At 45.1% G+C, this 72,089-nt stretch overlaps 1 protein-coding gene across 1 annotated transcript; it reads right to left on the reverse strand.

Annotated features, from left to right (window-relative positions):
* Positions 1–3,947: 3,947 nt before the first annotated feature.
* LOC134565034 (microtubule-associated protein 9-like) lies at positions 3,948–36,162 on the reverse strand. Its single transcript, XM_063424398.1, is given in 15 exon segments — positions 3,948–4,070; positions 13,704–13,836; positions 14,559–14,703; positions 14,745–14,748; positions 15,490–15,552; positions 15,555–15,650; positions 16,318–16,407; positions 17,487–17,652; positions 18,107–18,145; positions 18,147–18,163; positions 19,033–19,223; positions 21,024–21,099; positions 21,101–21,420; positions 28,955–29,069; positions 36,127–36,162. Coding segments are annotated over 15 exon segments (1,614 nt in total).
* Between the last annotated feature and the right edge of the window lie 35,927 nt (positions 36,163–72,089).

Here is a 72,089-nt window from a genome sequence, read left to right on the forward strand (position 1 = left end):
AGACCCCGAGTTTTAGGTCATCAAAAGAAAAACAAAAGAAAAAAACTACAAAAACTGTCAAATACTTTCTCAGACACCAAGTTAGGTTATCAATCACCCTCAGAACTAACTGAGGACAGCATAAACTTAAAAGCGTTACTGATTTAATAGTCTGCTACTGAATCGCACTTTACAAGAAGACAATTCAAAAAATGCTTCTTTTGGATTTACACTTGTGACTTGAAAAAGCCTCTGCTTTCTAAATCAGAAAACAGGGGAATCTGCAATATGAACACACACAAAAACTAGAAAGGCATAATTGTAAAACTACTTTATGGGGATGGGAAGGAAATGGAGGGGTTTGGGAACAGGGAAAGGGAATCATAAAGTAGAATTAACAATTATAGAAGGCTGTAAAACTGGTATTACAAATTCACTTTAGCTTTGGGGTTTGGGTTTTTTTCACTGCTGTCTAGGGGCGTTGGCTGCTCGGGCTTGATCGACGGTGTGCGGGGTTCTTGCTGCTGAGCGGGGGGAGGGGCGCTTGTTTTCTGCGCGGCTTTTGCAGGTGCTGGGGCCTGTGCGTGCGCTGCAGCAGGGCTGGGTCTACGTGTCGGCTCGCGCCGGGACTGCTTTGCGCCGCGGCGGGGTCCTGCTGGGCCGGGACTGCTCTGCTACTGGGGCCGCTCTGCCGCCAGGGCCGCTCTGCTGCCGGGGCCGCTCTGGAGCCCCGCCACGCCGGCACCCGGGCCTGTGCCGGTCTTGCTGGGCCGGCCCGCGCAGCGGGGCTGCACCGGGCCGGGCCCGTGCCGCGGGGCTGCACCAGGCCGGGCCCGCGCCGCGGCCATGTGCTGCAGCAGTGGTCCCGCTGCGCCGGGGCTCACACCGGAGTCTTGCCGCGGCAGAGCTGCGCCGCGCTGCCTGGGGGGGCTGCGCAGCTTGCGCAGCGCTGGGGCGGGCTGGGGCCCGCGCTGGGCTGGTCAGCAGTGGTGGGACATGAGGTATTTGCGCGGTGGGGGAGGGGCCGCTTCGTGCCGCGATGGCTCGGGACAGCTGCTCAGCCGAAGATGGCACTGAAACGGTGTTACTATATTCTATCTTTGTCTCAGGGTCGTTGGTGCTGTTGCCCCACATTGGGCACCATTTGTTGTTGTTTAAATTTTGGAGGGCTCCCACGGAGGGTCCCCCGGGAGACCCCCGGGTTCTAGGGTCGTGGGTGTTCCTGTGCTGGCAGGCAAAGAGACTTCAGATGCCGGTGGGGTGCTGATGAGGTGAGGGTTTATTCAGAGTCCCACTCCAGGCAGGGAGCATGGTCCTGCGGGAGTAGGGGAAGGGAAGGGGAGAGGGGGAAGGGAAGAGAGGGAAGGGGAGCATCCAGAGGCCTCCAGGAGAAGAGGAGCAAAGAGGGCAAGACCCCTTGCATTAGCATTCTTAACACCGAAGTTCAAAGAAGCGCGGTAACATTCTCCAGCCAATGAAGTTACAGATACAAGATACTGCAGAGAAGTTACAGACTTGAGACAAACCATACATTTTCCAGGGGTGAACAAGAGCAAACCATTTCCATAAAATGCAATCCCACACCGCCTGAGCCTCAGTGGTCAAAAAGCAGCTTTGCAGGAAAGTACCCACAGGTGCCAGAGGAGAAGCAGCAGCCAGCAGCTGGGCTCTCACAGCAGGGAATGCCAATGGCACTGTGGGCTATATTAGTAAGAGTGGGCCCAGCAGGTTGATGGAAGGGATTGTTCCCCTCTGTTTGGCATGTGTGACACTGCAGCTCAGAGCGAGACATCATCTGGAGTAGCATGTTCAGTTTTGGCTCTCCAGTGCAAGAAAGATATGGACAAACTGGATCAAGTCCAGGTTTTGATGGACTTGCTCAGAAAAGTTTATCCCTGTTAGTTTGAGTCAAGTAATTCAGTTAAACACATAATTAACCAAGTGAAACATGGCAGTCCATGATACACAGACCAGGTAAGATGATCTCATATTTTGTGAATATAAAAGAATAAAAGATAAAATGGAAAACAGCATACAATTTTTCTTACCCAGAATGAGAGACTTGAAACAGAAAATCATTTATCATCAGCCTGTGCCTTTAGTGCACCAAGGGAGCAATTTAATGCCTAAACTAAATACTTTGGAAAAAAATTAGAGAGACTAACCATCTTCTAGGTTATTGTTTAGAAACTATGCTCCTTAAGTGAATGTTTGCACTGGTGTGTCAGGAAGCATCAGGTAGCTGGAGGAGACAGTTGGAATGCTGTAGAAGCTTGCCTTCAGTGGGATAAAGTTCCCTATCTACTTGTCATGATGAAAGAATAGCTTGTACTTAGACACTGGCTAGTCAATTTCCATGTATTAAATCTTTAAATAAAGATTTGTATCCTAAAATCCGATGAAATTATTGAGGCCATTGTACTAAAATATACTTTATTAAATACAAACCAATTTTTTCCCCTTTCATCAATAAACATGTAGATAGGATCTATACAGATATATGTATATTCTTATACATTAATGTACATGTTTATATTTCTCAGTTCTAATACTTCTATGACATTTGTGTTATGCTGTAACATGTCCAAATTTTTACAATATAACATTAAATAAAGCTCCCCAAATTTTACTATAAAAGTCACACATATCAGCTGTTTTCCCTTGTCTACAGACTTCAGCATCTTTTCCTAATTGAGAAGTTGTGAATTTGTGAGCTATTCCTCATTCTTCTGAAGATGTCACCAACATCTTCTCCCTTCTATCTTCTGTCCAACCCTCTATCCAGTTATAGAAAGGCTTAAAGTCAGAAAGGATGTAGCATTCAGTTCAGGAACAGGCACCTGACAAACTCTTTTCGATCTCTGCCACTAATTCTACCACACTTTTCATTTCCATCCGTCAAGTACAGCCTCTCAACATAGGGACCTTCCTTGTTTCCTCTAGCTGGACACTGCAGAAATAAAGATCTAGATGATCCCTTTCCCACACACTGCCTTGTCTCAGATTCTCCAGGTCTGTTCTACAATAAACTCTGGTGCCTGTGACAGATTTCATCTTCCCGTGATATTATAGTTGGAGTTTCTTAACAAACTAAACCCAAATTCAAGGCTCCAAGTGCCCCGAAAGCCCGGAGCACCAATGATGCACACCACCACCCCAATCTGGAGGCCTGAAGTAGTTCAGTATTTTCTCATAAAATCCAGGTGTGCCACTTTTGAATTGGCAATCCTGTTACATTCTGCCGGGGCTGCAGTTCCTCATCCCTCCTGCTGCTCCCTGTAATTTTACTCTACCTCTTATGTGGGCCACTGAAGCTGCTAAGGCTGGGCATCTTTTCAGCTTCTTGAAAGTTTCTGCTGGCAGTAAATTCTTTCTCTTTTCTCCACTACTTTGGAAAAAATGCCTGGTCTGCCATGAGGGAACAGCCAAAGTCAGACCTGGAGCTTATGAAAACCGTATTCACATATTTTCTCTGTATCTTGTGTTTTAATGTATGGAAATGACATTCTGCTTCCATACTCCTTAGCCTTTTGTCATCTACCACCACAAGAGAACCAACATTTCCTTGCCCATCATCCTTACCCCACAGCCTCCTCATTTTTTCAAGAATTATCTCCTCAAGAATGTGGTCTAATAACTTAAAAATAACCATTCTGCTAGTTATTGGGTGAAAAAAAAGGCCAGAGTCCAGCTTTATGTATCCTGGATATAAATTTTCACCAAAAAGGTACTATGTAACATAGAATTTAGCAAAACTAATATAAATGTAGAATTAGAAAAATTGTTACATTTTCAAAAGCAATGCAAATGAGTAACAGGTTTATTTAAACTGGAGTGATCAAATAAACTACAAAGAAGGAATGAAACACCTATAATGGATTCAGTAAAAATCAGCTGATAACAAAAGAGTTACTGGCCATTGACAGAACTTTGTAGACTATCTGTTCTTCTGGAAAACAATAAACTGCTCAGTAATTACTAGAATATGTGACTTTGCCAGGTGGCCTCCAGGGAGGACTCATTTCATTCCCACGGACAGCCTGCAACTTCTTTTGGTTCTTCTCAAGGTCTTCTCTCCTCATTTTGTTTTCCTGAGAATAAAAAGATGTGTGAAAAAAAGCCCAAACCAAAACCACCCCCCACCCCTCAACTACAATTCTACTAACAGAAAAGTTACAATTCTTGTTATGACTTTCTTGTGTAAAATGAAAAGAAAACATGCAATGGAAATTTGCCTTTTGGAGCTTGGCACATCCCTTTTAGAGGTTCAGTCACAGACATTGCACAATGCAACACAAGAGGCTGCACATCGGGTGTCATTTACAATTACAGTGACTGTCTCAAGGATGGACTGGGTTTGTGCACTGTCTAAACAAAAAGCCCAACAAAAGGCCTAGTAGATTAGATACTGTATTGGTCTTGTATGTAATTAGTCTCATTAATTACTTCCTGTCTTTAAGAGGATATCTAAATCACAATGCAAAATATGTTGTTCTCATATAATGAGAACATTGATGCATTATTGTAACTTTCTGTACTTGTTAAATCACACTTGCCATGTACTAGAACAAACTGGTAATTAAACAATTTAATTTTAAACAAAGTTCTATCTAACTTATAAGCACTGCAAGGTTCTAATTCTATTTTCTATTGTCTCAAACAGCAATGGGGCAATTAGGATGATGAGGAATAAGCAAGATGCAACACTTTTTGTGTCTCATTAACTAATGATTTTCAAGAGACCTGTCATTCAAAAATTAAATTGCAATTATTTGTAATTATTTTTGAATTTCTAATCAGTTCTACTCTACATAAAATAAGCATTCTTCTTTGCAAAGATGACTGCTATTTCACTCTCAACATGACCAGCATCTAAAGTTGCATCTGCATTAGCAGTTTAGTACACTGGTGAGCTCTCTATGGGTGCAAAGTTTTCCTTGCAGGTTTGTGATGCACATGAGTGCACATTTCTTACTGATTTTAAAAGTAGTTTTTCTCTTGGTGGAACCAAGGTTGACCATATAGACCAGAGCACAATTTACAGTTCCCCCTGTGATGGGTGGATAAGAGGTCCTTGAGCAGCTGGCTTTCTCACACATGAACAGTACATTCATTCCTAAGACCAACAACTGGCAAACACACCCCCGGTACTAAAGATGCATTGTGGATATACCCACCTAAAACCATCATCAGCTGTGCCACACCAATCTTGGTTCTTTCATCGTTTGCAGCCCACCAGCCAGTATTTTGAAGCACCCATAGAAGTTTTGTATTTTCACACGCGTGAACTGCACTGCAGTGAAAGTACTGCTCCTTGAGGACAGCTGTAGGATAGCCAGTATTCTCACATAACTCATGACCCCATTCCTCTGGTGGACACCGTATATCCACAAATTCCCAAGATGTTGGCAGTGTTTGCCTGTTACTGCTATGTGAGCAGAGAAATAGTGAGGTAACTGTGGCTGAGGGAACAGACTGGAAAATAGATGTGGAAGCCTTACTGCAAAAAATGGAGCTTGAGTGACGTTTTCTCCTGTTTTACACATATATAGCAGTCAAACTACTAATGTGTCCAAAAATTGTAAAAAGCAAAGCAACACACAGATATCAACCCTATCAATATGATTTCAATCTGTGCCCTTCAGCTCTTTGACAACATAAATCTGAAGATCCAATTCAGTTAGGAACATCTGGTCTGGCTAAACAAACACAATAATTTCATGGCGTTACTAGTAAGGCTGATTAAAAGCAAGACAAGGTTTGCACGGAAAAGGAATGCCCTTTGCTAAAATAAGCAATACAAAAGTTCGTCACAAATATTCTCTCTCTGTACAAACTGTATCTTTCTGGATCACATGAAGTAATTGAGACAAACTAGACCTGTAGCACTGTCACATTCTGACTCTTCTCATCCTTCACTTTTGCCTTCTTTCTCCTTTCATAGAGATTTTGTGGGATTGCATTTTATGGAAATGGTTTGCTCTGGCTCACCCTTGGAAAATGTATGGTTTATCCCAAGTCTGTACCCTCCCTGCAGTATCCTGTATCTGTAACCTCATTGGCTGGAGAATGTTACCGCGCCCCTTTGAACCTCTGTGATAAGAATGCTAAGGCAGAAAGCTCTGCCCCTCTTGCCCCTCTACCCCTGGAGGCCTCCTGATGCTCCCTTTCCCTCTCCTCCCTTCCCCCCCCTTCCCTTCCCCTCTCCCTCAGTGAATAAACCCTCACCTCATCAGCATCCCACCGGCATCTGAGTCTCCTTGCCTGCCAGCGTGGGAACACCACGACCCCAAAAGACCCCGGGGGTCTCCGGGGGGCACTCCCCGGGGACCCCCCATAAATTTAAACAACAACAAGATTTCACCAGATGAACACAACTAGTGGCTTTGGGTCTTTAGAACAAATTCAAGATATTCTAAATTTCTTGAAGGGAACTGTTTAGTACCCTAAGAGAAAAGTAGTCTGCATTATCAGTGATATTCTTCAAAACACATCAAGATATGTTAAGCAGTAGAGATGAGCTTGGGAAGAATATGCTCTAATGGAATATGTGTATAATACATGCTCCTGTATTTATAATCATAGAATTATATTGTACAAGGATATCTATACCATCAGGACAGGTAAGTGAAAACTCATTAAGAATAAGACTTATTGTAGCAGTATTGCAAGCATTATAGAAATTGCATGCTACAAAGAAATGTGCATATTTTATGTTTATCAAGCACCCTCTACTGAATACATGTTGCACAACAGACTCAAGTATGAAAAACCACAACCAAAAATAAAGCATACAAACACCCAGGAAAGGAACAAAAGTTGCTTTGGATTTTTTAAACTGTGCTTCACTTTTGAATGTTTGGGTTTGAAGATCCAATTTTCATTAATGAATCCCAGTGGCAAGGAAAGAGTCTTGAGTTAATTTAACTGTTTTTTAAAAGATCAGATTCAAAGTGAAGATCTACTGGCCTCCTCCCTGTCTTCAACACACACAAAGGTTTTATGTTCTTGTCATAACTACAGTGCAAATTCTCACAAGACGTAACTGATATAAATATTCCATAGAATAACAAAAAAGATGTTATTTGCACTAGTTGAAGAAGAGTAACAGAAACAGTGAAAGATTAAATCAATAACTGTAGCTTGTCTAAGACTAGATCAACTCAACTGTATGGCTTGATTTCTGTGGAAGTTCCCTACTCAATAACCTAGTATGATGAATACATTTTTCACTTATCAAATTCTGAGAATAGCACATTCTTTAGCAGTATGACTGCCACATAGAAATTGAGTTTTAGATATTAGAGAAGACTGGCAACATATAAGAGAAGTGACAATAGCAGCCTTATTTCTAACCTACTGCAACGACAGGCCATGAAAATTGCAATATAGAAAGTATTTTCAGAGAGATCTTATTAAATTAAAAACCCACTTCAGCTATTTCTAACCCAGAATAGCAACAAATCCATAGGACTTATCCAGTACATCCTTTCTTGATGTTTTTAAACAGCTTTAGAATGCCAGAAATAGATATTGCACATGCTCAAATTCAAGGAAAAATGTCAAATTTCTAAGGCTCTTGACATTACTATGCGGATCTTCGAGAACTATTTGAGAGCAGCTGTTGCAGTGTGCGTTTCCCAGAATGCACAAGGCAGCATTGGGGTGCGACACATTTCCCCCGGGGAGACTCTTTCTCCCCACTCAGGAACTTCGATGGTCTCAGCTGTTGCTTTTGGGGCGCAGAGATGAAGCAGAGGCGAGACGGGTCCTGGGGTAAACTGAGGAGATTTATTAAAGGTACAACTGAAGAATAAAAACTAAAAGCTGAGCCCCAAGGACCGGGAGCACGTGTCCCACCGTGGATTTTATACACAGGTAATACAAAGCAAACAACCAATGAGAATGCACTCAGGGAAGAGTTGTCATGGGTTAGCACTGGCCAGATGTTAGTGCACCCATGAATATATGTTTTTTCTCTAACAACTCCTGTGGGATGTGATCAGGAACAGAGCAGAGCAGGCTTAAATCTTGAAAACAAAAAAAAAACCCACCAAAACTTTATTAATTACATAAGAACAGGGACAGAAATACACTTAAACACACACAGAGACAGAAATAAAAACTTCTTAGAACATTTCTTCCTTCAGTTTTTACCTCCCCACCCATCACTTTTCACAGACCAACCTCTGGGTTTTAAATCAAACAATCACCACTCAAAAAAACTAATCTTCAATTCAGCAAGGGAGAGAGGAGTCTCTCTCGCACCACAAACTGTTCTTCAGAAAACAGGGGTTCACCCCTTATGTGTTTTCATGTCACCTATAGCACCGCCCGGAGAAGTCTGCTAAGGTGACACTCTCTTTTTTCCTATGTCTAGCGCTCTCACCGCTGTCTCATAGGCCAAAACTACATACAGGGCTTTTTAAGGATGCTGCATGCCAAGCTCTCCCCCTTTTCACCCAGGGGCCAGGGTTCCAGGAGCAGGTCTGCCCTGAGGGCAGAGGGCACCACCTCACCCTCCCCCTCTTTTCTCTGCTCGCTCCACTCTTCCAAGTGCCAGTCACTGTAGCAAAAGCAAGGGGCAGCTGCATCCACCCAAAAATGCAGTTTATGTTCAAAAGAGACTCAAGTTCAGTCCATGGCTGACATTATGCAAGAAAAGTCCAGCTCCAAGGCTACTCCTCTCATTCTTCTATCGAGTTCTTTCCAATCATGCTTTATCATCTCGGTCCCAGGCCGCTTCCCTCTCTCCGAAAACCACCAGTCATGAGAATCAATGTCTAAGAAAAGTTTCTTTCTGCCAAGCAAGGGTTAACAGTTTCTTCTTGGCAGGGTGCTGCAGGCGGAGGCACTCCCAGGCTCGGCAACCCCCCACGTGGTTGGGCACCTTCTCCCGGAGTTTGGGGGGGAGGAGGGGGTGAGCACACACAGCAGGCACTTCCACAGTTTTCTACCCCTCCATCTTGGACGGGGCAGCTCAGTTCCAGTCCTGTCCCCTCTCTTCTTCCCCCCCACCGGGGGCTCCGGCTTACCTGAGCCGACCACGTGTTTCCCCTCCCCCACCCAGCCTCGTGGCCAGGCGGGGGGGGGGGCTGGAGACGTCTCTCTGCTGAAACCCAGATCCGAAAAAAGAGGCCGAGCCCCTCAGACTCCTGCTTTTAACTCTTTGTGTCCTCAGAGGCGTGTCCAAACCTCCGAGTGACCAACCCAGGTGCCAGCAGAAAAGCTGATCACTGATTGGACTGCCCACATCCCCCTGGAGGAATTCACCTCCCCCCCCAACTACGACAAGAGTCTAAGGCGGGTGATACAGAACTAAATCCAATGGGAATAGCAGAAGCAGTGTAATGATATAAAACAGCAAATGATATATTGAGTGAGGGAAGATTGGCAAGGAAGGTTCTAGAAACAGACAGGGATACAGAGAATTGACACATAACGGCATGTATAATTAAAATCATAACACCAAATGAAATAAAAAGCTAGCCTGAAAACTCAAAGCAGAAAACCCACACGACAACAAGCAGCCTTTTCTCAGCAGCTCATGGTAGGTTGACATTTATCACAGAAAATGGACAACATAACTCATCTAGAGATGATACTTCTATCCACAGTAAACAGGTATCAAGGTTAGTATCTCAGAAATAATGGAAACTAAACTGATCTGTCATTATAAACTTTCTATGTTTCTTGTCCACATTCCACTCCTCAGAATAGGTGCATGTCAATGACAAGTGTCAGACACAGGTATTATGCAGTAAGTAAAAAATGATAATTTTTCAAGCTAGATTGGCTTGAAGAGTTCTTGGTGACTAGAAAGAAGCAAATTATAGAAAAGAAACTAAATAATCAGAAGCTTGAATTTCTGGGCAATACTAGAACATCTCACCTCAAGATTATCCTTTTTATATCACTATTTTACAAGTGTTAATAGCCTTTTCCAGGACATTTATTTCCAGGCTTAAAAAGTAATTTTCTCTGTGCATTTATGCTATCAAACATTAACAAAATGACCTCTAAAAGCATAAGTAACAGAATTTCCATTAACATAAAGGAGAATGTTTCTTCTTTTTTAGAAGAACTACAATGAGATTTTTTATGTCTGCTTTATTCATGCATTATGGACAACACCTTTTTCAGGAAACCTGAGGATGAATTTAAACATTATTTCTGTTGAAAGTTAATGAAAACATGTTAGAATACTTCCCACTATATCACTCCTATTTTATTTCCCTTTAAAAAAATCCTGTTAATTGAAAGAATACTCTTTAATGGCTTCCAAATTCTGCCCTCAGATCTGATGCCTATCTACCTGCAGGCAGATGTCATCTGAGTTCCCTTGATAATACAATGACAACTTTACAGTGTTTCTCTCCTGCAGTTCATTAATGGTCTATATTTTTCTGTAACTGTACAAAGTGAGACAATATTCTGGCCAAAAATGATGGCAGTAACTGTGGGAAAGCACCCCCCACATCTGAGTGGGCAGTTCTGTATAAGGAAAGAGGTTTCAGTTTACCTCCAGACATACTAGGAGCTTTATCTAGAACTTTCCTTGCTTCTCTCATGACAATTGGCTCAGGGACAAGACAGAAGCACCTGTTGGACTTTCTAGATGCTCTTCAAAAGCTGTCCCTGTTGCTATTGGCAGTTTGCCAATTAAGCCTTCCTCGGTCGTGAGGTGGATAAGTGAAAGCACAGAGGTGCTCGAGGCTTTTTTGGAATGCCTTGGCCAGTGTAAGAGTGTTTTCTACGCTGTTTGGCTTGTATTTCTTTGTTTTATAATGTTTATTATTTTTGTTGTTATAAAAACCTTTTATTTTACAAAGCATGTCCAGAGAAACCATCTCGCTATTTATTAAGCCATTTCTCTGCAAGGCTGGACCCTCGGAGGAATTGGGTAGCTCCCAGTAAGAGACATTTCTCAATATGCTTTCTCAAATAAAGGTGTGCAAGTTGCAAAAAGACAGCACAAATTCTGAAAGTAAAAATGTGAAGACTGGGCACGAGACACATCAGTCAACACTTGCACACAGACACTGAAAATTGGATCATTTTAGAGGCACCTCTACCAACCAGTTCAGTACTTATCCCATCTTACACTTGCTTATTTCTCATGTAGGCACATGTATTTCCAGTTAGATCTGGTAGCTCCTCCAACTACTAAAATTTTTATTAATAATCCCACTGAAGTGATGATGTCAGGAATTTACACACAATTTGTATGGGGGAGTCTGTGCTAGGCAGCATCATTCACTCTCAAAAAAAGAGATTTTTTTTTACCTTCATATGGAGTCCAGGACAATAAGGAAGTCAAATGTACAATGAGAAGTAACATTCTTGCTTTGGTACAACTAAGCTGATTAGGATAGTCTCAGTAAGCAGAGCATACCAGGGCAATGCCTTAGTTACTGCTCAAAGCATAGTACTCCCTACCATGGCAATCAGGAATATTGACCAAGCAAGAAATAACATAAGATCAGACATTAATCATTTGCTAAACTGAGCTGAAAATCTCTTGACAATGTGGACCAGAAAAAAACCTAACTTATCAGTTGCCGAGGCCATCTCTACAGGTTAATAGATCTTAAAGGTCCAAGAACATTTTAGAGTCTTATGCAAAGTTGTTTACTACATGAAAGCATATATCTGAAGGTGTGAGAGTCCTAAATGAGTGGTCTTACAATCAGTTGTTATGAATTCCCATAGTTGTGAGCATAGAGTCTTAGAAATAAAATACCAGAAAAGCAACAGTCTCGACACAGAATTTAACACAGCATCACAGCCTCCGGGTAAAACAACCTCCAACTCCTGACCCCAAGCAGGGGTCCTGGCTGCAGGGTCGCAGTGGCAGGAAGGGGTCCCAAGATCACGAATCCCAAACAGGGTTCCCAGCTGAAGGGTCACAGTGGCAGGAAGGGGTCCGGGGGTCCCAAACCCACGCAGAGTCCCCGGCAGCCCCAAACAGAGTTCCGGGGCAAGCGCCGCAAGGGGGAAAGGGAAGGGCACCCCGGGGCCCTGATCCCAAGTGACAAAGACTACAATAGATGGTACCTTTAGAATCCCATTTTGGCTCCCTGGCAGGGCTCCTTCTCCAGGCTGCGGAAGGTGGAGGTTGGATGGATAGATCGGATTGATCGATCGATCCCTCCACTTTCAATCCAGAGGCTTTTTATCTATATGTTACAAATGCATATTCATACCTTTATCTACACGCTACCCAACCTAGGTGCAATTGTCTAAGTTTGTAAAACTACGAAAAACTACAAAAAGCAGTATCAAAACCCTATGCATATAGCATATCTGTTAGTGCAAAAAAACTCTATCTTGCTAGCGTAAAAATTCTATCTTATTGTGCGTAAAAACTCTATCTTAGCATACGTAAAAAACTTTCTTATTTGCGCAAAATTCATACCAAAAATTATAAACAGTACTCTATTTTTGTTATGTCTAAACTATATCACTAAGCCTGAAGCTCTGTACTTTTACACTAACAATTAGGCACTTAGGGTATGTGAAGCTTAAAGCTGAAGCTTAAATCTCTACTTTATGTGTGTGTGGCTCTATATATTTTAATTTTTCTAAAGGTTTTAATTCAATCCCTGCAGTTCTCATTCTCTGCAGAGGATCCATGGAAACATGGACTCCAACAATCAGTGATTACAGAAACAGAGGTATTTCAACAGGGGACCAGGTCAAACATATTAAAAAATCTAAATCTAAGACTAAAAAAGTTTGGAAACAGAGAGAAGGGAAAACATGCAGGCTCTTGCTGTTTTGTGCAACTGCGTGTTTCTGAGTAAGCTAAGTAAAGGATGACTGTCCTCTCTAAACCTGTCCCACACCTGTATAGCTGCCTGACTCAGTTCTCACCTATCTGCCTCTCTCCTGAAAAAAGAAAAAAAATTTAAGCTGTTGACAGTAAAGAGGAATTCCTGTAAGGACCTTAATCCAGCTGGGTTACAAGACCTCATTTTTAAAAATGGCAACAGAGACCATATGTACAAAACATGCCAGAAATCACACGGAAGAGAGACAAAAGAAACACTTTCTAACTAAAAAACCTTGGCAGTCAGTATGAAGAAAGACTGTGTCACAGGATGGGGAATTAAAACAGGTTCTTCTTTAACTGGCAAGTCACGTACCTTTAAGAAAACAACATGCTAAGAATATTAGTGATCTCTCTTCTAGTTTGTCTTTCTGCAGCAAGGAAAAAAACCCTGCCTTATTGTTGGGACTAGAGTACTGGATTAATTTACTGCTTGACAACTGGGACACTGCTGTGAGAAAAATATAATTGGGAGCATCAGAGTTCCACCCTTTCTTGCAAATGGAAATCATCTTGAACCTCATTACAAGTGCTTTTATCAGTTGTGAGGTATCCAAGTCTCCATTTTCAACGCTTCTTTGAATGTACATGCAGTGACTGTTGCAGCTGGCAATGCTGTTTAGCTTTGCAGGTTTTGTGCTCTGGCTAATTTGCCCTACAGAAATAGTTGCTCCTAATATGGAATGATAAAAAATGAAGAATAATGGAAATTGAAAACTCTGTGATATGGAGGTAGGGAGAATATATTTTCCATGTATGCCAGATATCAAGTGCACCACACTTAAGCAACATTTCGCTCACAAATACGGGGGGACAAGCAATGTAATGTTGCCACCGTCTGGCCTCTCTCATAACAGCACAACATCCCACGAGTATTACAATACTCAAGTGCTCGCCCTCTTTCATATTTCTCCATAGCCTTTTCACTTTTTTCTTCCTTCTTTGCCTGCTGCATTTCTCCCTTTCTTTTCTCTAGGAATTTTTCTACTTTCTTCTTTTTTATATATTCTTCCTTCTTTTCATTCCTGTGTAGTGAGAGGGAAGAGCAAGAGGTCATCCTGTACAGACTAAAAGCTGCATCTGTGACCAATTAAGTAAATTAGTCAAGATATGTATTTTACACCGTTAAAAAAGATTGAGAATATGTATTTAAAATCTTCCATGTCTATTTTTATATGTCACCAAGGTATAAATGATTCTACTACTCTATTATAGCATCACCTTTTTTGTACTTTGTTCTCCCTTATTTAGTATCATTAAAAAAAAACCATTCAGAACTTCTGTGGGTAACTGTAAGTTGTGCATTGTCTGTGAGAACTCGGCTTGTAAAACTAATGTAGAGTATCTCCAGCAGATACATCTCATTTCCTTCTTCCTACATCTGCATTCCTACATTGTATTCCACGAAACTTTAAAGATTAACCTTCCTTCTTATGGCTTAGTAATGAAGCATGAAAATAACCACGTAAGACACAATACTACTCAATGCATTTTCTCATTTGCTGTATCTCTGCCTGGACTTAGTTAATATCCTCTTGGGGAGGAAAGCAACTAAATCAATAAACTGAAGGGAGCTGCACAGCTTGTTTTCACTGTTAGACTTTGTCTCCATTGGGAATGAAGAGTCTGATCCCGAGCATCCCATTGTCTTCCAATTACAAGCACATAAAGCATTTACAGAAGACCTATTACATTTATAAGCAAGGATTTTGGAAGCTATGATACAGCAAACACAGTGGAGAAGTACCATTTTTCAACTGCTGATACACTGACTCTCCTCTTCTCTGCAACTAGGTCCTCTTCTATTGTCTTCCTCATTCTTTTGGACTGTTTTTCCTTCCTGCTTTGCTCTCTTAAATATTCCACTTTTCTTTCTGTCCATTTTTGAATGCCTAAAGACAACCACAGATCCATGAGAAATCTCACCTCTCACCTTTCTGTCAATATTCCACTAGTCTATTCTGCATTATTATTTTTTGTAATTTCTACACATTCTAATTTTAGAATGTTTGTTTGTAGAATTGCTCAGAAGTGGGCATCACTATACCTAAAAAGAATCTTATTTTTCCAGTAGGTAATAGTTAATTGCTAATGTATTTGTATGGAGTTTATTTTATGCTCAGTTAATAGACTCCATATATAGAAGCCTGTTTGTCTGCAAGGGTAAATATTACATATTTCTGACAGAACAAAACCTAATACAAGCTTCGTTCAAAAACTAAACATGTTTAGATTTAAGATTCTAGTTCATTTCCATCTCTTTCTGGATTAATCAAAATTACTTTTTACCATCTCCTGAACCACATTCAATCACACACTTATGTGTCGCTGTTAGCCTTGCCCGAATAAACACACGGAGTCAGGATTTTTGGGAGAGCAGCATAGCAGAGAAGCAGCTCTGCCCTTTGTTTATTACTTCCTATTATATACTTTTAGAAAGGTGACCATGGATTGGAGGGTAGTATTCCCACCTCTCAACCACATTGGTCAAAGGGACTGTCACACAACCACTCCTCTCCTTGGAGAGCAATGTGAAAACAATATCAGTGTTTATAAAATACAATCTGGTGTTTACATGAAAAAGCGTGAGAAGGTGCAAACCTTCTACTTTAATATGAATGCTCAGCAAACTAGGAAAATCTCATGGTGACACTTATGTACATATTTCACATCACCGCTTGTGCTGTTTCTGTTTTTTCCTTATTCATTTCTACTGATTTCTTTTCCTGAAGTTCCTCAAGCACTTTTTTTTCCTCTTAACTTCTTTGCTTCTTTCTCTTTCTTTTTTTTCCCAGGCTTCATAACATGCAACAGATTCTTCTCTTTTAAGTGCTTCTTTCTAGATTGGAAATAAAAGTCTACATTTAAATCAATTTCAGTATAAAATTCCAAGTGAAATAGTATGCTTTAAATTTATTGCTAAATGGAGCAATAAAAAAACAAATTGATTTGCTGACATTGCAAATATTACAATTAAATTTTAAGCATATATAGTGGTTTTTTCTAAGCCCATTTTTAATTTAATTGAATGAGACGAACTACTCCTGCCAAGTATGTGTAGAAGGATATGAAATACATGTTAATTACTTAGAAGTGAAACATTAAATGCTTAAAAGCCAATTAATGAATGTGCATTACACTATTCAAGACAGAGTCCTCTGTAGGTAAGCATCTCTTGAAGCAGGGAGTGAGCGCCTCATGTTCTCATGCACAAAACTAAACTTAGCACCTTAAGAGCTGAGCATCCCAAGGTCTTTGTAAACTAACCTGAAAATTAATCTAGGAAGCACACTTCTAACATACCTTATGTAAATATGTAGGGAAGCATTGGACAGACACTGTTTACACAAACTTAAGAAGCAGGACATGCCATTTTATTGTCTCACATGACCTTGTGCTATTTGGAGAAAACCAGATACAACAGCAGAGGGATGCACTTGGGCAGGAAGCACACTTCAAAGAATCATAGTTTGTCATCTTCTTTTTAAACAACAATGTAAACAAACCTTTTCAGTATTGTTCCTTAGAATTTCAGCTTTCTCCTTTTCACTTCTCTTTAATTCCAGTACAAGGAGCTTTTTCTTTTACAACCAGTTCTGTAAGAATCATTAAAATATTTTTAAAGTCCTTTTAATGTATCAGTAAGGAGCAGAACCAATATAATGACCACAAAAATTACTCTTCGTTCTTCCATGTGCTAGTTAAATAAGCATCCCATGTGGAAAACTAACCTGTTTTTAAAATATGAACATTGTGATCAAAAAATTCTGAGGTTCTAAAATCACAGCTACAAAATCTAAAAAAGCTTAAAGATCTTTTAATAAGAATCTGCCTAGAAACACCAACAAATATGTAAGCATTAATCAAAATTAAATAGAAGAATGGAATACAGATTCTTATCACTTGGTATATAAGAATATTATTTATATTGTTGTCTCTCTTGAAAATACCTATAATTAAAGAGAATAAAATCCTACTGGGAAAAGTGAGACTTCAGGCAGTCATAAAAGGTTATAAGCCATCTGCAGAATCAGGCTTAAATTTTCAAGAACTAACTGTGTATTTGGTATGCAGCTCAAAGATAAAAATGAAGACTATTCTACCTTCAAATATAAATATGGATTTGAGGGTCTAAAATTTGTTTTAGGACCATAACAAGTATTAAAAACACATACCAATATGAACGGTGCCTGTTAATGAGAGTTGTTCTCAAATAGATAAGCAAAAATCTGTTGAAACCCAGAAAATAATTGTTGTGAAATTCTACAAGGAATTTACATAGATTACTCTTCTGGAAAGAGTACAAGATTTGTTATCACTTTTCCTGAATGCCATTTGAATAGAATATATCAGAAAAAAAAACCCAACAATTGTAAGTACACACTTATGTTAAAGATGAAGTAGAAATAATGGAAAACATGTGCCTGAAAATAGTCTGGCACAATAAATTATGAATCAAATAAAAATATTATGTCCCTTTCACTGAGCTTTTTGTTCACAATATGAGGAAAAGGCATAGCCAACAGAATAAAAGGATTACTATACCTGCAAGCCAATGAAAGGAATACAGTAAAAAATATTGATTTCAAGAAAATATGAGGTGTTGACCCCTGTATCAGGACATTTGCATATACGCACAATTTGGTTTGTTGGTTTGTTCATTTTTAAAATCTACCTGAAAAACAGCTGCCATTAAATTATATATTTTGTTGAATTCTGGACTTTTCTTCTGCATGTTTTTATCCTCCAGCACCTTTAATGATCCCACATACTGAGATGAAACAGGTGAAGTTGATGGAACACCTTTCCCCTTTCTCTTTAAATGCACAAAAGTTGTAGACCTAGGAAAATACCAGGACACAAACACATTAATGACCTTTCCCTTTATTGTAGCTCATACCAAGTACTGTTCCTCTTATTTCTGTGCATACCAAAAGTTACTGTGATTCTTTTTTTATACGCACTTTACTGGGGACTGGGGAAAGGGAAAGGAGAAAGAACTTACCTCTTTTAAGTTCACAAATTACTTACACTTTCATCTTAAAAACAGATTAGAGCCTGTAAAGACTACAGTAACACACTCACCTGAGACACTGGCAAAAGATTTGGGAGTCTGATCTGACATAAACCTGAGCAAGGGTCATAACAACATGCCACATGCACTAAACTGTTTTCCACAGATGGTCAGAGGTTGCCAGCAGCAAAGACAATGCTGACAGAAAATGAGAGGGGAGCAGCATTGTTGGATCAGGCATCTTAAATGGTTCAGACCAATACTTGGCATTCTTCTCTTACCTGTCAGATAAAGAAGCCTTTGGGTTTTGTAGAACTCTCCTTTGTTTCATTTAGTTTCTAAGAAACACAGAAGAAAAGTAAAGTTATAGGTCTCTTAAGCAACAGATCAGGATGAAACAGGTTTTTACAAGCTAAGAGGGACACTGAGAATTGGACTCAGCCCTTTTGAGTCCCTTCCAAGTCAAGTCATTCCATGGTCTCATGACATTATGAAAACAGGCAAGAAAAACACCCTAATGAAGAGAGAGTATAGTAGAAGATAAGAAAGTAAGGAAAGAAAAAAACTAAAAAATAAAACAAAAAACAAGCCCCCAAACCAACCAACCAACCAAACTTTCAGAATGCCTGTATCATTTTGGAATGGCATCTAGGAATGTTCATTTGTATTATGTAAAAATACAGATAATAGTTTAAAAATAATAAAAAAGTAAAAAGAACACAGCTGGTTTATTCTATAAACACTCTTTTAAGTCTTTTGAATACTTAGCTTTAATAATTACATGTATCTACATATTTTCTTTCTAGGATAAAGCATAGAGTGCTTTGCATCTTATCCATTATTCAGGTCACACATGGATTCCATCCTCTGCCAACACACACTGCTCACTGCTATTCAGCTACCCTCACAACAGAGATCTGACATTTTCACTTTCAGAAGGGTACTTTCTTAAGGTTGGAAAACACATTTCAATACCTTTATCTGAATTAAATAATTTGTGGAAAAGGTATTCCTTAAATCTTTCATAAAGCTATTTATAATTTATAAGATAATTTCTAAGAGCCTCAGCTCTAGAAGCCAGATATAGATTGTCAGCTTTCCAGACAGTGTTCCAAACACTCAAGATACCAACAGCAACTTTACAAAACTCTCCATTGTGCTTCTAGGACATTGTTCCAAACAATGGTAAACTGTGTATAAGCAATACCTTGACAGAGTTCTTGGACGTGTTCTTTGCCTCCCCATGCTCAGACTGATCATTCACTGACACCTCCTGCATTGTATCAGTTATTATTTGCCCTTCTGTTATTTTCATCATTCTATCTGAACTGTCAACAAAAGGGGATTTCCTACCATTGTCCTCCAGTTTCAAGTCACTGGTGCCAACAGTCTTCTGATCTCGATCCAAAGGGAAAAAAAGATTGAGAGAACACATTAACAAGAACTTCATTGTTTTTGAGTATTGTTTTTTCTGCACTAAATGTATTTCTAGAAAACCATCCGTCTATGAAAGTTGTTACTAAATTTTATATAGCATAATGTATTTTCTGTATGCCTCCTTCTAAGAACTGTATACTAATAAGAACAGTATTCATTTGTGTTTTCATGTGAGACTGGATAAGCAACTGAATCTGGAACTAATGTTAAAGAATGTGAGAGCAAGACAAAGGCAAAATTTTCCATCTGCCTTTTCTGGCTCTAGTGCAGAAACCAAAAGCAAGAGTCACTGCAGTCACACCAAGAGCTCTTCTGACATCTAGAACACTTCTAATGAAGTATGCCAGTTAACACTCTGGGTAACAAATACTGCTTTCATGGTGTGGTGTTCTTCAGGGGTGTGGGACACAAGAGTGACTAACTGAAAAATTCTGCAGTGGGGATTTAAAGAAAACATCACCTCAGTCTGAATGTATGCCTAAGCAGTGCAACTGTTATTTATGAAACACATTATTAATAAGACTTAAAAAACATTTTAATCAGATTTCAACTGCCAGTAATGCAGCAATCTAAATTTGTAAAACACTTCAGACACAAGCCAAAAATTCTCCAGTAAAACCAAATTAGAAGTCTTCCACAAATTTCCAATAGAATTCTTCAGAAAACCAGAATTTTTGGATGACAAATAAACTCCAAATTATCTGAAGAAGGGAACATTAATGCCCATAATCTAAGAAATTTACCCTAAATTTACAGAGATGAAGGTAAGTTCAGGGTGACAAGAATTCTGAATTTACTGAATTTTAACCAATATTGCAGTGTGTCACTGCATTACTTTGGTTCACATGAAGAAAGGGAGTAGTTCAACTTCTTTTCTGCCAGTCTAAAACTACACAGGCACACCAGCCAGGAAAGAGATGTGTCTGCACATTCAAATACCTAGCATTTTGGTGCCATCATGTGGAAGGGAAAAACGAAGCTCATACCTTTAATCATGCTTAAATTGCGAAGTTGTAATCTTCTGTCACAGGTAATGACCTGTCATACACTTATCTCAACATCAAATAGGACAAATTCCTCTCATAGTAGGAATTAGATAAAAAACATGAAGTCTTTTGGCACATGCAGTCAATTAGCAGAATTCCAAATTCTGCTTTGTATATTAAAAATAAATTAGCTACTCCTGTAATGAAACATTCAAGTTTAGGGGGGTTATGTGTTTGAGTATACATCCAAAGTGTGTCAATATCTTCAAAGAAAAAGATCACTTGAAGTTTTAACTTCGAAATAATGAGACATCTACCATTCATAAATGTTTTGGGTACAGCTCATTTTCTGATGTTCTGTTACATTACAGCTTCACCTGGTCATAGAAAAGGAATTTCATGACCTTTCCATTAAAGGGTACATGGATGCTGTGGAGACTATGTCAATCCAGCTTTCTGTGACATGTAAAAACTGAGGAGGCATCTTGGCAGCCCCCTCACTCCTCCCATGCACATGCACTGATGGAGAGCTGGACTTTAGGCACCTAAACAGCTGGTTTTCCATCTTCTGAAAGGAAAAGGCAAACAGGAACCTTCTGCTCTTGGCCCACACTGGTTCAGTTTACCCCCTAGCATACAGAGGTTGCATATTTTTAGAAGCTTAGGCTGCAAGCCAAAGCAGATAATCACTAACACAAAAAAATAACCCAAACTGAAACACTAAAATACTGTAACATGGCTAAGCAGCAATAACATTAAAATACTTTCTTTACACCTGATGCTGAAGCATTTCCTTTTTTGTGCATCCAAGGCCTTGCTTTTGGTTGGTTTTCCTCTTGATTTCTTTTTTTTATGAAGTTCATTAATAGGCAAGTCATCACTTTCACTATTATCACACAATACTTCATTATTTTTTCTGATATTATCCCCATTTTGACCTCCCACACATCCTCCTCTGCCATCTTTTCTGTCGTTCTGTATGTTTTCACCTTCTAAAACCATTATTTGCTGATGCTTCTTTACATGAAAAAATAAATTCAAGTCATCAGCAGTTTCATTTTCCAAATTTACAGCTTTTTGTGAAACATCATCATTCAAGACAGGACTCCCAGCAACAGATCTTTCAGTGTTTGTAGAACCTGAATTACCTTCAGCAAGTTCTTTCCCAATATCTGCAGAGTACATTACCAACTTGCATTTGATACAAGTGGAAAAAATATTAACACAGAACCTGTATCTTCTATAACTTAACACCATTTTCATGTAACACCCTCCTGACTCCAGTTTCTGAGCATTTCTTTCTGTGCCTATGATCTCTGCAAAACCACCAAACTACAGCCTTATTCTATTTCCTTTTCTGTCATCGGTCTTCATGGACCCAATCCAAAGAAAAACATTCACTAATTAATTCTCTTCTGCCATGCAATTTAAAGCCCTTTTAAAAAACAATGTCTCAATGACATAGGAAGTGGAAGCAAGTCATCAACAACAAAGCTGGGTATGTTTGGTATTAGAACTCATCCTCCCTTCCCTTCTCTTAACTTTTGCCCCATTGTACTGGTCTGAAAGCAAAACCAGTGAGACTCCAAGTCAGAAATACAACTTAATAGAGAGAGAACAAACAACAAAAAAAGATAAAAATTAAAATAAGATAAATGCAATAGTACAAAGGACCTCTGACAGAGTCAGAATGCAAACCTGACACCCTGTTGGTCAGGGTGTTGGAAGCAGCCTCAAGTAAGTCCTCCCAGAGTGACAGTTGTAACTCCGCTGAAGTAGAGATGATCCTCAAGAAAGGGTCCAGTTGTCCTCTGGGAATCTAGTGGAAAAAGGTTCCCTTGATGTTTGGGATGGCTGGTTTTATCCTGGTGGAAAGGCTTTGGCTCTTCCCACTGGGTGGAGCATCTCACAATGGAATGAGGTAATGTTATCAGTCATGTGAGAGGCCTTGAATGTCCCATTCACAGGTGATGTACCTTGGAGGAGGATGGGTGGAGGAAGAGATAAGAAGGCACTTCCTTATCTGGTGTTATCAGGTGTCCCATTAACAGAAAGCATCCGCCCTCTTCCCCCCCTAGAGTTACAAGAGATAAGGAACAATATCTCCCAACCAACTTCAACAGATGAAAACAGAATTCAACATTTTTGGTTACATTTTTCAACCCAAGACATTATCCACCCCTTATTCTATTATCATCTGTATCATATCCAAATCAATATACTCATAAATATATACATACACAATGAAACCTTATACACAATTCTCACTTAAGATTAGGTTTCCCTGTGGCACACAACAGGTTTCTCCATCTTTCTGCATTACCCACCAAGTATAACGGTCCTTGAGCAAAAACAATCCCATGGATGGGTCTGCCTTTGCCTGAGGTGGGATTAATCCAAACAGTCTTTCCTAACATACCTTTCATGTGAACCACCAGGACTTTATCTCCATCCACTGTGTGCAAGGGTTCAGACTGGGCAGGACCACCTCGGTTGATGGATCCTCGAGTGTTCACCATCCAGGTGGCTTTGGCTAAGTTCACTTCCCAATTCTTAAAGGTCCCACTGCCAAGTGCCTTCAGGGTATTCTTTAGTAATCCGTTGCATTGTTCTACTTTCCCGGCAGCTGGTGCATGATAAGGGATGTGATATATCCATTCAATGCCATGTTCTCTGGCCCAGGTGTTTATAAGGCCATTTTTGAAATGGGTCCCATTGTCTGACTCGATTCTCTCAGGGGTGCCATGTCTCCACAGAACTTGCTTATCCAGGCCCAGGATGGTGTTCCGGGCAGTAGCATGAGGCACAGGGTACGTTTCAAACCATCCAGTGGTGGCTTCCACCATGGTCAGTACGTAGCGCTTGCCTTGGCAGGTTTGGGGAAGGGTGATGTCAATTTGCCAGGCTTCCCCATACCTGTACTTCAACCATCGTCCACTGTGCCACAGAGGCTTCACCCGCTTGGCCTGCTTGATTGCAGTGCAGGTCTCACAGTTGTGGATGACCTGGGAGATGTTGTCCATAGTTAGGTCCACCCCTTGATCATGGGCCCATCGGTATGTTGCATCTCTTCCCTGATGACCAGAAGCATCATGGGCCCAACGAGCCAGGAATAATTCTCCCTTGTGTTGCCAGTCTAGATCCACCTGTGACACTTTCACCTTAGCAGCTTTGTCCACCTTCTGGTTGTTGCGATGCTCTTCATTAGCCCGACTCTTGGGTACGTGCGCATCCACGTGTTGAACCTTCACGGTCAGTTTCTCTACCCGGGTGGCAATGTCCTGCCAAATCTCAGCAGCCCAGATGGGCTTCCATCTGCGCTGCCAGTTGGCCTTTTTCCAGCAGTTCAGCCATCCCGACAGGGCATTAGCTACCATCCAGGAGTCGGTGTAGAGATAGAGCCTCGGCCACTTCTCTCGTTCGGCAATATCCAAAGCCAGCTGGACAGCTTTAAGCTCTGCAACCTGACTCGATCTACCTTGTCCCTCGGTATCTTGTGCAACTCATTGTGTGGGGCTCCATACTGCAGCTTTCCACTTCCAGTTAGCGCCTACAATTCCACAGGAACCATCAGTGAAGAGGGCATATCCTCTTTCAGTTTCTGGTGGCTCATTATATGGTGGGGCTTCCTCAGCACGTGTCATCTCCTCTTCCTGTTCTTCAGAAGATAATCCAAAAGTCTCACCTTCTGGCCAGTTTTTTATAACTTCCAGAATCCCAGGACGATTCGGGTTTCCAATACAGGCGCGCTGTGTAATGAGGGCAATCCATTTGCTCCACGTCGTGTCGGTGGTGTGATGTGTGGAAGGAACCTTTCCCTTGAACATCCAGCCCAGCACCGGTAGTTGGGGTACCAGAAGTAGCTGTGTTTCAGTCCCAATCACTTCTGAGGCAGCTTGAACTCCTTCATAGGCAGCCAAGATTTCTTTCTCTGTGGGAGTGTAGTTGGCTTCAGACCCTCTGTAACTTTGGCTCCAGAATCCCAGTGGTCGACCCCGAGTCTCACCAGGCACCTTCTGCCAAAGGCTCCAGGACAGACCATGGTTCCCGGCTGCAGAGTAGAGCACGTTCTTCACCTCTGGTCCTGTCCTGACTGGGCCAAGGGCTACTGCATGAGCGATCTCCTGCTTGATCTGGGCAAAGGCTTGCTGCTGTTCAGGGCCCCAGTGGAAATCGTTCTTCTTGTGGGTTACCAGATAGAGAGGGCTCACAATCTGGCTGTACTCAGGAATGTGCATTCTCCAGAAGCCTATGGCGCCTAGGAAAGCTTGTGTTTCCTTCTTGCTGGTCAGTGGGGACATGGTGGTGATCTTGCTGATTACCTCTGTTGGGATCTGGCGACGTCCATCTTGCCACTTTACTCCCACGAACTGGATCTCTTGAGCTGGTCCCTTAACCTTACTTTGCATAATGGTAAAACCAGCTTTCAGCAGAATCTGGATGATCTTTTCTCCTTTCTCAAAGACTTCCCTTGCTGTGTTCCCTGATATGATGATGTCATCAACATACTGTAGATTTTCAGGGGCCTCGCCCTTTTCCAGTGCAGTCTGGATCAGTCCATGGTAGATGGTGGGGCTGTGTTTCCACCCCTGGGGCAGTCGGTTCCAGGTGTACCGTACGCCCCTCCAGGTGAAGGCAAACTGGGGCCTGCACTCTGCTGCCACAGGAATGGAGAAGGCGGCATTGGCAAAATCGACAGTTGCATACCACGTTGCCGCCTTGGATTCCAGCTCGTACTGGAGCTCCAGCATGTCCGGCACGGCAGTGCTCAATGGTGGTGTGACTTTATTCAAACCACAGTAATCCACTGTCAGTCTTCATTCTCCACTGGACTTATGCGCTGGCCATATAGGGCTGTTGAAAGGTGAACAAGCCTTGCTGACCACCCTTTGGCTCTCCAGTTTACAAATCATCTCATGGATAGGAATCACAGAGTTTCTGTCAGTGCGGTATTGCCAACAGTTTACAGTTGCTGTGGTGATTGGTACCTGTTGTTCTTCAACTCTCAGCAGCCCCACAGCAAAGAGGTCATCTGAGAGACCAGGCAAGGTATTCAGTTGTCTGATGTCTTCTCTCTCTACAGCAGCTATCCCAAAAGCCCGATATCCTTTTTGGTCCTTGAAATATCCATTTCTGAGATAGTCTATGCCGAGGATGCATGGGGCCTTTGGGCCAGTCGGGATGAGGTGTTTCTGCTACTCATTTTCGGTTAAACTCACTTCGGCCTCTAATACAGTCAGCTGCTGGGATCCTCCTGTCACTCCAGAAATAGAAATGGATTCTGTTCCTACATAATTTGATGGCATCAAGGTGCATTGGGAGCCAGTGTCAACCGAAGCCATATATTTTTGTGGGTCAGATGTGCCAGGCCATAGGATCCACACAGCCCAAAAGATCTGATTGTCTCTTTCCTCTACCTGGCTAGAGGCAGGGCCTCTTTATTCCTGGTCATGCTGCACGTTGCTCTCTTCGTGTAAATACGTTTCTGAGGTCCCTTCAAGAGCATCAGTCATATCATCATTCCTATACTGTCTGGAGTTCTGTGCACAAGAGATCAGAGCAGCGCTGACTCTAGATGAGCTCCTCGTGGTAGGTGTCCCTCTTTTCAGTTCACATACCTGGGCTGCTAAGGAGGAGGTGGGTTTTCCACCCCATTTACTCATGTCTTCTCCATGCTCCTGAAGAAAAGACCAAAGGTTACCTTGTGGAGTGTAGCCTCTCTCCCTGGCTGGGGGATGCCTGCTTCTAATGGCAGAGACTCTTGTTGGTTCTGGCGAGATGTGGTAAATTTCTTCTTCAAGTTCCTCTTTCAGTTTCTGATGGCCCTCTTCAATCAAGCTCCTGACTTGCTCAGCCGACAGCCTTGTTTCCACAGACGAGACACGGGTGTGAAAAGGGGCTGTGACAGTGTCCCCGTAAATTCTTAGTTTATTGACCAAGGCACCCACATTGTCCTCACCCTCCCTCCATCGCAGTGTTGCCAGGTAACGGGAGTACGTCTCTGGTCCAAGCCATGTGAATCTCAGCCACATCTGCGATGTGCATTGGACACCATCTGGGCTTTTAGGAAATCTCTCGTCTTCTGAAAAAATGATCTCCAGATCAGCCAATTCCCTCAGGCACTGGATACCTTTTTCCATTGTGCTCCATTTTCGTTGGTGCACCTGGAGGTCTTCTTTACAAAGGTATCTGTCCTTCACACTTGTTAGCAGTCGCTGCAAGAGGCTGAGAGTTCCTTGGGTTCTCCCAATGCCCTGGTCAATTACCACATCCTGGGACAGCGATCCCAGTTGTCTGGCCTCACTTCCATCTAGAATGGTGTAATTGGCTGCAGCGTCTCAGATGCAGAGCAGCCAGGTAAGGATGGACTCGTTTGTCTGGCGGGTGAATTCCCTCCGCAGGTCATGCAGCTCACCCAGGGATAGAGTGCGAGTGATGATCTCTGGCTCTGTCTCTTCTGCTGGGTGCGAAGGTCCTGCTGTATCCTCGTCAGTCACTATGCGGACTGATTTGTTCTTTGATTTCTTCTGAACGGAGGCAACTGCTACCGGTTTAGGCTGTTCCGGTTCGGTGACGGTTTGTGTGGGGATGTTGATGGCGCTTTTGGTTCCTTCCTCCTCTGTGACAGTGTGTAGACACTGACGCCGTTGCTTTGCTTCTTTTTTCCTCTTCCTCAAGAATACACTGCACTACACCATGTAGCGTTTTGTTTCTAAGCATGTTGCAGGCCATGCAGAGAAGACAAAGCAGAACTAACAACAACACTATGCTGTTCTTGGCATCGAGAGAGAACTCAATATTTTCAACAACTGTTGTGTCAGGCCTGAAAGGCTGGGAAAAAAATCATTCTTTACCCCTCTCCACAGGGGCTGGGTGTGATTGTAGAGGCCCCAGACATAGCATCCTAGACTAGGACAAGCAAACAAAATTGAGTACATATTCCAAATGATGTTCATTGCCTCGGAGGTTATCATGCAATAGACATAATACACCAATAAAGCAAATTTGATACCATACCCTGGTCTAAACAGGAGCATTAAGACCAGCAGATAGTGCCCCATGTGAGGAAAAATATAGAGAGCTAGGTACAACACCCATGTAACCATGTTGAGTATCATAGCGAACAGGTGTCTCCTTCAAAAAAAGGAAAATTGTAATTCTGACTTTTCTCAGCAGCTCTTGTGCTCCACGTTAGGCACCAAAAATATGTACTGGTTTGAAAGCAAAACCAGTCAGGCTCCAAGTCAGGAATACAATTTAATAGAGAGAGAACAAACAACAAAAAAAGATAAAAATTAAAATAAGATAAATGCAATAGTACAAAGGACCTCTGACAGAGTCAGAATGCAAACCTGACACCCTGTTGGTCAGGGTGCTGGAAGCAGCCTCAAGTAAGTCCTCCCAGAGTGACAGTTGTAACTCCGCTGAAGTAGAGATGATCCTCAAGAAAGGGTCCAGTTGTCCTCTGGGAATCCAGTGGAAAAAGGTTCCCTTGATGTTTGGGATTGCTGGTTTTATCCTGGTGGAAAGGCTTTGGCTCCTCCTACTGGGTGGAGCATCTCACAATGGAATGAAGTAATGTGAGTCGTGAGAGGCCTTAAATGGCCTAGTCACAGGTGATATCCCTCAGAGGAGGATGGGTGGAGGAAGAGATAAGAAGGCACTGCCATATCTGGTGTTATCAGCTGACCCATTAACAGTGGGCATCCACCTTCTTCCACCCTTAGAGTTACAAGAGATAAGGAACAATATCTCCCAACCGACTTCAACAGATGAAAATAGAATACACATTTTTGGTTACATTTTTCAACCCAAGACACACTTAAAGTCCACTAGAAGATACTCAAAGGAAGTATCTTCTACAGTGCTAAGGTTCACATGTTTAACAAAAATATTTATCTTCCTCTAGCCTGGTATTGCTAATTGACCTAATTTAGGAGTTCAAATGCTTGAGAAAGGTGACAAAAAAATGTCATGATAGTAGAATAGCGCATTTACTGCTGGAGAGCTTATTTTCCTAAATTTTGTCAGCAAAGGGAATCAAAGCATCCCACAAACTGTTAAAGATGTTTCAGGTGTGAATGAAAAAACAGGCAGAGGAAATCCTTTTAAAAATATAACATCATATTTAACATTCCTATTTTTCTTAAAATTTAGTGCCATGCCAGCAGGAAGAAGAGTCATTTGGCCAATCTTGTCATTTGGCCAAACATAAACACTAGCAAAAATCAAATGCATCCTGTTCCAAGAAAAACAGTCATATCAAACCTATTCTTGGTTTATGTGCACTGCCAGGGAAGCGAGCTCTGCAGCGTGTCCTGCAGCCTTTATTCACTGATTATCTAGACTGGGAAACCAGTAAGAAAAAAACATTGCCTTTCTCTCTGCCCATGTCCACTTTCATTTACAGTACTGTGCACTACTGTCTCATTCAGGTCTCAAGTAAACAAGATGGCTAAGGAGGAGAATGGGGCACCACAATCGTAGGAACCAGTACAGACTGTGTGTGGTCTAGCAGGTTGGCACCCCCACTGATTTCAGTGGGAATTCTGCTGCTAACTTGGCAGAGAACGACTCAGTGCTTTAAAAGTTGTTAAAATATGAAATCTTGGAACTAAATCCTATCGACACATAAAGATTGTCTAGGATCTAGTAAGGTGTTAAGAGGAGAAGAACACAAGGAAAAAATATTAAATTTTGTTTTACCATTTAACATGCCGTCATCACTTTCAAAGTCGTCTGAATATTGATCTCTTTTGTTGCTTGTTGCATAATCAGAAATTGCTTCCTGTAGCTCATCCTGAAATGGCTTCAAAAATAACTTTTACATAAAAGGGAGGATTCACTTGTTCAAGTTCAGCACTAATTCTCCCCTCCCACACATACATAAGTAAAACTGGCCAACAGAGATAAGCCCATTTAATTGACAATTACTGTGAAGCATAGTGCTTCCTTCCATTCTATCTCCATTCCCCTAACAGATCTGCATAAAAAAAGGTCCCCAGATCTCCATGTAATTATTTATATTTCTTCTTCATAAGAAATGTATTTTGCAAATCACTTTTCCATTTTTGGGCACTTATGATGCATCATCATGTGACACTTTTCTTTTGCATGTTTTGATCGGCAAGAGCACAAGAGGAGGGTATGTGAGAGCAGGTGAGCATGGACTAGCTCTTCACTGCTGCAGGACAGGAGCCTGACGCAGGTGGCAGGTCCAAACCTATGGAAGAACTTTACATATTTTGGACTCTCTGCTGCAGGACATAATGCATTTACATGATTCTGAAGGGCACTGGCCTTAATTATAGATTGTAAACACATAAAGAAATGCACCACTATCTCCAGATTCCAGGCCCCGACTCACAAACCACGAGGAGCAGTGGCTCATCAAGGGCCTTGGGCGCCTCCTAATGCACCCGCTGGTGGCCAGGCTGCTCCTTCAGCCTGGCTGTCAGGGACGGGGCAGCCGGGCTGCTCCCAGCCTGTGCCCGGGGAGCAGCTCCTGCTGTCCTCACTGAAAAGAACAGGGCATATGCTTTTATTAATATTCAGCTCTTTATTAAAGTGATCAGCTCTTTATTAAAGTCATCAGCAGGATTGCAGAGTCCGATCAAAGTCCTTTACGCTGCTGTGGTAATCCGAAGGAGCAGGTGCTGCTGCAGGTCTTCACTCAGCTGCCCGCAGTAGATGCCGAGTCCTTGTCTCCACAGGAACAGCTAGAAGCTCTCTCTGGTCAACCATCAGGAGGCAGGGCGGATGAGCAGTCTGCTGCAGGAGTGGGCGGAGTCAGCTCCTTGCCCTCAGGGAAAAACTTCGAGAGTTCCCCCTTGTCTACCTAAGTCACTTCGGCTGGCTGGTTCCCATTCCATCCAAACTCCTCATAGGTCATGGTGAATGTTCAAACCAGGTCAGGGGGTGCATCCACTTCGTGCTCGGCCAGGGCACTATCTAATTCTCCTCTGATGCCTCTAGCTTCTTGTCTTGGGGTCAGTTTCCCTTAGAAAACCCTCCCAGGATCCACCGGGGTTGTTTTATTTGCATATATACATGCATATGCATTTGTCCTGGTCGAAGCCGAGGTTACTCCTGCTGAATGAGGTAGTTACAAAGGACAGTAGGGCTATCTAGGAGTGGGCAGCTTCTTTTCACATTTCAATTAGGTAGGGAAAAGTTGCCAGGCAACTTTTCTTCAGGGCAGCTCCCCTCCCTACTCAGACTGGCTGGGGTGTGGGGGGGTTACTCTAGCCAGGAGGGGGTCAGGTTTTTTTTTGTTTGTTTGTTTTTGGTTTTTTTTTATTAGTTCATTCCTAACAAATCCCTCCTCTATTTCTTTGATCGGGCTGTAGCCAGCATCAACTTGCAGTGTCCTACTGAGTATCCTCTCAGTAGACACTGCCCAAAGAAATTTAGGAGTTCTCTAGGGGAATGCCCAGCGGGAGACTGAGCAGATGTGGGAGGGGTGCTCTTAAACTTGATTTTCTTATCAGGAATTAAGACACACTCGATAACAATTTAACTAGGGATTCTTCCGTTAACATTTCGACTAAAGAACTGTATGCTGATTGAACTATTACAAAATACTTAAATTCTTACGGTGGCATTTCAACTAGCAAACAGTTGGTACTACTTTACTGTGTATCAGTTTTTGGTGGGCTTTTGCTCACTTTGGTTTTCTTTTGAGAGTTAAATTTAGATCTCCTGGTTTCCTAATTGCTGTCCAAGTATGGGAGGTGGTGGGTAGTACTGTGGGATCCGGCTCGGCATCAGGAGGTGGTACTGGTCCTTTTATTCTGGTAATATGAGTCCAGCCTTTTTCTTGGGTTCACACTGCTGTGTATGTGGTAAGGAGTACTTGGAAGGGGCCTTCAAATCTGGGGCTTAATGGAGTTGTGTTCCAGGACTTGATCAATACCCAATCTCTGGGGTTGATGTTATGGGCGTTGGTGTCCAGAGGAGAAGTTTGAGGGAGATACCCTTTCTTTCTGAGTCCTTCTAGGGTTTTTCCTATGGTCTCCAAATATTTCCGAGTCGCTGCTTCCCCTTCTAGGTAGTCTGCTGTACTGTAAGGAGTGATTAGGAAAGGGAGCCCAAACATCATTTCATAAGGAGAGACTCCTATGTCAGACCGAGGTCTCGTTCTGATTCTCAAGAGGGCGAGGGGTAAACACTTAAGCCAATTCATCTTTGTTTCCTCAATTAGTTTGGTCAGCACATTTTTCAGGGTTTTATTCATTCTTTCTACTCTCCCCGAACTTTGTGGATGCCATGGGGTATGTAATCTCCACTTTATCCCCAGGGTTCTAGTTACTTGATTTAAAGTTTGGGCAACAAAATGAGGACCTCGGTCTGAGTCGATGTTATTGACTAGCCTGTATTGAGGTATGATATTTTCCAAAATGATCTTTGCCACTTCTTGCGCAGTTTCCCGTTTGGTTGGGAAAGCCTCTACCCAGTGAGTGAGATGATCTATTATCACCAGTAAGTGTTTGCACCCTTGCACCAAGGGCATTTCAGTGAAATCTACTTGTATATTTTGGAAAGGTCTCAGAGCAAGTCTTCTTCCCCCGGGTGTGGGTTTTCCCATTACTTTTTGATTAGTCTTCTGGCAAATTGCACACCCTTGGGTAACTGCTCTTGCTAGATTGTATACTCCAGTACATAGATTTTCTCGTAAAAAGTGGTCGCACAAACCTTGGGTCCCCCAGTGGGTTAATTCATGTAATTCTATTAATACTCTTCGCGCGAGGGCTTTATTTAGGAATTTCCGCCCATCAGGGGTTAACCATTCTCCTTGTTCCCCTTGATGTAACTTCAGTTCTTTTATTGCTTCTACTTCCTTTTCACTAAATATTGGTTTTTCCTTCTCTCCTCTGCTTGGTGTTGTCTCTATTCTACAAGTATTTACTGGGTTTCCTGAGTCTAAAGCTGCTTCTTTAGCTACTTGGTCTGCTAGTCGGTTCCCTTTTTCTTCCAGAGTGTCTCCTTTCTGATGGCCCTTTATATGTGCTACAGCTATTTCTGCGGGTTTTTGCAAAGATTCTAACACCAGCTTTATCAGTTCCTCGTGTACCAGGTTCTTCCCCTTTGAATTTAAGTAACCTTGCTCTTCCCAAATTTTTCCAAAGGTATGAATAATTCCGAATGCATATTGGGAGTCCGTGTAAATGGTCCCTCGTTCTCCCTCTAACAGATCTAATCCCCTTTTCAGAGCATAGATTTCGCAGCTCTGAGCTGACCAATTTGAAGGCAATTTTCCTTTTTCTACTACTTTCATGTCTTCTCCATCTACCACAGCATACCCTGAAGCTCTTTTTCCTTCTATTACTCTCGAGGACCCATCTATAAAAAGGGATCTTCCATATGGCAGAGGTACATCCTCTAAATCTTCTCTCACCTTGGTTTGAAGACTTATTAATTCAACACAATCATGTTCCAGATCAGTCAAGGGTTCCCCAGCAAGAAATTGTGCAGGGTTTAAACACTTGGAGGTGACTAATTCTAAATCCCCTGTATTGATTAAAATGATTTCATATTTCAGTATCCTAGAGTCGGTTAACCACTGCTGAGCCTTTTGACTTAGTATTGTTTTAAGATTGTGAGGGGTATGGACTCATTTTCCCTTGTAGGGTCAACTTTTGAGCTTCTTCTATCATGATAGCTGTTGCTGCAATTGCTTGGAGGCATGTTGGCCACCCCCTGGCTACTGGATCTAAAAGTTTTGAGAGGTAGGCTACTAGCTTCTTGCAGTTTCCCCACTCCTGAGTTAATACCCCATATGCGATTCCCTCCTCTGTACTCACAAACAGGTCAAACTCTTTCCTGAGATCAGGCAGGCTCAGGACAGGTGCTGAAGATAGCTTGTCCTTTAGAGCCTGTAATTGTTTTTCATCTTCTTCTGTCCATTTTACTTGCTCCGAATCTACCAATTTATTATAGAGGAATTTCACACTTTTGGTGTATTGATCTAACCATAATTTACAATAACTGAACAGGCCTAGTAACTTTCTCACATCCCTTTTAGTCTTTGGAGCCGGGATAGAAAGAATACCTGAGATCCTCTCAGGACTTAGTTTTTTGTACCCTTCTCCAATTATGTGACCTAGATAAGTTACTTCTGTTTTCACAAATTGTAGTTTCTCTTGGGATACTTTAAGGCCTTGTTCCCCCAGGAAATTAAGGAGTCAAATACTAGTTATCCTAACTAGGTCTCGCTCCTTTCCGGATACTAACAGATCATCTACATACTGCAAGATTTGGACATCCTCCTCAGGAGTGAACTGCCTCAGCAGCTCTTCTAATGCTTGCCCAAAGAGGTTTGGGGACTCCGTGAATCCCTGTGGGAGGCGTGTCCACCTTAGCTGTTGCTTCCTCTTTCTGTCAGGACTTTCCCACTCAAACGCCAATCAGTCGCGACACTCCTCTGCAAGCGGGCAAGCCCAGAAGGCATCTTTCAAATCTATAATTGTAAACCAGGCATGCTCTCTTGGAATTTGGCTTAAGAGGGTATAGGGATTGGATACTACAGGGTGTCTGGTAATGGTCTTTTTGTTTACTTCTCTTGAGTCCTGGACCAATCTATACTTCCCTTCTGCCTTCTTTACAGCTAGTATAGGAGTATTGTGGGGGGACATGCACGGTTCTAGAATACCTTGCTCTAATAGTCGCTCAATCACTGGGACTAATCCTCTCCGGCCTTCAGAGGATATTGGATATTGCTTGACTCGGATAGGGGGTGTATCTTTTTTCATTTCTATTTTTATTGGTGGGATGTCTAAGTATCCACATTTGCCTTCCTCTGCCCATACTCTTGGGTCTATTTTTTCTATGTCTCCCTGAGTCAGTCTCATGATCTGAGCTACCATCCTCCCCTCCTTGGGGATGATTCCCACCCCCAGTTGAACCTGCAGGTCTCTTCCTAATAGATTCCTGTCTACTTTCGGCAAATATATAAAGTCTATCCAGCATTGTTTTGAATTCCCCTTAATTTCTACGTTCTCCGCTACAGATGCTTTAAATGGTATTCCTTCTGCTCCCAACACGTCACAGACTTTCTCTCCAATAGTAACTCCTACTGGTAACATCTTTAAGCTGGACTTGTCAGCCCCAGTGTCAACCAGGAACTCTAACTCCTCACTTTGGGGACCCACTTCCAAGTTTACCCAGGGCTCTTCTTGATGATTTATTAGGTCCCCTAACCTATAGAGCCCCCGACACCCCTAGTCATCTGCCCTTAAAACTTCTTCTAGGGCTTCTTGCTCTTTCTCTATTGCTTCATCTAACTGAAACTTCTTACAGTTCCGTTTCAGATGCCCTACTTCACCGCAATAATAGCACTTTCTGTTGCTTTCGGGAACCTAGAGTTTCTTGAACTCTCTAAAGTTCTTATTTGCTCTATACGGTGGTGCTGGTTGATCTCCGCTTCGTTCAGGTGGCGGTCTTAATATGTCTCGTCTTGGTCTAGATGGCATTGCCACTGCTCTCAGGCTTTCCCGGGCAACCGCAACCATAACTTTAGCTTTAGTCTTGGCTTTTTCTTCCTCTCTCCTTAAATATACTTTTAGAGCTTCTTTGAGTAACTCATTTATGTTCTTTTCTTGCCAGTACTCCACTTTTTCTAATTTCCGTCTAATGTCGGGCCAGGATTTGGTGACAAACTGAACCTTCAAGAGGACTTGGCCTTCCGGGCTATCTGGATCTATATTTGAGTATAACTGTAAATTTTGCTTTAGTCGATTAAGCCAGATTGCTGGTGTCTCATTCTTTTCCTGAGTACTGTCAAAGGCAAATTTTACATTGCTTCCTCTAGGGATAGATTCCTTGATTCCCCTTACCATCAGGGACCTATAGTCTCTCATACTTTGCCTTCCTTCTTCTTGGTTAGGATTCCAATTGGGGTCCATTAAGGGCATCTTGTGGTCCCCTGGGGGCCCCAACCTGTTTTCTCTTTCCCATATTTTCATTCCTGCCATCCTGATCATCCGGACCTCTTCCAGAGAGAACAGAATGCTTAGAATAGAGTTCAGTTCACCCCAGGTATAAATATTTGGTCCCAGAAACTGGTCTACTTGGTTGGATATTCCTACGGGGTCTTCCACTAAGTTCCCTAGTTCTTTCTTAAAACCCCAGACCTTGGAAGCTGTCAAGGGTGAGTTTACAAACCAAACCCCTCCAGCTACTCCACTCATGGGAACTTCTCTAAGGGGGTAAAGCCTCTCTGCCCTTGGTACTTTGGGTCTGGTGTTACAATATGGCCCTTCTAAGACATCGTGTGGGGGAGAGGAAATAGATGGTTGTTGGAGGTTAGGGGGCATGTGGGTCGAGGAGACAACGGGGTTTAGGGGAGGTGAAGGGGTGGAGGATAATACAAGTAAGGGATTTACTTGGGTTGCTTCTGGTGAAGCAAGGGGGAAAGGGGTCATGGACCCAGCAGAAGGGGCTGAGGGAGTAACTGGGGAAGTGGGAGGAAGGTCTGGAGGTAGGTAGTCAAGGGGGTCCCATGTTTTTTCCTTTTTTCTAATTCTCTCTTCTCTATTGTTCTCTTTGTTTCCTTCACTCTTCGTTCGCAGACTGTGTATCCTTACACTCTCATCACTTATAGAATTTTCTAGCCAACAAGTGGCATACAATAGTTGTTGGGTTGTTTTTGTTTTTTTTTTAGTTCGTTCCTAACACTCACCAAGGGCAGCCTGCTTGCCTGCTTTCGTTTCGAAAGCAATGCAGATTTTTGTGGGTGTGCTGCCTGTAACAGCTAATAAATGTATTCCCAATGGAAGAAACCTGCTCGCAGGCCCCGTTCCCCAGTGTCGGCTTTACCCTGTCTCTGCCCCTGCCCCGCTCCTGCCCGTCCCTGCCCTGTCCCGGCTGCTGCTGCTCACCTGCAGCCCGCAGTCGGCAGTGCTTCCCCCCGACATGGCGGAGGTGTGTTGCTGTCGCCTCGCAGCCCCTGCAGCCACCGCCAAGCCCTCCAAGAGCCCTGGCGGAGAGCCCCAGGAAAGAGCCCAATTGTAGGAGTCCATGTTTCCATGGATCCTCAGCAGAGAGTGAGAAGGACAGACATAGAATTAAAACCTTTAGAAAAATTAGAATATATAAAAGCTTTAAATGCATAAAGTAGAAATCTAGCCCTCAGCTTTAAGTTTTACATGCCTTAAGTCCTAGTTTTTAGTGTAGAAGGACAGAGCTTTAGGCCTAGTGATAGAGCATAGACACAACAAAAATAGAGTACTGTTTATAATTTTTAGTATGAATTTTATGTACAAGAAGGTAGAACCTTATGCTAGTAAGATAGAGTTTTACGTTAATAGATATGCTATGTGCGTAGGTTTTGACACTGTTTTTCGTAGTTTTACGAACTTTAGAATTGTACCTAGATTGGTTAGTGTGTAGATAAAAAATATGAATATGCATTTTGTAATTTGGGATAAAAAGCCTCTGTGTCAGTTGGTCAGGCGGTAGATTGATCAATCCGATCTATCGATCCAACTTCTACCTACTGCAGCCTGAGGAAGGAGCCTTGCTAGGGAGCCGAATGGGATTCTAAAGGTACCATCTATTGTTGCCTGGGATCTGGGCCCTGGGGTCCCGTCCCTTCCCCCTGCGAGGGTGCGGGACCCCGGAACCCCTCCTTGCCCCTGCGATCCTGTCCCTTCCCTTTCCCCCTGCGGCGGTTGCCCAGGGAACTCTGTTTGGGGCTGCTGGGGAGTCTGCAAGGGTCCGGGACCCCGGGACCTCCTTCCTGTCTCTACAACCGGGAACTGTGTGGGTTTGGGACCCCGGGACCCCTCCTTGTCCCTGCGACCCCCCTGGACGGCAACTCTGCCCGGTTCGGGACCCCCCCATTGCCACTGTGATCCCCCTGGCCGGCACCCCTGTCTGGGATCTGTGATCTTGTGATCCCTTTCTGTTATTGTGACCCCACGGTTGGAAAATCCTGCTTGGGGTCAGGAGATGGGAGGCTGATTTACCTAGAGGCTGTAATGTTAGATTTGTGCTTTGCTTATAGTCTTACTAGAGTTTTGCTTGTTAGGAATTCTATGCTTTGTTTGCTGTTTCATTAGAGTTTTGTGTGTTAAGATTTCTATGCTTTGGTTATTGTTTTATTTGGACTTTGCTTGTTTATGTTTATAATTGATCATATTGTAAGACTGCTCTTAGAACTCTCGCACCTTCAGATACATGCTTTATAAATAAACCACTCTGCTTAGACCTTAAAATGATATAAGACCTTATAGAGACTGTATACCCGTACAACGACCTCGGCCCCCGATCCCGCCTGTCGCCCGGCAACGCCTTCATTAGTCGGGAATCGCCTCATATAGCCACTGCGCCACTTCCTCAGCCAAAGCCGCGCTGCCAGGATTTATTATGGATGCCCGTGCCCTGCTAGGGTTTATTATCAATGTCCCTATCCTGCAAATAACCCTCTTCCCACAAGGAGCACATCCATACATCCATGACACTTGTACCAGGGCTGACACATGTTCGTCAACCCCACTCTTGCAGTCAGGTAATTGTCAAAACCTTCCTACATGGGATGTGAGTGCTTTCCCTAAGAAACATACTCATTTTAGTGCTTTCTGGAATACAGATCTCATTGCACCTGTGTGTTGTTTTAAATCATATTTTAGGCATGGAGAAATTATATTGGGATAGAAGTAAATCGCTTGGTGCTTGCACCTCCTAATACTTCAATTTTTATTTCCCCAGAGAGTGGTTGTGCGATTCACCTGGCGAGCACCAGCCCCCAGTGTCCAGACACTTTGCCAAGCAGCACACGTTCCTGCAGAGGTGGTGTCCTAGTGATTTATTAAAATATGAATATTGATCTAATATCTAATATCGATATCCAACTGTGACGGACAAAAACTCTCTAACAGTTAAAGTTAGAAAGTGTATGTTTATTGCCAGGCAGCACGTGGATATTTCCCTGATGCACACTGCAAAGATCACAGGTAATTACAAAGCCTTTTATTTACAAAAATGTTGAATACACAAAATACAAATGCATATTCATACCCCTGTCACTTCCTCTTCTCTGCTTCATATGCTAATTGGCAAAAAGGCCTTTAAGCATGTGTAGTTTGTTCCCTGAAATGGGTCGGTGGTCCTTTTGTGAGGAGTGGTCACCAAAAGGAGGAAGTAAAACAAGTCTTCCTCTTTCTAAACTTTCAACCTTTTCAATGCAGATGTGACTGATGAATGGTAGAACTCCTTGTTTCCTGTTTTCCAGGACTATTTCAATGGGTTTCTGGAAACAGGAGGTTTGCAATTGTCTTGTGTTTCTGGGGTCTTATTGATTATACAAACATAAAGTTGATAAGCAATGAGTTACTAGATTCGGGATAGCTTATCTTAAATCCGGTTTCTTTTAACTATCCTCTAACTTTTAACTGATTTCAGCAAAGCTTATCTATGCATTTCAGCTAAATCAGCAACATCTATTGTTAACTGTAACCTTAGCTTTTCTAAAATCTTCACAATTAGTGTCTCACTAGAGTTCATTGGTCCCCTGTATGGGCCACGATGAAGGCACCTGAATCCCAAGGTGCTCTGGGAATACCAATCTTGTGCATCAAAGAAAAGCTGTCCACTTCAGGACCATTTATATGTACAGACATTTCTATTCTTCCTTCAGTTTAAATGCTTCTGATCTCACCTTTCTAAAATGACTAGTGCTCCAGTTTTCTTAGTGATAACAAAGAACTTCTGACATTTTCTCTAAACTGGTGTTATATTTTTATACATTTGTCTTCCCCAAAATGCATTGCATTTTTGTAAGTTGTGCAGAAGAAAATCTCTCTGACAGAAACAGGGAAAGAATATGTAGGAGCCTTAGGACTTGTTTTCCTCTTGTTTATTTATGTAGAGTTATATTTTAAAAGCAGTATAATTATGCAAAGGCCACAATACACATGGGAGGAAAGAGGCCCTGAGTTCTAAAAAGTAACCTTGGATTTAAACTAACAATTATTTGCCAGTGATTAATTGATATTTAGGTATCATCTGTAAGCAGCTCCTTGCTTTATTTACCTGTATTTACTTATGGCCACATAATGCTTGATCTGCTGATTAACTATGGCATTTATTGAGATTTATGCTTCCTGCACAAATTTTTTCCTATATTTTCTTCACCTGTGAAAGCCTTAAATTTGAATCTGTGCTATTCCATCTCTGTGAAGTGAAAGGTGAAACTCGACATACTTGTTAAGAATTTAAAAAGGAAGAAAGAAGAAATGCATATATTCTTTCTCTAATAATGTTAGTGATTGCTGTTGAGAGCTAAATTATATATCCCTGTTACAAACCACTGAGATGCACATTTTATTAAATTCCAAAAGGCGGCAGCAAAATATTCTAAAATTAAACAATTGGGGTTTTTTTCCAAATGTCCAGATTATTCTAGTTTCTTTTATATTACTGACAAGGTTTATGGGTTTTTTTAAGGGACACTATATTCATTTAGCATTGCATACACTGTAGAGAAGGAAGACTCGGTTTAAATTATTGTGTTATTTACATAAGTCAGACAACGAGTCCTCATATCATCTGTATTATTAAATATTCAATGCACTGAGTTGGTTGGATGCAGGAAAAAAAAATATCAATACTGGCAGCACTGAAGAACTCAAAATGTGTGAAGATTTTTTTGTCAAAACACATGAACATCACATTTGCATCTTCTTGTCTTACCTGAGGCAAAACTCCCATCAAGACCCACTGAGGTGCATGGGACTTAAGCCTGAATATGAATCAAGTGCTCTGGGTATGAGACTTACTTTAAAAAACCCACACACAACAAAAAAATCAACAAAACCCCACAAGTAAACAAACCACAAAAAAGCCCCAACCAACCAAAAAAATCCCAAAATCAAAACCCCAAACATGGAGGTTTATTGTAGGACAAAACCCAGAAGATTTTAAAGTATGAAAATGAGCATTAGCATCTGCTTTTAAATTAGTAACTGACTAATGTGTCACAAATGTAAGTTGTAAAAGGAAATGTATGTTTGAAGGTGAAGTTGCTCTTTCTCTCTTGAGTAGGCATGGAGCACTGAGAATAAGGCTCTAAATGATCCCAGCAGTTATATTTGTTTGGATAAAATAAACTTAGAGGTAACATTTTATTCTGCTGACCAAATGTGTGTGAGTCTCCTCCATGCCCAGAACCTTAAAAAAACCCACTTTTTAAAACAAGCATCACGATGCAGGGTGATCATGTCTTGGTTGAGAGGGAGGTGAATTTTCCAGGAAGTTGTGGGCAAACCAATCAGTGGTCAGGTTTTATGCTGGCGCCTGGAGTAGCCACTGAGGGGTTAGACATGCCTCTGAGAACACAAGAGGTTAAAAGCAAGGACTCCCTGAGGGACTTCCTCTTTTTGAGTTCCACTTTCAGCAGAGAAGCATCTTCTCTTCCTCCCCTGCCCAGCTTACTAGGCCGGGCCGGGCTGAGGTAAGCTGGTGCCCGGGGGGGGAAGAGAGTGAACGGGACTGGAGCTGAGCTGGCCCCATCCAGGAGGGAGTGGTGGAGAACTGTGGAGGTGCCTTCTGTCCTGTCCCCCACCCTCCCCACCCACCCCCCCCCCCCCCGGGAGAAGGTGCCCAGCTGCGTGTGGGAGTTGCCTAGCCTGTGCGTGCCTGAGCCTGCAGCCCTGCCAGGAACCAAGAACTGTTAACTCTTTCTGAGGCAGAAGAAAACTTTTCCCAGACATTGATCCTCGTGGCTGGTGGTTTGTAAGAAGAGAGAGAGACACAGCTTAGGACTGAGATGACAAAGGAAGATGAAAAGAATCCCAGATGGGCAGTGATGAAGAAGAGTGGCTTTTAGGCTAGACTTTTCTTGCATAATGTTGGCCATAGACTGAACTTGAGTCTCTTTAGAACTGCATTTGGGTGGATGCAGCCGGCTCGACTTTGCTGCAGTGACTGACACTGTAAGAGTGGAGCGAACAGAGAAGAGAAGATTTCTGTTCTTGGAAATCTTCGGCCCCAGGGGAAAGATGGGGAGAGCTCAGCATGCAAGCATCCTTAAAAGAGCCCTATATGCAGCTTTGGCCCATAGACAGTGGTGAGAGCACTAGACATGGAAAAGAGAGTGTCACCACGGCAGACTTCTCCGGGTGGTGCCATGGGTGACATGGAAACACATAAGGGGCGGACCTGTGTTTTCTAAGGTGGTCTGTGGTGCGAGAGAGACTCCTCTCTCCCTTGCTGAATTGAAGATTAGGTTTTTTTGAGTGGTGATTGTTTGATTTAGAACCCAGGTGTCCTGGGATGACAGGACATTTTCATGCTTTGTATCCCAATCGTGTGTTTCTGTTCCCATGTTTTCAGTTTGTTTTGTCTATAGCCGAGCCCCTACCCCGGCTGCTTGCTTTTGGCTTGCTTGCTGCTAGCTTAGGCTCACTTTGCTGGCTTTGCTCTCATGCTTTCTGCTTTTTTTGCTTGCTTTTTTGCCATTTTTCTGCTTTTGTTTTTCCCCTTCTTTCCTTCCTCCCCTTCCCTGAAGACATTGGACATGCTTCGGGCCCTGATTCGGGAAAGTCAAGGGACACCCCCCCCCCCCCCCCGGAGTCTGCACCTGAGAGAAGCTTTGGCACCCTCCCCAGCAGAGACTGCTCCCCCTCTCTTGGACTGGTGAAAACATTTGTTGTCATCTCGGACTGTTTTTCTTGTGTTGGGGAGTGTTTTTTTGTTGTTTCTTAATAAACAAGTTTTTTCCACTTTTCCTCTGAGGAAATTCCTCCCGAACCCAGTGGTGGGGGAGGGAGTTGTGGAGATTTTCCCCTAATTTGTCCTAAACCAGGACACCAGGGTTTTGGTTGATGGAGGGTAACGTGTAAGGGGTGGAAAATGGGGGGAGGAGAAGACATGTTCTGAGACGTTTTCATTTCTGTTTTTTGTGTGTTTAGGGTTTTTTTTTTCTTTTCTATTTCTGTTCTTATGTAGTTTAATAAAGTTTTTTTTTTCTGTTTTTAAGTTCTGGGCCTGCTCTGCTCTGTTCTTTATCACATCCCACAGTAGTTGTTAGAAAAAAACACATATTCATGGGTGCCTTAGCATCTGGCCAGTGCCAACCCATGACAGATCACCATCTGCAGGAATGATGTTATGTTCAGAAAGCAGTCAAGTATGATGAGATTTTTGGATGACTAGCTTCTATGCATATAAACAACTTCCATAAGTGGTTTGTTTTATCAATGTGTCTAGAGTTTGTAAGACAGGTTTTGGGATTCCTTCTGTACACATGACACATAGACTAAAAATTCTAAAATCATATATAGTAAGTCACTTCAAGTCAAAATATATAAAACCCCTTACTGGAGGGAAATTATGTGCTTGCTTTGGTATTCCTTCCACAAGGCAAAAGTTACACTTGAAAGGAAATTTAATGCCATGACAAAATCCCTGAGTTGGTGTATATTCCTGTAGAAAGTGATTTTTGTGTCGGTTGCCAGGGGCTTGGCTCATAAATGACTGCTCCTGTTCTTGACATCAGTGGGAGTTATAAGTGCATCTGGCTCTTGGATGTTGCATATGTATTTGTTTAGCAGAGTAATAAGTAGCTCCAATCATAAACAACAAAGAGCTCTTCTATCTAGGGGTCACCATCACAGACATTCTTAAGAACAAACATTAGAAATCATTGTTCTCAAGTTTTCCTCCCAGTTCATATGAAATAGTCTATTACAACATACTGCGTTTTGCAGGGTTATGACCGTCCTGCCAAAATGTTCTGTTCTTCTTATGCTTGTCTTGAAATAGAACAGAAATATAATCAACTCTGAGCATCAGATGGAAATCTCCCTTGTCATCACATCAAACTTCTCACTTTTACATCTTGATCTAATTTGTAAGTATTTAAGAGAAGATGCTGTTACGGTAAAAAGGTATGCAACCCTGACTTTGTAGATTGTTGTTCTCAGGCATTCAACGAGGCAAGTTGAATTTGATAAAATTAATACATACAAAAACATAGATATTGAAGGAAGAGACTTCAAAACTGGAGCAAAAAGAAGAAACTAGGATGAGTAAACTCACAACTACAACTACATCACTTACATGGCAATTTATGAATACACATCTTCTTGACTGGTTAATTTATTCCTGAGCATTAGACTTAGAAGTAGCAGATGGAGGTAGATATACCAAAAGAAAAAAAAAAAAATTCTTGACTTTTATAAGTTATTTTAGGCTTTTTTTTTTAAGCTGTCTTTTTTGTAAAATAGTACTTTGTTACATTCCCCTGTAGGAATGGTTTCTCCTCCCTCAGGGACCCCTAGAGATTGTAACCATGTAGTTTAACCCTTCCTCCCCTTTCTGAGCCTATTGGCTGTGTCCCAAACTGCCCCTCCCTGGCAGGAGCTAAGAAAAGACCCTCTTCCTCTGCACACGCCCTCTTTCCTTCTGGACACCACCTGGAATAAACATCTTGAACTGCAGCTGGGGGTCAGAGCCTCTTTTGGAATCCTTTGTCCTGTCCATGAAATATTCCTCCAAAGCTATCTAAGGTTTGGGCTAGCCTATGAACATTGGAGTGGCTACAGGGGGATTTATTTCAGTTGTCATCCTTCGTAGGTTTTTATGACTTTTTAGAAATCCACGTGTGAGCTGGAGACCTCCAACTAGAGTCTCAGAAGCTTTTGGGAAGATCAACTGCCCTACAGCATTTTTGGCCACATTCTGTAGCTATAAGTGTTTAGGAAAACAGCCCATAGCTTGTGAGTTGCGTCCGATCACGAGTGAGCTTACGACAGGAACCTCGGATGCTCCTGGCACTGTTCCGCATTCTCACAGGACTGGTAAGTCCCTCCGTTTGGCTGTTGCCCCGGGTATAACGTCCAAATTGGGAGGGAGAGATTTCTTACCATTGGGATTGTGGTAGATGGGCTCTAGGACCCTGCGGTTGACGGCGGGTTTTTTTCTTTTTTTTTTTTTTTTTTTTTTTTTTTTCTGCCAGTCAGAGCTCCCTCGGCTCTGGGGCCTCCCCGCCCCAGGGAGCCTTGTTTTTCAGGGAAACCCCGGCACAGGCAGGTCCCTCACAAGCCAGACAAGGCTGCGGGACCCCCCCAGTGCCACTGGAGCTGGGAAAAAGGCAGTACGAAAAGCGCTCCCAGTCCCGGGGTTTGGCCCACCTGTGCCTTCTGTAACTCAGGGACACAGGACTGCTGCAAGAGTTTAATGCATCTGAGGTTGGATTTTGGACAAATAGCTTTCAAAATATCGAACTATGGGCGCTCAGCTATCTGTTCACCAAAAGAGTGTATTAAAAAAGCTTCAAGAGGTTTTAATTAATGTTAGAATTTCCAAAAAGCTGCAGAAAAAATTCATGCACTGGCTAGTAACAGAGTTACCAGATTATGACCTCAAAAATATAGATACTGTCTCATTTTGGGATGAAATTGGTCATGTTCTCACAGAACGATCAGAAAAAAAATTATGAAGTTGCTTCTCTATTTATTCCCATATTTTTGCAAGCTCGAAAACAGCTCCTAGAGTTACAAAAATCCAGCCAGTCACAGAAAACATCCCCGTGTAACCCCCTCTCCGACCCCCCCGACTCTCCCTTATATCCTGGTTTAGATATTGTACCATCCTCCCAGTACCCTTTTAACACACCGGGTTTTTCTTGGGCTGACTCATCCAGGGGTGAAATGCCTCCCCAGGGCTCTGGTCATGCTGCAGGTCCCCTGGGACCCACAATACACGTGCCGGAAAAAAATGGCGCCTGCCATGTGCTTATTCCTTCTTCCCATAACCCTTTCTTCCCCCCGGTCCCCACCCCTATTCCATACCCCTTCCCCAATCCCTTTGTCCCTTTGGCAGTCCTGCCCCCCCCCTCCTCCCCCTGCCTCCCTCTGAGCTGCCATGGCAACAATGAAGGGGGTGGGCCTGCCTCGCCTTACAGCCACAGAGGGGGTGTGATTGCCTCAAAGCAGGGGGGATGGGAGCAGCCTCTGCCATGGACGCAGGACAGAGGGAGAGAGCCGCCTTTTACCAACCCCCAAGGGATTGCAAACGCTGTACCTCCTATATCCTCAGCTGTTGTAGTTTAAATTTTTGGGGGGTCCACGGGGAGTGCTCCCCGGAGACCCCCGGGGCCTCGGGGTCGTGGGGTTCCCGTGCTGGCAGGCAAAGAGACTCAGACACTAGTGGGGTGCTGATGAGGTGAGGGTTTATTCAGAGTCCCACTGCAGGCAGGGAGCATGGTCCTGCAGGAGTGGGGGAAGGGAAGGGGAGAGGGGGAAGGGAGGGAAAGGGAAGGGGAGCGTCCGGAGGCCTCCAGGAGAAGAGGGGCAAAGAGGGCGAACCCCCTTGCGTTAGCACTCTTAACACAGAGGTTCAAAAAGGGCACGGTAACATTCTCCAGCCAATGACGTTACAGATAACTTGATACTGCAGGGAGGTTACAGACTTGGGACAAACCATACATTTTCCAGGGGTGAGCTAGAACAAACCATTTCCATAAAATGCAATCCCACAATTCACCCTTTTTTTCTTTAAAATGTGAGAAGAGAAATATGACATATGATAATTAACAATTTAAAAATGAAACAGTAATTACACAGTTTTGCAGCATAAAACCAAGTACAATTGCAGTAAGGATTATGTTATACTGTGAACAGTTTATCTGACCTTGTAATTGCAGTAGACGGGTTATGTGGGTTTATATTGCAAGATTTGAAACAAATTAACAAATTTGTTTGAGCCTTTCCAGCGTGACTGGCCTAATAGTGTCTAGCCTTTTCCAACTGGCTTTTCAGACCACCACAGCCCCCAGTTTAGGCTGTGGCGCTGACCTTGCTCCCACTCTAGGGACAGGAAAACACGTGGAGTTCCCCGGGCTCCACACACGGCCTCAGATTCTCCAGGTGGCCTGGTGGCCTGCTGCAGTTCCCCCATTGGGGCTGGGCAGGGGCAGTGAGGAATTAAAATCAACTCAAGCTGCCACTGATCTGTCACGGGATTCCCGTAAGGCTTGAACAGCAAGTCACCGACACTCACCCACGGATCTGAGCCAAATCACTCCTTTCACTTTCCAACTGGTTCAACTGAAAGGACCTACACTCTGCATGCAATTGTTTACATTCGTCCATATGTACCCATTGGGGATTTTTTTCGTCCATACTTGCACCAGAAGTGTCGGAGACCTAACAAAAGACCCCCAGTTTTAGGTTATCAAAAGAAATACAAAAGCAAAATCTACAAAAACCGTCAAATACTTTCTCAGACACCAATTTAGGTTATCAGTCACCCTCAGAACTAACTGAGGACAGTATAATCCCAAAAGCGTTACTGATTCAATAGTCTACCACTGAATCGCGCCTTACAAGAAGACAATTCAAAAACTGCTTCCCTTGGATCTACACTTGTGACCTGAAAAGGCCTCTGCTTTCTAAAACAGAAAACAGGGGAATCTGCAATATGCACACACACAGAAACTAGAAAGGCATAATTGTAAAACTACTTCATGGGGAAAATAGAATTAACAATTATACAAGGCTGTAAAACTGGTATTACAAATTCACTTTAGCTTTGGGGTTTGGTTCTTTTCGCTGCTGTCCAGGGGCGTTGGCTGCTCGGGCTCGATCGACGGTGTGCGGAGCTCTTTTTGCCACTGCTGCCGGGTGGGGGAGGGGCGCCTGATCTCCGCGCAGCTTCTCCCAGTGCTGGGGCTCGCTGTGCTCCCTCTGTGCCGCCGCTTTGCCGCCCGCACTGCGACCGCCTTGGGGCCGCTCCGCTGCCGGGCCCGCGCCGGTCTTGCCCGGCTGGCCCCGCGCCGCAGCAGCGGTCCCGTCGCGCCGGGGCTCACGCTGGAGCTTTCACCGCAGAGGAGCTGCGCTGCCCTCGCTGCGCCGCCCAGGGGGGCTGCGCAGCCAGCGCAGCTCCAAGGCGGGCCGGGGCCCCAAGGGGCTGGGACCCGGGCCCGTGCCAGGCTGGTCGGCGGTGGTGGAACGGCGGCGTGGTGGCTCACAAGGTCTCTGCGAGGTGGGGGAGGGGCCGCCCCGGGCAGCGGTGGCCCGGAATGGCCACTCCACCGGAGACGGCACCGAAACGGTGTTACCATGGTCCATCCTTGTCTCAGGGTCGTTGGTGCTGTTGCCCGACATCGGTGTTGTTTAAATTTTCGGGGGGTCCCCGGGGAGGGTTCCCCAGAGACCCCCTGGGTCCTAGGGTTGTGGGGTTCCTGTGCTGGCAGGAAAAGAGACTCAGATGCTGGTGGGGTGCTGATGAGGTGAGGGTTTATTCAGAGTCCCACTGCAGGCAGGGAGCATGGTCCTGCAGGAGTGGGGGAAGGGAAGGGGAGAGGGGGAAGGGAAGGGGAAAGGGAAGGGGAGCGTCCGGAGGCCTCCAGGGGAAGAAGGGCAAAGAGGGCGAGACCCCTTGCCTTAGCATTCTTATCAAAGAGGTTCAAAGGGGCTCGGTAACATTCTCCAGCCAATGAGGTTACAGATAACTTGATACTGCAGGGAGGATACAGACTTGGGACAAACCATACATTTTCCAGGGGTGAGCTAGAACAAACCATTTCCATAAAATGCAATCCCACACTCAGACACTGGGAGACCAGCAGAAATTTTAAGACCTCTGGCAAATGTGGATGAAAGTATTTTCTCTGTACACCTGTCACGTATGTCGGTAAAAAGCAGGGCACAAGGCTCTACCAGCTACTCTCGTACCAGGATAAGAAGGAGCTTTGCAAAATACAACCTGAATTTGGCAGATCTAGTGCAATCTTTAAAGGAATATTTCGTGCCACCTTTAATTCCAATGAGATGGTGCCCAGTGAAATCAAAGACTTATTTAGATGTCTGTTATCTCCCTCAGAGTATGAGCTGTGGGAAAGTATGTGGAAAAGAGCTTTAAAAACATTATTACATGAGATTCATCAAACCCCTAATGCAGCTAAAGACACTGAAGGACATGATATTACACTTGAACACCTGTGTGGTGAAGGTGTCTGGCATTGTCCAGAAAAACAAACTCGAGTGTTATCCAAGCCAATTTTACTTAGGATTTGTGCTGTTGCAGAGAAAATGTTTTATCAGCTACCGACAATAGAAGGGAAGGGCAGTGTTGCAGCCGTGAGGCCTGGTAGGCCTCTCTGGCGGTCAGTCGCCTAAGGGCAGAAATGCCTAGTCATGGTGACTAGGCCAAAATAACCCTTCTCCCGTGCTTGGACCCTCTCTTATCTCCCTCTAAGACAATAGGTCACTTTCTACCCTGACTCATACTATTGGACCCCTTCTCAAAACCTCGGTACCCTATAAAAACCCCACTTTTCCCCCAGCTCAGTAGAAGTGCTGTCCCTGAAACCCTTCACGGAAGAACCTAATAAAGATTCATCTGTGGAACTTCATACGGCGCTTCTCCTCTCTCTCCCTGTGTCTGCCAAGGCACCTTAGCAAGCTTATGAGCTGAGAATCACTGCAAAAGAGCTGATCACTGCTAAGAGCTGAATATCACTATAACTAAGCTTGCTAAGTGTTGCCTGTGCCTGGGAGCTTTGCCGGAGTTGCTTGGGCAGGGGGGTAAGTAGGTGCACCCCTAACCAGGAACAACCAAGGCAGCCGAGACCGACTGAAGCTACCGGGAGAAAAACAAAACCTGGCGCACCAACTGCGGTGAAAAACCCAGGAGAGCAGCCTTTATCGTGAAGAGTAACTGCCTTGGTTCGCTAGAGCCCTTCTGAAGATAACTTCTCCGTTATAGAAGAATTTCTCTGCAGAAGGTGTCTGACGACCCTCTCAGTCCAGCCCTGAGGAATCACACGTTGGCAGACCACCCTACCAGCAGCTTTTGACCCACTTTCGGCTGAGGAGTAAGTAGATTCCAGCCTTTTTTGCACTCTTCTTTACTTGGGTCTTTTTCTTTTTCTTTTTTTTTTTTTTTTCTCTTTTTTCTGCTGGGAGGGGAACGGGACTTCATTACTATGGGATCAAAAAATAGTAAATTCAAACGATCCCAGAACGAGAGAGACTTATATTTAGAAATCGTAGAAATTCTATCCCTTAACAACCCTTCTTTCTCTAAAAGTAAAATCTTAAAAACTAACTTGAAAAAGTTTATAAAATGGATTATTTCCCAGTTTCCTGATACTAATACACACTCTATCACTTTAGATTCTTTTTGGGACTCAGTGGGGATAAAAATATACACTTCCCAAATTAATGGAGATTTCTCTGTTACACGATTTCTACCCATTTTTCATAATATTACCAAAGTAACAGAACAAGAACAATAGAACAATAGAACAATATTAAGAAATCTCCAAGTCCCCCCGCAGAGAGCATCCTACCCTTATCTCTCCCGCCAGACTGTGTCCTTTCAAATGCTAATATTCCCCCCCTCTTCAAATGCTGGCCACAGGGGGGTAGGGCCCGAATACGCCGCTCCTGCCCCGCTCCCGCCCTGCTCCGGCCCTGCGCCCCCCCTCCTCCACCTTCAGCCTCCCCCCCGGAGACGGAGAACACGAACTCCGTGCTGTCCCCACCTCCCCTCTCCGCGCTGCCCCCACCTTCCCCTGCCCTCGCGCTGATCCCAAACCCTTCCTGTGTGCCTGCAAAGCCTGCAGGACCTGCTTATCTCATGTGTGGCCATCGCCCTTCCCCCGCGGTATCTTCGAATGCAACTGTGCCTGCCCCTATAGACTCTACCCCCCCACACCCCACCCCCCCCGCTCCCTCTGCAGCGAATGTGGCCCCATGCAATCCCACCCGCCCGCCGCTCCCTTATCCCCAAACCCTGCAGCCACAAAACCCTCATGTCACTTCTGAGACACCCCATGGTAGCATAACGCTTTTATACTGTTCCAGCTGAGCTTCCTGTAGCCAGGTCTTGCAACCCTCTCTACAGCACCCAACACCCCCAGCGCCAGCTGGTAACTGCTTTATCCATTGACTTAAAAAAGAGGGATGTTTATCCTGTCCCTACTGGCAAGTATGGGCCAAAAGGAGGTCCTTTTGACATTTTAATTATAGGTGATACTGTTAATGGCCCGGATGAAATTTTTGTTTTTCCAGCAGTACAAACAGTGCACCCGGGTCAAGAAATCTTGGTCCAGCTGTGCTGCACAGACTTACCATTTTTTCTTTTAAAGGGAACTCCAATTGCACAAGCCTTTCTACTACCAAAAAATCACAAGGAACAGCTTCCTCTCAACCCTATAGCAATGTGGGCACAAGTTTTGGGATCTAATAGGCCTACCATCGAGTGTGGCCTATCCTGCAAAGGTGAGAAGATCCACCAACTGGGACTTCTGGACTCGGGCACAGATGTGAGCCTCGTTGCACGCTCAGAATGGCCTGCAAACTGGGAACTAGAACCGGTACCAGGTATGATTTCAGGGATCGGTGGAGCCACAATGTCCATGCGAAGCAAGCACAACGTGCTCGTCGAAGGGCCTGAAGGCAAGTTGGCAACTATCCTCCCATTTGTTGTAAGGGCCCCCATCACCCTTTGGGGAAGGGATGTTCTATCCCAATGGGGAGCTTCCTTACAAATTCCCAGTCGGGATTTCTAATTGGGGCCACTGAGGAGCGCGCACTACCAGATACCCCTCAGCTCACCTGGAAGTGCCAAATCCCAATCTGGATCAAACAGTGGCCCCTCCCTAAAGTAAAACTGCACTCACTACAAGCACTTGTAGAAGAACAGCTTGCCAAAGGTCACATCGTCGAGACCACCAGCCCTTGGAACACCCCGGTCTTTGTACTGCAAAATCCTGGAACGGACAGGTGGAGACTCCTCCAGGACCTGTGTAAAATCAATGAGGTAATTGAGGACATGGGCCCCCTTCAGCCTGGACTGCCTTCACCATCGATGCTGCCTCTAGACTGGACACTTGCCATCATAGATATTAAAGACTGTTTCTTCAGCATTCCGCTGCACCCCCAGGAGGCTCCACGGTTTGCTTTTTCTGTCCCCTCTCTTAACAGAGAGGCTCCACTCAAAAGATATCATTGGCTTTTTCTTCCCCAAGGTCTCAAGGGCTCCCCTACCATATGCCAATGGTATGTTACTCATGTTTTGTCTCCCGTTTGGAGCCTATTTCCAGATGCAATCATCTACCACTATATGGATGACATCCTGATCTGTGCACCAGACAAAGCCTACCTAGACAAAGCGGTTACAAAGACCATCAAAACCATAGAAAAAGCAGGATTCGAGATCCGTGAAGACAAAATACAGTACACCAACCCATGGACTTATCTTGGATTCCAGATCCGTGAAAGGACCATCGTACCCCGGCAGCTTGTCATCCGAGATGACCCAAAAACACTGAGAGACTTACACAGTCTGTGTGGATCCATCAATTGGGTACGTCCTCTGCTAGGAATTACAACAGAGGACCTCGCTCCCCTGTTCAACCTTCTCCGTGGCAACGGAGACCTGGACTCTCCATGCACTCTCACAACAGAAGCCCGAGATGCCATCACCAAAGTCCAAGAAGCCCTATCTTCACACCAAGCCCATCGCTTCAAGCCTAACCTGCCTTTCCAGTTTGTCATTCTGGGAAAAGCACCCCAGTTCCATGGACTGATTTTCCAATGGGATACTCAGCTTCGAGACCCTTTATTGATAATTGAATGGATCTTTACAAACAACCAACCTACAAAGACAATTATCACCTTCCAAGAAATCATGGCACATCTAATAAAAAAGGCCAGAACTCGCCTCCGCTCTCTCGCAGGATGTGAATTCACATGCATATACTTGCCATTAACCAGCGGAGACCTGGAGCATTTGCTTCAGAACAATGAAAATCTCCAGTACGCCCTAGATAGCTATACAGGCCAAATTTCCATCCATATCCCAAAACATAAACTTTTTAATATAACCTTTAATCTGACCCCAAAATTAGTACAGAGTAGAACACCTCTCAAAGCTCTAACAGTCTTTACAGACAGCTCGGGATCATCCCACAAGTCTGTAATGACATGGAAAGACCCTAAGACTCAAAAATGGGAATCTGATGTCCAAATAGTGGAGGGATCTCCACAGATTGCAGAGTTAGCAGCTGTTGTCAGAGCCTTTGAGAAATTCAAAGATGAACCTTTTAATCTCATTAGACTCTTCATATGTTGCAGGTATAGCTATGAGGGCAGAACAAGCCCTTCTAAAAGACGTTTCCAATCCAAAGTTACACCAATTGATTTCTGCATTAATACACTTAATCTCCCACAGAAAACAACCTTACTATGTAATGCATGTGAGGTCACACACTGACCTCCCAGGTATCATTGCAGAAGGGAACAGGAAAGCAGATGCATTGGCCATGGCACTAGAGACTGCTAACATCCCTGACATCTTTGCCCAGGCAAAGTTGTCACATGCATTTTATCACCAAAATGCAGCTGCCCTTATTAGAATGTTCAAGCTCTCAAAAGATCAAGCAAAATCTATTGTTGCCACGTGCCCAAACTGCCAAAGCTACCAGATACCATCTGTGGGGACAGGAGTCAATCCCCGAGGACTTAACAGCTGCCAGCTGTGGCAGACAGATGTCACTCACTTCCCACCTTTTGGAAGGTCAAAGTATGTGCACGTATCGGTTGACACATTTTCTGGAGCAGTGTTTGCATCATCTCATCCAGGAGAAACTACACAGCATGCCATAAAGCACTTCCTCCTTGCCTTTGCTACCCTGGGAGTACCAAAACAGATCAAAACAGATCAAAACAGATCAAAACAGATAATGGACCTGTCTATGCCTCTCGTAAGTTAAAAGAATTCTTCAGTGACTGGGGAATAGAACACAAAAAAGGCATACCTGCAAACCCCACAGGACAATCCATCATAGAGAGAACACATCAAACCCTCAAAAGAGTCCTCAATCAGCAGCGAAGTGAAACAAAAATCATATCTCCAGTTGAAAGACTCTGCAAGGGTCTCTACGTCATCAACTTCCTAAATGGCACAACATCAGAGCCCAACCCTCCAGTACTCCGCCACTTCGCAAATACCACCCAAGCAAAGCTTGCTGAAAAACTACCTGTGCTAGTGAAGGACCCAGAGACACATCAAATTTCTGGGCCTTTCCAGTTAATTACTTGGGGTAGAGGATATGTGTGTGTTTCACTACCATCTGGCCCAAGATGGTACCCAGGAAAACACATAAAACCATACCTAGGCACTACAAACACTACTCAGTCAGACACTGACAAGAGTTCCTCTGAGTTGAATACAAGACCGCCTCAAAACCAGACAAGTTATGCCTGGAGACGAAGGCGTCGCCGAATATCCACGTACCAAAGAAAAAACCGACCCATCATACGACAGCAGAAGAAACAGAAAAGATGAACAACATTCTGCTGCATCAGTCAAGCTATAAGCCAGACATAGCTTGAACACAAACTTGTCCTCTGAATTACATGTTTTTATCTTTTTTAAAAAAAATTTTTACCCTAAAAACCCCTGTTATTCCCTTTCCCAACTCTTACCAAAAACCCCTAACCTCACACCCACTTACCCATCCCTTGCTTATATAAAAAAAACCAAAAAAAAACCCAAAAAAAAAAAAAAAGGGGGGGGAGGGGGGAAGGAACAGAGAAAAAGAATGAGGGAAAAAACCCTAACCCTCTCCTCCCATCATGAAATATAACAAATTTTGTTTATATTCCCTATCAGAAGCCTTATCCCTGTCCAGAGATGAAAACTGGTGCTCTCCTCACTTCTGTTTGGATGCTCTTCACTGTACCGTATGCCTGCGGCTGGATTAGCCCACAGCCTAGCCATAATGTTTGGGTAACCTTAGCAAAAACATTGAAACAGGATAAATTGTGCTTATCCATGGGCAGCGTTGATAACCCACTTTCCACATGTCTAGTAGGGATTCCTTTCGTAGCAGATGACTGGCCCGTCTATAACTCAGAGCTCTTTCGCACCACAGGTAAGAGACCCAATGCAGTAGATACTTGGGATGATTGGACAAAAATGTTACCTAATGCCCTAGAGGAACCCCAAGAATTGGACTTGCTGGGGTCCACCAAAGCAGCATACTGTGTCAAATTTTACTATAGACGCCCAAGGAATAATGGGCCAGAAATTAACCAGTTAAAAAACACATACAGAAAAGACATATCACCCATTAACAAAGCCTATAACTATCCGGATTGGTGCAATTACACCACTCGCGTGATATCTGTAGCCTCTCTCCATCCCAAAGTATTACCCAAAGGAATGTTTCTCATCTGTGGTGACCGAGTATGGGCTGGGATCCCCTCACGCCTTCAGGGAGGTCCCTGTAGCCTTGGGAGACTTTCTACCCTCACACCAAATATTACCTTGTTACATAATTGGAAAAAAGAAAGCTAAGCAAATCGCCACAAAAGATCCTATACGGAATTTGACGAAAACTGTGATCCCAAATTATACAATTGGAATGAACCAAAAAGAATTGCAGTCTCCCTATTCTTACCATGGGTAGCTGCAGCTAAGGCCCTTGGTGAAATAAATCACTTAGGCTGCTGGCTTAGTAAGCAAGCCAATGCTACATCTGCTGCCCTGAGTGATCTTTTAAAAGATGAGGAAACCACAAGACATTCATCTCTCCAGAACCGCACCGCGATTGACTTCTTGCTGCTCGCCCACGGACACGGATGCCAAGACTTCAAAGGGATGTGCTGCTTCAATCTCTCGTCACACTAAGAATCCATCCATGCAAACATCCAAAAACTGAGAGAACTTGTGAAGGACTTAAAAACAGAAAAGAACCCAGACTGGGTCAATGACCTTTTTAGTCAATGGGGATTAACAGGATGGGTTGCATCTCTTGTTAAGGGAATTCTGTGGATTTTCATTGTAATTGTCATTGTATTAGTTATGTTCTCATGCCTTGTCTATTGCTTTAAAAGAACTATTGGGAACGCTTTTTTATTAAATACAGAAAGTGGAATTGTTGCAGCCATGAGGCCTGGTAGGCCTCTCTGGTGGTCAATCGCCTAAGGGCAGAAATGCCTAGTCATGGTGACTAGGCCAAAATAACCCTTCTCCCGCGCTTGGACCCTCTCTTATCTCCCTGTAAGACAATAGGTCACTTTCTACCCCGACTCATACTATTGGACCCCTTCTCAAAACCTCGGTACCCTATAAAAACCCCACTTTTCCCCCAGCTCAGTAGAAGTGCTGTCCCTGAAACCCTTCACAGAAGAACCTAATAAAGATTCATCTGTGGAACTTCATACGGCGCTTCTCTCTCTCCCTGTGTCTGCCAAGGCACCTTAGCAAGCTTATGAGCTGAGAATCACTGCAAAAGAGCTGATCACTGCTAAGAGCTGAATATCACTATAACTAAGCTTGCTAAGTGTTGCCTGTGCCTGGGAGCTTTGCCGGAGTTGCTTGGGCAGGGGGGTACGTAGGTGCACCCCTAACCAGGAACAACCAAGGCAGCCGAGACCAACTGAAGCTACTGGGAGAAAACCAAAAGGGCAGCTGTGTCAATATTTAACAATTTGCTACAGAGAATTTCTTGCAGTTTGTTGATCGTCTGAGGACACAGGTGGAGCAACAAGTACAAGACCCCATGGTGCAGGCAGAACTGATTAAGGAGATGGCTCAAAGGAATGCTAACGAGACCTGTCGTAGAATTATTCTTAGCCATCCCCTAGAACCTCCACCTACTCTGTCCCAGATGATAGAGGCTTGTTCAAGGAGGGCAGAAATGTTCTGCACACCTGAAAGGAATCCAGGACCTGCACACCCACAGCCTAAAGCACCTGTGGTACCAAACCCAAGGAGGCAACCAGTGTCACCAGACCAGCTGCAGAGCATCATCTGCCTCTGCTGCAAGAAACCAGGACACTTTGCCAGAACCTGCCCTCAGAACCAGAAGCAGAAGAAATTCAACAAACAAAAAAAATGAATTTACAGCGCATACCCTCTGTTGATACAATTACGCGCAAAGATATAAATATAGCGGGACTCACATTGGTAAATGCATCTCTCTTAAAAAATAGGGGGAGGACAGGTCACACAGGGTGGGGGTGGAGAAAAATGTAAATGTTAAATGTTCAGCTAACAAGGTTTGGCAGCCACTAGGCTGATTCAGGCTTGTGACTATTAAGGTTTTCATTTCAGATCTATTGACTGGATGGTCATCACAGTGGACCTGTCAAACATCTCACAGGACCTGACGGTTTACCATATGGGATTGGACAGTGAGTATTTTGTTACTGAGGACACAGCACACACACCCTTGAAGATTGAGATAGCTCCCATGACCATTAAGGGAAAGATAATAGGTCTCATGTTGTTGGCACGCTGCATGCACCCACCCTTTTACCTGGCAGAGGGGAAAATTCTTGCCCAGGCCATTCCTGTTCCAGCAGAGATCACAGCAGACCGAAAATCACCAGAGGTCTACTGGGCAGAGGTGGTGGGAAAGGGTAAACCCTCTATGGCATGCAACCTAGCCTGTGGGTCAGAGGGCCTCCATGTGGCGGGAGTTCTGGACACCAGTGTAGACATCATGATTCTGCCGCAGACCATGTGGCCATCAAATTGGGAATTACAACCTGTGACTGGAAAACTTCAGGGCATAGGAGGAATCACATTGGCAAGGATTTCAAAAAACATCGTGCAAATTGAGGGACCTGATGGAAAGGTGGCGAATGTCCGTCCATTCATTGCAGACTATAAGGCCCCATTGTGGGGGAGGGACACCATGTCCCAGTGGGGAGTCCAACTGGTCAGTCCTAAGACACCCCAGGATTTTTGCAAATAGCCACTGTGGAGCGCCCTACCCAAAAGTTAAAGTGGTTGGAAAACACCCCGAGATGGGTAGCACAGTGGCCTTTGAGTAAAGAGAAGCTCAATGAGCTTGAGGAGCTCATGGAAGAGCAATTGGCTCAGGGACACATCGTAGAGACAACAAGCCCCTGGAATTTCCTGGTCTTTGTAATAAAGAAACTGGGGAAGGACAGGTGGAGGTTGCTCCATGATCTCCAAAAAATAAACAAAATTCTAAAAGACATGGGACCTCTCCAACCAAGGATGCCCACTCCAACAATGCTCCTTCAAGATTGGCAATTGGCTGTCCTAGACATCAAGGACTGTTTCTTCCAAATTCCACTGCACCCCGAAGATGCCCCACGGTTTGCTTTCTCGGTTCCCACTGTTAATAGACAAGCCCCAATGAAGCGTTATCACTGGAGAGTTCTTCCACAGAGTCTGAAATCGTCTCCTTTCATAGGAAAACAATATGTAGCCTCACTGCTGTCTCCGGTACATGCCAAGAGAAAAGAAGCCATCATCCTTCACTACATGGGTGATGTGCTTGTGTGTGCCCCCAACGACTCTATACTCCAACAGACGCTTGACCTAGTAAAGTTTTAACCTCTGTTGGATTTCAGTTGCAGGAAGACAAGGTTCAAAGGATGCCACCTTGGAAGTACCTAGGTTTGGAAATCACTGCAAGGACTGTTGTTCCGCAGAGCCTAGAAATTAGTTGCAGTCCAAAAACCCTAGCAGATCTCCACTCCCTGTGTGGGTCTTTGAATTGGGTAAGACCCTGGCTAGGCCTCACAAATCAGGATCTAGAACCCCTCTTCAATTTATTGAAGGGGGAGAGGGAGCTGATGTCTCCCAGGGTTGTGACCCCAGAGGCAAAGACAACAATCGAAAAGGTACAAAAGGCCTTGTCAGAGAGGCAGGCTCATCGATGTGAGCCAAAGGTGCCTTTCCAGTTCATTGTTCTAGGAAAGCTGCCACATCTGCATGGTTTGATTTTCCAATGGATCAAGAAGAGAGATTCACTCTTGATCATAGAGTGGGTCTTCCTCTCTCACCAAAGATCCAAGACAATCATAGAGCCACAGGAGTTGATAGCTCAGCTGATTCTGAAGGCCAGGGTGAGATTGTGTGAATTGGCGGGTTGTGACTTTGCATGTATTCACCTCCTGGTCAGACTTTCTGAGGAGGGAAAGAACTCTCCTGAGAGATTGACCAAAGAGATGTTTGAGCATTTGCTGCAGAGTAATGCCAATCTCCAGTTAGCTCTGGACAGCTACAGGGGACAAATATCAGTCCATGCCCTGTCCCACAAGTTGTTCAATGAGGAATTCCACCTCATTCCTTATGAGGAGTCGGAGACCACTCAAAGCTCTCACAGTCTTCACAGACACATTGGGGGCTTCCAACAAGTCGGTGATGACTTGGAGGAACCCACGGACTCAGCATTGGGAAGCTGATGTTGAGTTTGTGCAGGGATCCCAAGTGGCTGAACTGGCCGCAGTGGTAAGAGCTTTTGAGAAGTTCTTGGAACCAATTAATTTGGTAACCGACTGCCTATGTGGCGGGAGTAGTGTCCAGAGCGGAGCAGGCTGTGCTCAAAGATACAGAGAATGAACATCTCTTCAGGTTACTTTCAAAGATAATTTATTTATTTTCCTGTCGAGAGCATCCGTTTTACATGATGCGTGTGAGGTCACACACTGATTTGCCAGGTGAGATCGCAGAGGGGAATCGTCAGGCAGACTCCCTTGCTGCACCAGTTGAAAAGGCACATCTCCCTGATGTCTTCCAACAGGCAAAACTGAGTCACCAACACTACCATCAAAATGTACCGGCTCTGATCCAACAATTCCAGCTAACGTAGAGTCAGGCTCGAGCCATCTTGGGTACCTGTCCCAACTTCCAGCTCCAGGCCATGCCATTGATGGGCATGGGGGTTAACCCCAGGGGTCTGGGCAGCTCTGAAGTGTGGCAGACAGACATCACACACATTCCTAGTTTTGGTCACCTCAACTATGTTCATGTGAGCATTGACACATACTCAGGTGCAGTGTATGCCTCTGCCCAAGCAGGAGAAAAGTCTGTGCATGCCAAGTAACACCTAGTGCAAGCTTTTTCAGTGTTGGGGATTCCAAAACCAATCAAAACTGATAACACCCCAGCGTATGTGTCCAAGGATTTCCTAGAATTTGTCCAGCAGTGGGGAGTGGAGCATAAAACTGGCATCCCCCACTCCCCCACAGGTCAAGCTGTGATTGAGCGTGCACACCAGACACTCAAGCAGGTTTTGGCTAGACAGGGCACCTCAGCTGCGTGAATGTCTCCACAGCAGAAGCTCTGCAAAGACATGTTTACCATCAATTTTCTGAATTGTTCATTTGAAAACATGAGTCCACCTGTGGTACGTCATTTTAACAGTGGCAATCAGTTCAAATTGTCTCAGCGTCCACCAGTCTTCATTAGGGATCCCGAAAGTTGGGAAACCAAAGGTCCCTTTGTGCTTGTGACCTGGAGTCGTGGCTATGCATGTGTGGCTACTCCCTCAGGCCCTCGGTGGATTCCCCAGAAATGGGTGAAACCTTTTGTCCCCAAAAATCCAGCTCCAGCAGAAGGGGATAAGAAGCAAGTAGCCAATGCTTAGAAGAGAAGACGCCACCAGATGGAAGAAAAAGAATCTTCCTAGGTGTGGATTCCTTACGGCAGAAACAGGAACCTTTTAACATGTTTTAAAAATGTTTATTTTCCCTTCTAGAAAAAACCTACCTCCCACTCAACCCTGTGATGAACTCCATCCAAGTTGTCACCATGCTGAACAGTCTGGTAGCTGCAGGGATCGTCCATCAGCCGCGTCAGAACTTCTGGGTGACCCTGGCACAGACACTTCAGCAGGAAAACATATGTTTGTCCACTGGAGCAGCAAAGAATCCTATGTCCACCTGTCTGGTAGGAATTCCTTTGCAGGCTGGAGAATTTCCAGCAGATTTGAACAAATGTAGGTCCAAGGAAATTTCAGTCGCACACCCCCCGACCACACAAAGATCACCAGAAGCAAGCTGTGGTGGTCATGAACCCCTTAAAGGAATGGGTGCGGAGTTTGCCCAAGATAGCTCAGGAACCCCAAGAGTTAGAACTATTGGGTTCTTCCCCTGCAACATACTGCATACATTTTTCTGTCCTCCCAAAACCTTCTAGCACTGACGAGTACCACCTCATAAGACAATATCATGGAGAGTTTACTGCAAAAAGGTGGTGTCATAATATAAGCCACATTGCAGCAGACAACCCATCTCACTCTAGCCCCAGAAGCCTCCCTAGGGGATTGTTCTTGGTTTGTGGGGATCGGGCATGGGCAGGAATTCCGTCCCGGCTTTTAGGAGGGCCATGTACCATAGGGCAATTGTCCGTATTGACACCCAACCAGGCTTTAATTGGTGAATGGACTTACAAAAACAAATCAGCAAACAAAATTCAAAAGAGGAGTGCTTACAGTTTGGACCCAAATTGTAATTCAGAAATTTTTCATTGGGCAAAGTCAAGAGGGGTTGCTGTATCCCTGTTCCTTTTGTGGGTAGCAGCAGCCAAAGCTCTAGGTGAATTGGGCCATGTAGAGTGCTGAGTAGTCAAACAGGCAAACTTAACATCCATTGCCATCAGCTCTCTCCTAGAAGATGAGGAAATTACCAGACAGGCAGCACTTCAAAACTGCGCTGCTATAGATTTTCTTTTGTTACTGCATGGACAGGAATGCCAGGAATTTGAAGGACTCTGTTGCATGAATCTGACCTCAAAAGCTCCAAACATCCATGCTGCCCTCCGAAGCATAAACAACATGATTGGACAAGTGAAGCAAGAGTCAGAAGATTGGATCAAAGAACTGTTCAAGGGCTGGGGATTCACAGGGTGCTGGATCTCTGTCATGGGTTGACATTAGACAAAATGCCAATGCACCCATGAGGGTATATTTTACCTAATGAACTCCTGTGAGATGTGGTCAAGAACAGAGCAGAGCAGGCCTAATACTTGAAACAGACAGACAATTTATTATACTACAGAACAATGGACAATAGACAAGGAAAGAAAAACCCAGCCACCCAAAAGCAGAAGAGAAAACCTCCCAAAACACTGCTTCTCCTCCCCCCAATTCCATTCCATACATGCTCACTCAGTTGACTCCGGCACATTACCTTCATCTACTTGCTTAATCCCTCAACAACCCTGGGTTCCTAATCCAAACCATCATCCTTTAAAATTCAGACAATCCACATTCCATCCAGGATGAGAGGAGTCTCTCTCGCACCACAGACCGCCCCCCCCCACAGGAAACACAGGTCCACCATCCCGTGTTCCCACGTCACCCATGGCACTGCCTCGAAGAGTCTGCCAGGGTGACACCCTCCTTTCCATGTCCGGCACTCTCACTGCCGTCCATGGACCTGCACTGCAACAGGGCTCTTTTTAAGGATGTTTTGGCCAAGTACCAAAAACCAGCCATCTTCTCATTTTGGGACTCAGGTCCCCCCCATTTACCCCTGGGGCCGGGGGCTCCACGAAGCAGGCCAAAACGTCTCTGGGTTTGAGCCAAAAACATCCACCCAAACACAGTCTTATTTATAGTCAGGAGGGTCCAGGGTCCGTCTATGGCTATCATTATGCAAGAAAAGTCCAGCTTCATAAGCCACTCCTCTTCATTCCGGCAATCGAAGGGGCTTCTTTTCATCTCACATCACCCTCTCGGTCCCAGGCTGTCCTCTCTCTCCCAAAACCACCAACCATGAGAATACAGCGTCCAGGGATAACTCTCTTCTGCCTTAGAAAGAGTTAAAAGCTTTTATCTCCCACCACCAAGGTCAGGCACAGGCGATCGCAGACACTGCAGTTCTCACAAGCAGCTCCAACTCGGCACCTTCTCTCTGTGGGGGGAGGAGAGAGACGGGACCGGGGGGGGGGGGGAAGGGGGGGGGGGAACGGGATGGGACAGGGAGGGGGACGGAAGGCACCTCCAAGGTTCTCCCTCCACCCCTCCATTCTAGATGGAAGCTGGACCAGCTCCACTCCAGCTCCCTCTGTTCCCCACCCCGAGGCCCACCTTGCCCAGCCAGGCCCACCTTGCTCCCCTCCCCCACCCGGCCTAACCAGGCCCGGACAGGGGAGAGGAGAAGACGCTCCCTCTCCGAAAGCAGAGCAGGAAAGAGAGAGTCCTGCTGGGAAATCCGGCTTTTAACCCCTCGTGTCCTCAGAGGCGTGTCCACCCTCTTAGTGGCCAGCAAAGGTGCCAATAGTCAAATCTAAAGACTGATTGGTTTGACCACTACTTCCAAAAAAACTCACTTCCCTTCAAACCACGACAATCTCTATAGTTAAAACAATTTTGTTACTTTTGGTTATTCTTTTCCTTGTAAAAATAGCATTCGGGATCCTACGCTGTTTGATTTTCAGGGCTATTATTAACAGCCTCATACCTTCTACCTGAGAAGTCAACCACATAGAGTTGGCAAACCTGAAGCGGTCTGATTTCCCTACCAATTGTAAGTGGTGGGAAAGCCCACACTCCATGTCAAAATGAACTTATTTTTTCTTGTTACCTTTTTAAACAAAAAGGGGGAGATGTTACACTCCCCTGTGGGAATTCTTTTTACCCCCTCAGGGACCCCTAGAGCTTGTAACCATGTAGTTTAATCCTTCCTCCCCTTTCTGACCCTATTGTCTGAGTCCCAAACTGCGCCTCCCTGACAAGAGCTAAGAAAAAACCCTCTTCCTCTGTGCATGCCCTCTTTCCCTATGGACACCACCTGGAATAAACGTCTTGAACTGCAGCTGGGGGTCAGAGCCTCTTTTGGAATCCTTTGTCCTGTCCATGAAATATTCCTCCAAAGCCTTCTAAGGTTTGGGCTAGACTATGAACACTGGAGGCTCTACAGGAGAATTTATTTCAGTACTTTATGTGATTTTAAGGAAAAGCATTGAAACAGAGGAATGAGACAGCTGTCTTAGTGTTGTGCTTGGTCATAGTAACAAGGCAATGAGCTTTTCAAACAGACAAAGCTTGTTTGTGTTGGTGGCAGCAGATTAGACTTCCTGTAAGGCAGTGTCTCGGTTTGAGGAGGAAGTGAATTTTTCAGGGAGTTGTGGGGAAGCCAATCAATGGTCAGGTTTGAATGTTGGCATTTTTTAGTGGCCACTGAGGGGTTGGACATGCCGTCGAGGACACAAGGAGTTAAAAGCAAGGACTCTCAGAAGGTCTGTCTCTTTTGGGTTCCAGTTTCAGCAGGGAAACATCTCTCCCCTGCTCAGCCTTAGGCTGAGTGGGGGAGGGGAGCCATGTGGCCGGGCTGAGGAGAACCACGCAGCCGAGCTGAAGTAAGCTCGGTCCCCGGGGGGGAAGAGAGTGAACGGGACTGGAGCTGAGCTGGCCCCATCCAGGATGGAGGGGTGGAGAACTGTGGAAGGTGCCTTCCGTGTCTTCCCCGCCCCCCCCGGGAGAAGGTGCCCAGCCGCGTGGGAGTTGCCAAGCCTGGGAGTGCCTGAGCCTGCAGCCCCCTGCCGAGAGCCAAGAACTGTTAACTCTTTCTGAGGCAGAAAGAAACTTTTCCCAGACTTTGATTCTCATGGCTAGTGGCTTCAGAAGAGAGAGAGAAACAGCTTGGGACCGAGATGATAAAAGAAGATGAAAAGAACCCCAGATGGGCAGGGATGAAGAAGAGTAGCTTTTTGGGCTGGACTTTTCTTGCATAATGTTAGCCATAGACTGAACTTGAGTCTCTTTTGAACATAAACTGCATTTTGGGGTGGATGTGGCCGGCTCGACTTGCTGCAATGGAGCGAACAGAGAAGAGAGGAAGAGGGTGTGGTGGTGCCCTCTGCCCTCAGAGAAGAAACCCTCAGCCCCAGGGGAAAAATGGGGAGAGCCTGGCATGCAAGCATCCTTAAAAAGAGGCCTATATGCAGCTTTGGCCCATGGACAGTTGTCACCCTGGTTTTGAAGACTTTTTTAAGCCTTCTGTTATGTTCTTCATATTGGAGTCAGAAGTTTCACCTTATCACACCTTCTACTATAAACACTGGCCATGTTTTGCTAACTGTCTTTTATTGTTTACATATTTCTAGGTAGGAGGAGAAATGTGATTGACAGTTAGCTCGACCAACGTGGATTGAGAGGTGGAATTCCATCCTCCAATCCACGGGCACCATGGCAAATGTATAAAACTGGGTTTTGTAAATAAACTCGCTCTCTTTTCCTGCTTCGCTCACCAGCGTGTCCTTGTGTGGTTCTTCCCGTGTCCACGGTGACATCTGGTGACCCCGACGTGTGTGGTAGGACTGTCTGGGTGAGCTCTGTCGGGCCCTTCACTCCTTGCCTAGGCTCTGTGGCTCTGTAGTGCCTTTCACTCCTTCCCTAGGCTCTGTGGCTCTGTTTGGCGGGTTTACCCCCCCCTTTTTTCTGCTGCACAATGTCTTTCGATACTGTCTTGAAAGAGGACTCCATAGTTTTGGAGGTCTGGAAGTCTATTGTAGAACTAAAGTACGTTCCTGTTTCCTGGGCAGAACTTCAGGGTTTGTTGGAATGGGCCCAGGGGCGTGGCTTCTTTAGCGATCCGGCGGACGCATTTTCTGGGGAGGTGTGGGGCAGTTTGGGGAAGTGCCTCAAGAACCTTCTCTCTTCCCCCCCGTCGTGCTGGAGGCAGCCAGGTTGTTGGTTGTGTGGGGAGAGATTGATCTCTTCTTTCGGAAAATGGATCCCGCTAGCTCGGAGATCTCGGCAGATTCTCTGAGCGACCCTCCCTCTCCGGTGGTAGGTGGGGGGCCGCAAAGGGACGCGGCCGCGGTGTCGGACGTGGGATCTCCGTCCGAGCTCGATCCCCTGTCTCCGAGGTCGGAGGATTCTTTTCTTCCCCCTTCGGCTGATGCGCTGGAAGATTTGTTCCTCTCCGATTCGGATTTCGAATTTTTGGGGAACAAGGGAAGCCTGAACCCGCCCCGGCCGTTCGAACAGCGAGAGGGCGGGGCCCCGCAGTCGTCACGGCCGGCCCCGCCCACTCATGCCCCACAGCTCCGGGGAGTGGGGATGGAAGAGCCTTCCATTCAGGCCTTCCCAGCACTGACGGGCGGGGAGGAGGCCTCGGCGCGGGCCCCGCCCCTTGTAGAGCATGATTCTGTTACCACGCTCTGCCCGAAATGCGGAACTTCCACGACGTATCCTCTGGATACGTCAAGGGTGGAGCCGCCCCCCGCGCAGCCCCCCTTGGGCGCCGAGGGTGGCTCCTTGGGCGCCTCGGCGCCTGCGCCGCCTCTGCAGAGCGTGGAGGGGGCGGGCGCCGCTGGAGGCGGGGCCTGTATCGGCTCTTCGCCGGCCCCCGTCCTGTTGGGTGGGCAGTCCGTGCATTCCCTGTCGGGGGGGCTGCCGCCTGCTATTGGCCGGCGGAGCCTCGGTGAAACCTTACTCGGCGGGATCCCGGACCGAGCGGCGGCTGGCTCGGGCAAGGGCGGAGCGACGCCGATCCCTGCTCCCTTCCTGGGTCCCCCCCCCACTGCACCGGTCGCGCCTGCGGTGCTGAGCACGGCGCGTGTAGAGGGTGCAGTCCCGCGAACCGCGCCTGCGCCGTTGATCGCGGCGCGAGACGGGGACGCAGCCCCGCGGGCAGCGCCGGTGCCCGCCCCCCGTCCCCCCCCTGCTCTGAGTGCGCAGGCGCCCTTGAGCACGGCGCACAGTGGAGCGAAAGCTCCGCCAGCCGCACCCGTCCCAGCACATTGTAATCTGCCTGCACGGGACTCGGGGGTTCTATCGGAACCTACACCTACTGAAGAGCCCTGTACCCGTGCTGCGGCGGACGCAGGCACCGCCGGGGCTGCGGAAGCACCAGCGGGCCCGCCCCCGCAGCCTCCCACCGGCGCTGCGCCTGCGATGGGAGCAGGCGCTACAGTTTTTAAATTCAGCGCTGGTGGGGACGCAGCTGGGGTCCGGCCGGCCCTTCCCAGGGCCAAGAGACCCCGCGATCTGGGATCCTCCACCTGGACACTCCCTCCTTGTAATGTCACATTGCGGCCAAAGGATAAGCAGCAATTTTGGGGGGCAGTTAAAGTCAAGACGGAGGAAGTGATGGACTGCATGTATACACATTGTCCTCCGGAGTCTGAAAAGATTAGCGCTACTGCTGTTGTTTCTGACGCCGCTGGACCTCCGGTGTCTGGCATTCAGCTGGCCCCCAGCCAAGTGTCTGCCTCTGTCCCTGTGGACTCCACGGGACGGGATGTGGCAGGTCCTGCCACCCTACCAGGAGGTCTCCAGGCTTTCCCTGTCATAACAGGTGTTACCCATAACACCCACCAGCCTTTGCATTGGAAAGCCTTGATGGACCTTCGTGATAAGGTGGGGAAATATGGCCTGGGGTCTAGTGAAGTAATGCAGATGCTCAGGTTTTTCAACGGTCATCTTTTAACACCTTATGACATCCGGAGTCTAGCTCGTACTCTGTTTCCACCTGTCGAATATGAAATTTTCGAATCAAAATGGAGTGAGTTAGCAAACAGCACAGTGGAGCAAAATGCCACATTAGGCCCAACTGATGTCAGGCGCACGGTTGATACCGATAAGCTGCTGGGCATCGGAAATTATGCCGATGCCAATGGACAAGTTGGGTTTGCGCCCTTGGTGCTTGAGCAGTGCCAACAGGTAGGCATGGCAGCTCTGGTTCAGACCATAGCAATGGCTGCTCCAGAGGAACCGTTTAACACAATTGTTCAAGGAGCTGATGAGACATTCCTGCATTTTGCAGGAAGGCTGACTGCTGCAGTGGAAAAGCAGGTCGGTGATCCTGAGCATAGGAAGGTATTACTTAAGTACCTGGGCCGAGGCAACTGCAATACTGATTGCAGGAAGATCATCGACACACTTCCTGGTGATCCGTCCATCGCTAAGATGGCAGAGGCCTGTGCAAAGATAAGCACACGTAGCCGCAAGTTTGTGGCCTTGGCTGATGCTGTGCAGTCACCTGGGGCTATGGCTGTACAATCAGCCATGGCCCCTGTGATGCAGCCTGCTTGGAGGGGCCCTCAGGGCAGGTTGCAACAGCAGGGCAGTCCCAGAACCAGGAAAAAACAGGGGAAGAAAGTGCAAAAAACCACGGCCCCCTTGTTTCTGTGCGCTCGATGTGGAAAACCAAATCACTTTGCAAATGATTGCAGGGCGACGGTGCATGCTAATGGCCATCCCCTTCTGGTGTCGGGAAACACGAAACGCAGCGCGAAGCAGAGACGCGCTCAGACACAAGTGTCTCTGCCCCCACCCGAACCGATGGAGGTCTGCTTAGCAGGCTTGCAGCCAGCACCCGCGGCTCAGCGGGTGTTGACGTCTGCACAGCAGAATCTGTCCTCATAAATTCGGACAAGATACACAGGGTCCCCTTGGATGCCTTTGGTCCTTTGGGTGATGGCATGAGTGCTTTCCTCATGGGGAGGTCTAGTGCCATCATTCAGGGTATCATTGTGCACACAGGACTCATCGATGCCGACTTTTCAGGGCAGATTCATGCGATGGTCTCCACGTCTACCCCCCCTCTGACTATCCCAAAAGGCACACGAATTGCTCAACTTGTTCCTTTTAAGTCTTCTATTTCCAGGACGGAGGACCGGTCACGAGGTGACGGCGGCTTCGGCTCTACTGGGCCACCTCAAGTGCACTGGACTGTTGCCCTGACCAAAGACCGTCCTGAGATGGTGTGTACTGTGTCCATGGCTGGTGCAACGCCGCTAGAGATTCAACTTCGCGGCCTCCTGGACCCCGGGGCCGATGTTACGATTTTCTCCCTGGCGGCTTGGCCCCCTCAGTGGCCTTTGAGCCTGGTGCAGACACCTGTGACGGGCATAGGAGGAACGAAGCAGTGCTACGTGAGCCAGAATCCTGTGACCATCACCAACCCGGAGGGACAGACGGCCACGATTTGGCCTTATGTTACGGACACTGCTAAGAACCTCTGGGGGAGGGATGTCTTGGCCACGTGGGGGGTGCGACTCACCACGGATTTTTAATGGGGGCCACTGTGATGAAGGGCGCAGAGTGTCCCACGCCTCCTTTACGGTGGCTAGTGGACAAACCCATCTGGGAGAATCAGTGGCCCCTCTCTCATGACAAGCTAGTCGCCCTTCGTGAACTTGTTCAGGAGCAGTTGGACCAGGGGCATCTAGAACCATCTACCAGTCCCTGGAACACTCCTGTGTTTTGCATTAAAAAGAAGTCTGGGAAATGGAGGTTGCTACAAGACCTCCGAAAAATCAATGCCGTGATGGAAGGCATGGGGACATTACAGGCGGGCATGCCATCGCCTACCATGCTTCCCGCGGACTGGCCGGTCCTCATCGTGGATCTGAAGGATTGTTTTTTTACGATCCCTCTGCATCCCGATGACAGACCAAAATTTGCCTTCACGGTACCAACAATAAACAATGCTGAACCGGCACAGAGATATCAATGGAAATTTTTGCCTCAAGGAATGCGAAATTCCCCGGTACTATGCCAATGGTATGTGGCCCGTGCCTTATCTGGAGTCCGCAAGCAGTTTCCTGACGCTCACGTCTATCATTATATGGACGACATTTTGGTGGCTGCGCCCACCCAGGATGAGCTGCTGAGGATACAGCCTCAGTTGTTGAATGCTCTGCATTCACATGGACTGCAGGTGGCTCCAGAAAAGGTACAACAGCAACCTCCCTGGAAATATTTAGGTGTCAAAATTCTGGAACGGACTATCCGTCACCAGGAGGTGCAATTTGTGCAACCTGTGAAGACACTGAATGATGCTCAGAAGCTGGTAGGTGTCATCACTTGGTTACGTCCTTACTTAGGACTAACCACCGCACAACTGTCTCCCTTGTTTGAATTATTAAAAGGGGACACTGATTTAAAGTCACCTCGTCAATTGACCCCTGAGGCACAAAAAGTGCTGGAGGAGGTGCAACAAGCTGTTTCAGCCCGCCAGGTGTACCGTATTGAACCTTCCATTGATGTCACTGTGTTCATCACCACTCCTGATCTACATCCTACAGGTATCATTGGCCAATGGAACGATGATTGGACTGATCCTCTGCCCGTCTTGGAATGGGTCTTCCTGCCTCATCAGCCGCACAAGACGGCAACTGCGTTGTTTGAATTGATTGCGCACTTGATAATCAAGTGCCGGCAACGCTGTTTGCAATTGATGGGTGCAGATCCCTCAAGAATCATACTCCCGGTTCAGAGGGAGGAATTTGATTGGAGCTATGCGAACAACGTGTCGCTACAAAGTGCTCTAGAGGGTTTTTCAGGGCAGATCACTTATTATCTGCCCAGCCACAAGCTATTGCAAGTGGCAAAAGATACTCGATTTTCATTACGACCCAAAAATAGCCAAGAGCCAGTGCAAGGACCCACCGTCTTCACTGACGGTTCAGGCAAAACAGGAAAAGCCATTGTTACCTGGAAGGATGGATCTGAATGGCAGATTTTGGAAGGCCATGAGGACGGGTCAGCCCAACTGGTTGAACTAAGGGCTGCCGTCATGGCATTCGAAAAATTCTCTCAGACACCCTTCAATCTGGTCACGGACTCAGCTTATGTTGCCGACATTGCACAGCGATTAGGGTATTCAGTCTTGAAGGAAGTCAGTAACCCTGCCTTGTTTCATCTGCTGAAGACCTTGTGGTGTGCAATTCAGTCCAGGGTTCATCCCTATTACGTTCTGCACGTTCGAAGTCACACAAATTTGCCAGGCTTCGTAGCGGAAGGTAATGCAAGGGCTGACAAGCTGGCTAACCCAGCATGGGTTGCTCCTCAGCCTGACACACTCGCACAGGCCAAGGCATCGCATGGGTTCTTCCACCAAAATGCGCATACGCTGCAGAAGCAGTTTCACCTGACGGCCACTGAGGCTCGTGACATTGTTGATTCTTGTGACGACTGTCATGCCCTTGGTGCGCCGTTGCCGGCAGGGGTTAACCCCAGGGGCCTTAAGGCCTTGGAGCTTTGGCAGACCGATGTCACCCAGGTCGCCGAGTTTGGCCGGCTCAAGTATGTGCATGTCACGGTGGACACATTCTCCTCCGCGATGTGGGCTTCGGCTCACACTGGAGAGAAAGCCCGCGATGTCATTGCCCACTGGAGGCAGGCCTTTGCTGTACTAGGCATACCTTCTGTCGTGAAAACTGACAATGGTCCTGCTTATGCCTCTCAACAGGTACGGCAGTTCCTACAGGCATGGGGTGTGACTCACAACTTTGGCATCCCTCATTCTCCAACAGGACAAGCAATTGTAGAGCGTGCTCATGGTACTCTCAAGCATGTCCTCCAGAAGCAAAAACGGGGAATGCAGGGTGAAACACCACACAGTCGCTTGGCCAAAGCATTGTACACCATCAATTACCTTACAGTTCCGCAGAACTCAAGTAACCCTGTGATTGTAAACCACCTCCTCTCGTTGCAGGCTTCAGATGACACGCATCAGCCTCGAGCGAAGGTTCGGGTCCGGAATTTAGTTACCAAACAATGGGAAGGACCCTATGACCTGATCGTTATGGGGCGTGGGTATGCGTGCGTGTCCACAGATACTGGGGCACGCTGGGTACCTTCAAAGTGTGTCCGTCCTGACCTGAGACAGCAGAGGCAGAATCCGGCTGATAGGCGAGATGGAGGCCGTGACCAGACTGAAGGTTATCAAATGGATGAATCCTTGGGCGATGATTCGGACGCAGATGACGCGAGTGATCGCTCTGATGATTCCTCCATGGATAATCATTGAACTCTGTACAGTTTTTTCTATTGTAAAAATTGTTCATTTTTCTTTTTTCCTTTTTCTTTTTTTTAAAGATAAAAAGGGTGAGATGTCACCCTGGTTTTGAAGACTTTTTTAAGCCTTCTGTTATGTTCTTCATATTGGAGTCAGAAGTTTCACCTTATCACACCTTCTACTATAAACACTGGCCATGTTTTGCTAACTGTCTTTTATTGTTTACATATTTCTAGGTAGGAGGAGAAATGTGATTGACAGTTAGCTCGACCAACGTGGATTGAGAGGTGGAATTCCATCCTCCAATCCACGGGCACCATGGCAAATGTATAAAACTGGGTTTTGTAAATAAACTCGCTCTCTTTTCCTGCTTCGCTCACCAGCGTGTCCTTGTGTGGTTCTTCCCGTGTCCACGGTGACAGACAGTAGTGAGAGCACTGGACATGGAAAAGAGAGTGTCACCACGGCAGCCAGGTGGTGCCACGAGTGACACAAACACACATAAAGGGTGGACCTGTGTTTTCTGAAGAGCAGTCTGCGGTGTGAGAAAGACTTCTCTCTCCCTTGCTGAATTGAAGATTAGTTTTTTTGAGTGGTGATTGTTTGATTTAAAACCCAAGGTTTTGGTGCCATGGAGGGTAATGTGTGAGGGGTGGAAATTGGGAGGAGAGGAAATGCTCTGGGAAGGTTTCATTTCTGTTTTGTGTGTTTAGAGTTTTCCTTTCTATTTCTGTTCTTATGTAGTTTAATAAAGTTTTGTTCTCTGTTTTCAAGTTTTAAGCTTGCTCAGCTCTGTTCTTGACCACATCTCACAGTATCTCATTAAGAAAAACATACACTCATGGGTGCATTAACATCTAGCCAGTGCTAACCCATGACAGGCAGTCAGAAAATGCAAACCTTTTCATGTCAAGTGGAGTTTTTTTTGTGTGCAAATGACTTAAGCTACTGCTGTCAGTTGTATATGGATACATTCTTTCAAAGTCTGGCAGCTGTGAGCTCCGGTTAAATAAACACATTTGAGAGAAACCTCGCAGACCTGCAATTGCTTGAAAACATCTCTCACTCTTGAAATACCTCTATATCTAATGTTGTATTAATGCTGTCAGGAGAAGCCAAGAGCTGTTAAGTGCTGAGTAGTAACTCACTTTAATGCTGTGGCACATTTCACAGAGAGAGGAACCAAGCTTGTCAGATTTTCACCTGAGCATTTCAGAAGTGTCAGGGCTCCAAGCTGCTGTCACCTGAAGGATCACCAGAGAACCAGACACAGGATGTTGGGTTAAAGACTTGAATAATGTCCTGCAAACTTCCAGCCCCAAGGGATGAAAGTCAGACATCATAAAAATTAATCAGAG

Source organism: Prinia subflava, assembly GCF_021018805.1.
Source record: "Prinia subflava isolate CZ2003 ecotype Zambia chromosome W unlocalized genomic scaffold, Cam_Psub_1.2 scaffold_31_NEW, whole genome shotgun sequence".
In the NCBI taxonomy this organism is placed as follows: domain Eukaryota; kingdom Metazoa; phylum Chordata; class Aves; order Passeriformes; family Cisticolidae; genus Prinia; species Prinia subflava.